The following is a 64,222-nucleotide window of genomic DNA, read 5'->3' as shown; positions in this document are numbered from 1 at the left end:
AGGAGATCCAACCAGTCAATCCTAAAGGAAATCAGTCCTGAATATTCATTGGAAGGACTGATGCTAAAGCTGAAAATCCAATACTTTGGCTACCTGATGCGAAGAACCGACTCATTGAAAAAGACCCTGATGCTGGGAAAGATCAAAGGTGGGAGGAGAAGGGGTTGACAAAGGATGAGATGGTTGGATGGCATCACCAACATGATGGACATGAGTTTGAATAGACTCTGAGAGTTGGTGATGGACAGGGAAGCCTGGCGTGCTGCAGTCCATGGGGTCCCAAAGAGTTGGACACGACTGAGCAACTGAACTGAACTGAACTTAACTGAATTCCCTCCCAAGTTAAAAAAATAACTAGTCTTTGGCAAAAGTATTCCCATGAATTTTTCTATTTGTTCTTATTCTTTTTCTCTTTTACTCTCTAACCACCTTCTTTCTGCTTTTTACCCCCAACTCAGATCTAAAAACAGGTAATATATTTACAAAGTTCAAAAGTCAAAGCTGTAAGGAGTCTCAGTCCCACTTCTGACTTCATCCCCCTTGGTTCCTCTTGCCTCCTGTGGACAACTTTTGGTTTATTTGCCCTTTCAGTAGTCCTTTTTGCAAAATTAAGAATATATGTGTGTGTGTGTGTGTGTGTGTGTGTGTACTCATTATCTCCTCTGTTCTTATACATAAGGTAGCATAGTGGTTACACTGTTGTAGACCTTAGTTTTGTAACCTACAAGTAACATTACTCCTTATCAGTACTGCCCACTGAAGAAAAGCATACAACATAAAAGTTGTGAGTTATGTTTTGAGAACCTTACTGAGAGAGGACTATAGCCGAGAAGCCAGCCACTCAGATAGCTCTAAGGAACTGTTCTGAAGAGGTGAGGGAGGGGCCAGGATATATAGGAGCTTTTGCAAAAAAAGTAGTCGAACATCAAAAGATTACTGCTAATCACAAAAAATCCAGTTATCTCCAGTTAATGATTTTAGTGATTTTCTGTGTACGGGAAGATGCACTGGTCGTTGAAATTGTTCCTTTGAGGCATCTTGACTATCTAGAGCCAGTATCCTGTTTTTCTCCATCTGAATTTCTCTGAGGGTCACCTTGGGGTGGGGGTTGGGGGCTGCAGTGCCCGATGGCTTAATGGTGGGCAACATTGTTGTTTACTGGGATGGCAATCCACATTTTTTGTCCACAGTACGTCAAGATGGATCTTTGGTTTTTGCTATGTCTGCCCATCTTTGATCTTCTTCCCCCACCTTTAATGCTTTACACAGTCACCTTGTTTAGACTTTCTAACTGCCTGAAGGGCCATATATATTTTGAAAAATACCCACAAGTAATTTTGATAGGCCCCTCTCTTTGGAATAATGGTTAAGACACAGCCATTTAAACCCCAGCTCTACCACTTACTTGCTGTGATAATGCTGGTCTTTAGGGAAAGGAAGCTCAGAGTTACTCTTCTCCTCCCCTACTTCCCTGGACAATCCTGCACATGTTCTGGTGATGATGATGCCACTCTCATCCCTAAGCTCTCTCGAGGTGGGAAGATGTCAAGAGATAAAGAGGGAGGATAACATCTGAGAGGGACTAAGTGACTTTCCCCACAAGCCCAAAGCAACTAGCTGACTACTGTTTAACTCAGCCCCAGCATCAACAGCGCACCACTTGGGTTTATGCAACACGTTTCCTCATTAAATGGGCCTCCCTGGTGGCTCAGCTGGTAAAGAATCCACCTGCAGTGCAGGAGACCTGGGTTCGATCCCTGGGTTGGGAAGATCCCCTGGAGAAGGAAAAGGCTACCCACTCCAGTATTCTGGCTTGGAGAATTCCATGGACTGTATAGTCCATGGGGCCGCAAAGAGTCAGACAGGACTGAGTGACTTTGACTTGACTTTCCTCATTAAATAAAACCTGAATATGACCATCAGACGAAAAGTTAAGTCAGAAACTGCTGTGCTCTTATCTGTTTACAACGCATACCACTGATGTTCTTAAAGCTCCTTAGGAGCCTCAGTGGGCAGAGACCCTGGTTACTATTTCAACACAAAACACGGGGGCAGGGGGCAGGGAGTAAATATTGTAGAATGTTTTTATTCCAAAGCCAATCAAGGAGAGTATGTGAAGAGAGGAATTACAGGAAAGACTAAGATCTGATAGAGTATTAATAGAATGAAGCACCGGATTATTTCATTCAATCAGAAACATTTATTAAATGTAATGATCACATTACTGGACCCTAAGGGCTTCCCTTGTGGTCAGCTGGTAAAGAATCTGCCTGCAATGCGGGAGACCTGGGTTTGATCCCTGGGTTGGGAAGATCCCCTGGAGAAGGGAAAGGCTACCCACCCCAGTATTCTGGCCTGGAGAATTCCATGGACTATATAGTCCATGGGGTTGCAAAGAGTCAGACACGACTGAGTGACTTTCACTTTCACTGGACCCTAAGCTAGTCTCTATGAATACAAAGGTTTATAAGCCTTGATTTTGGTGCTTGAGGAGCTAACAGTCTAGGGCAAAGCTTCTCCAACTTTAAGGTGTGTATGAAGTATGTTAGTCACTTAGTTGTGTTTGACTCTTTGTGACTCCCTGGATTGTAGCCCACCAGGCTCCTCTGTCCATGGAATTCTCCAGGCAAGAACACTGAAGTGGGTAGCCATTCCCTTCTCCAGGGGGTCATCCCGACCCAGGGATTGAACCTGGGTCTCCTGCATTGCTGGCAGATTCTTTGCCATCTGAGTCACAGAGAAGCCTGAATCCCCTGAGTACCTTGTTAAAAGGTATTAATAGAAGCTTGCAGATAAAAAAATGTTGCCTGCCACTTCAGTAAACAAAGAATATTGCTCATCTTCAAGCCGGCAGTCATTGCAGCTGCCCTCCCACCCCCAGCACAAAGGCGTGCCCTGGGGGAATTCAGGATGGAGGAAAACAGGACACTGATCCTAGATACTTGAGATGTTTATCTAAGGAATGATTTCAATGAACCAAGACTTTTGCATCTTTCCATACATAGAAAAGTGCTATTAATAAAATCATTAACCTGGGATATCTGCTTTTTGTGATTAGCAGTAATCTTTTGAAATTTGACTACATGTTTGTTTTTTGAACAAAAACTCCTATCTATATGTCCTGACTCCTCCATGACCTCTTTGGAGCAGTTCCTCAGAGCTGAGAGGATGTCTCCCAGGCTATAGTCCTCAGTAAGGTCTCTGAACAACACACACACACATATATATTCTTTTTAAAATATTCTTTTCCACTATGGTTTATCATAGGATACTGAATATAGTTCTCTGTGCTATACAGTAGGACCTTGTTGTTTATCCATTCCATATATAATAGGTTACATCTGCTAACCCAACCTTCCACTCCATTCCTCCCCCAACCCCCTCCTCCTTGGCAACCACAAGTCTCTTCTCTACGAGTCCGTTTCTGTTCTATAGATAGGTTCATTTGTGTCATATTTTAGATTCCACATGTAAGTGATACCATATGGTATTTGCCTTTCTGACTTACTTCACTTAGTGTGATAATCTCCAGTTGCATCCATGTTGCTGCAAATGGCAGTATTTCATTCTTTTTTATGGCTGAGTAATAGTCCATTGTACGTATGTACCACATCCTGTTTATCCATCCATCAGTGGACATTTAGGTTGTTTCCATGTCTTGGCTATTGTGAATAGTGCTGTTATGAACATAGGGGGTGCATGTATCTTTTTGAATTCAAGTCTGAATAAAACATGACTCGGAACTTTTAGGTTGTACCTTTTTTTTTCAATTGAAAGGATTATTCAACAGATCTGGAGTGGGGCCTGATATTCTAACAAGCTCTAGGTGATACTGATGCTGATGATTCACAGGCCACACTTTGAGTAGCAAGGGAGGCATGGATAAAGAAACAGAATAAAGTGTTACAGGAAATCTATACAGAGTACTGTGTGAGCACCAAAGAGCAACTATGCTTTTGTGAGTTTGAAAAGGCTTCGTATAGAAAGAGCCTGATGAGCTGAGCCCTGTTCTCTGAGTGATCGCAAGGGGAAAGTCAAGAGGTTTACATTGTAGTTCAGTGATTATGGTTTGAGTTGAACAGTCCATCAAAACTTTATGAGCCTCAATTTTCTCATCTGTAAAATGAGAGATTGAAAATGCCCAGACACTTCACAGTCCTAAATGAGATAATTATTTATTATTTTTGGCCACACCACATGGCACATGGGATCTTAGTTCCCTCACCAGGTACGGAACCCATGTCCCCTGTAGTGGAAGCACGGAGTCTTAACCACTGGACTGCCAGGGAAGTCTCAAGATAAATTTTAAAAAACACTTAATATTTGCTCAGTTTATAAGTTACAGTGAAATAGTATAAAGGGTTCTATTAATGAGCCTAACAAATTGACAAATGAAAGCACATCAATCAATAAGAAAATGGCACTTAAGTCCTAACAGCCTCTTACATGTGTTTTCTCTTATTCAGCTGTCTATTTGTAGGTGGGTATATACCTTCACAACTGAACTACTTTAAAAGAGCACCATATTCACTTAGTTCAGCACAGTAATACTTAACATCCATAAAGCACCATTTCAAGGCACTTAACAAACATCAAATACTTGTCACACCGCTTGCAAGTTACTTTTCATTAGTCTAGTTACTAGTGGACAGATTCAGCTGAAATGGAGAAGGGAGGCCCCAGAGGGAGGATCAGAGCAGAGAGGAGGATGCTGGGGGCTGTCTGCTATCTGTGTACCTGCTCCTTCAGCATTTATTCATAAGTGAGAACCTGCCCTGACCAGGAAAACACCAAAACACTAGCAAAGGAAAAAAAACCCACTGTTTCTGAACATCTTGCTGGAGTTTGCCACTAAAAGCCAAATGTCAAGGGAGAGAAATGAAGTAGTCTAAAGGTTTACTGCCTCCCCAGCTGAGTGGGACTGATTGCCCCCCTCCTCAAACACTCTACCAAAAAAGAAACCCAAAACCATTTTCACAAAAAAAGTTTTCATTACTAAAATTAAAATGAAATTTGACTTTTTAGGATTATACTTTTAAAGGATGAAATATTTTCTAGAGTGGATTTTGAAGGAGAATCATACCCTAATTACAATATCTTCTCTTCCTATGGAAAACAGAGTTAAAAATGAGAAAAAAATTTTAAACTCAGCACAGCAAGTATTATCCAATAAGCAGGAAGTAATTTTTGCTGCTGTCTCGTGCAGTTCTGTTTTTTCCCCCAAATGCTCTAAATGTACATGTAGAAGCTATATACATAGAAATAATAATAATAAATGTTATTTTAAAAACTCACCAATCTGAAGTTTCTCTGATTTATGGGCTGGGAGAAGGAGAAGCAAGATAGAAAGGCTGGTAAATTTGGTAGTAATTTAAAATAAGGTCTACTTGAATAAATCTGAAAGTATGTCACAAACAATTTGCTATTTTCTCAAATATGGAAGAAAACATGCCTAATCTTAGCAAGTATTCAATCATAACAAAATGTATCTTTTAACAAAGGGAACATGATACTGGAAATTCCTCAGATTAAAATAGGTTTTCTACTTCCTCTCCATTTCTCCAGAGAGCTTTGTACACACAACATGGCATACAGCTCATTTCTCATTAATATAAGACAGATTAGATCACTGTATTTTACTTTTATCACTTAAAAAGTTGTGTCATGATCAAATATTGATACACATATGAATAAATTTATACTATAGAAGTGCTCTTCGAAAATTAGTGTTAAATCATTTTCATTTTGACAATATTTATTACAAATCACATCTTATAAACACTAGATAAATTACATACAAAAAGCTGGACATAAATATATAGAAGTAAAAAGCAGTATTATTAATATAAGCGAAATAAGCTAATATAATATCTAAACATCTATAACTTAATAAAATTACTAAGTTTTCATTGATAATACATTTTCATGAATTCAAAAGCTATTCAGAAATAAAATGTATAATACTAATTATAATCAAGGTTTAAAGTGATAGAAACAACAACCATAGCACTTATTTTTAAAAATCTTTTCAAACATTCAGAAGCAAGAACTGTCCTAAAAGACAAATTAAATTTGGGTAAAAGCTCTTACCTAACTGAAGAGGATAAAATTTTAGGCTTTGGTTAATAGACACTAAATTTAGTGGAAATTTTTAAATTAACATCTCCCTTATATCTGAACTGTGGTGTTGGAGAAGACTCTTGAGAGTCCCTTGGACTGCAAGGAGATCCAACTAGTCCATCCTAAAGGACATCAGTCCTGGGTGTTCATTGGAAGGCCTGATGTTGAAGCTGAAACTCCAATACTTTGGCCACTTCATGCAAAGAGTTGACTCATTGAAAAAGACCCTAATTCTGGGAAGGATTGGGGGCAGGAGGAGAAGGGGATGACAGAGGATGAGATGGTTGGATGGCATCACCGACTCGATGGACACGGGTTTGGGTAAACTCCGGGAGTTGGTGATGGACAGGGAGGCCTGGCGTGTTGTGATTCATGGGGTCGCAAAGAGTCAGACACAATTGAGCGACTAAGCACACAGCACATGATGTAGATGGCAGGTTCACTGAGTTTTTGCTAAAATACCATAGATAAAGAACTCAGTCTACAGCATTGCATAACATTGTACTATATTTTTGGAAGACAAAAAGTATTATGATTTTTAAAACTGTGAATAATGAGATTAAATAATATAATTACGATCAGAAAGAATATGCTTAATTTAGCTTACCTATGAGAAAAATTAATGTCCTCTGATCACTACTTGGCAAAGCTCATTTGTAAATTATGATCAAAATTATATTAAACCCATCGCTGATTTTTATTTGCATCCTATAAAATCATTTTGATTTTAATGAGAGGTTATGTAGTATAGAATGCTCTTATAAAAAGACTGAAATGGTATGATGCTAATACAAGGTGAGGCACAGGGTAGGTGGTCAACATTACTTATTAGTTTAAAGTGTAAAGTCTTTTAATGCATTATTTCTGAACATTGGACATACAATTCAATACAGTAGTTGTAAATGAATCTGAAAATATCCACAAAGAGTTTAAACATGAAAATACATTGTTAGTAACAATTGTAAGAGGAATTTTTACAAGTAATTTCTTTTAGCCTTAGTTTTATCAAAATAGAATTAAATTCAAAAATAGACCTATTAAAGCTAATTTCCAATTAGTTACTCTGTATGGAGAAGGAAATGGTAACCCACTCCAGTATTCTTGCCTGGGAAATCCCATGGATGGAGGAACCTGGCAGGCTATAGTCTATGGGGTCACAAGAGTCGGACACGACTGAGCGACTAAGCACACAGCACATGATGTAGATGGCAGGTTCAGTCCCTGCTCACAAGATCAACCTATCAAAATTTTCTGATTACTTTCCGTTATAACAACCCTTTTAAATCAGTTTTCCCAGGGCACTGAATCAATGCACCTAAGGACTGGTCCAAGAATGTGGATTTTTAAACAAGTAGCTCCCTCCTGCCCCCTGGTAAATTATTACATTCAGGTTGATTTGAAAAATAATGCTTTAAAGCAACCAAAATAATTTTTATCAGACTTGAACATTGATAGATAGGAATTTATCTAGCTTAACAATCTGCATAGCTTATCAAGATGCTTAAGGATTTCTTACCTAAATGTTGCAAGGTTTTGTTTTAATTCTAATAGCTCATAAGAGCTGATAAAACAGTAATCACCTTTGTGAACTGCTGGTGATTGGGCTTCTATAGTTTCAGTATTTCATATACCTTTTCCTACCAGGAAGCAGAAGAGTCATCTAGCAGTTTTATTCAAAAAATAAACAATGTGGGATATATTCAAATAAGCATACTACTCACAACTGTTTAAAGTAGTCTTTAAACAGTTATACCAACATGAATTACTTGCAAAAACTGATTATCAAATACCTATTAATTAAAAAATTCAATTTACAACGTATTATGTCAACTCTGTATACAAAATCTCATTTTCCATATTATGGAACTAGAAAGCAAATATTTAACTGGATATGTATACATGCAAAAATGTACACAGGTTCATTTTAACTGATCAGCTAGTAAGGAATCCTTCTAAATTAAAAAAGAAAATGGAAGATATTCTCAAACAAGTATTATGTAGTACTGAGTAAAGTGTAAATTAGAGATTTGAAAGAACATTTAATTAGGATTAAAATAATGAACTGCTAGTCACTTCTGTTTTCTAATAACAGTATCATATGCAGAGAAAACCTACAAGCTCACTGAACTGGGTTAAATGGTTTTTAAGCTGATTAAAACTACTTAATTTAAAACGAACTCTTTCTGAACCTCACATAAATGATGCAGTACTCAACAATTTATTTTTAAAATGACTTTAACAATTTTAGCATCAGTTTTAAAAAGAAGCCATTGCTAACACACAAATTGAAAAGTGCTTAATACAAAGTCCTTGGTTCCGCATTGCACTTCATATTCCCATCTGTATATCAGCAAAATTGTAGAAGCTGTCTACATCTCCAGGTGCCGTCTCCTTGCTTTCTGATACAAATATCTATGTTAAATGTAAGAGAAAAAATAACATATTAGTAATCCCCAAATTCCAAAGCCCACATCCTCCACAAAACGGTCAAAAGCTTGCTATTTAAAAGAAATTCAAGTACATCATTTAATATTTAATCTGGATTTTCTGTAGAATTCATGCAGTATAGTTTCAATTAGCTATGATGTAAATGGAGCTCTTTTAAAAGCATTTATGATATAATCAAAGTCTTTGCTTTATAATACTTTGGTCGTATCCTACTACTCTTGGAATTTAAGTTTTTAAAATATGTAAACTGATGTTAAAGCTGAAACTCCAATACTTTGGCCACCTGATGGGAAGAGCTGACTCATCTGAAAAGACACTGATGCTGGGAAAGATTGAGGGCAGGAGGAGAAGGGGACGACAGAGGATGAGATGGTTGGATGGCATCATCCACTCGATGGACATGGGTTTGGGTGGACTCTGGGAGTTGGTGATGGACTGGGGGGCCTGGCGTGCTGCGATTCATGGGGTCGCAAAGAGTCGGACACGACTGAGTGACTGAACTGAACCGAAACCAATATTATGAAAGCTACTAAATAAAGAGATTTATGTAAAGAACTCTTAATTTCTTCTATTTTCTAGTAAGTATCTCAATAGACCAAGAAGCAAAACTTGAGATTATTTTTTTCAAAGCTGCTAAAGATATTTTACTAATTTTAAAGTAACTATTTTCCAAACATCAACAAAGCAGTACTCAATAGAACCCTTCAAAAACAGCTTTTATAAATGTCTGCCAGAAATCAGAGGAGACCTGAGTTCTATTTATCTTTATCATAACTAGCTGAATGATGCTGACAATTTAATCAACCTCTCTGGTCTCCATTTCCACATCTGTAAAATGAGAAAGTTGGATTAGATAATCTTTAATTCATTCAGATCTAAAAGCTCCAAATCATATAAACATTTTCTCTCTGTTTCCTTTTCTATTCAATCTGATTACATTTGCCGTCTCCCTTAGTACTTGTTGCAATGATCAAATGAGACAAAAGACATACTTTAAATTATGCAAATTCAAAGGCCCATAAGCTAAATCAGACTACAAAACCAAACATTTCCTCTCAGATATTTATTAAAAAAAAATTATATGTACTCATTTAATCCTCTTATATGTTTGGTTTCTAAGCTATATTAAGTTAAAATTTGAAATTCTTAGATTCATCAACCACATCTAGAAAATACCTACATATAATGATTTCTAGTATAGCTCAAGTTTTGATGAAGTATTACTGAAGCAAATAAAAGTGAACACTGGGCAATAGGCCTGTCCATCTAAAGTATACAATCTTAGAAATGTAACATTTTCAGCATATCACTCTTTTTACTTATTTGCCACACTGTGCAGCTTGTGAGGTCTTAGTTCCCTGACCAGGGATGAAACCTATGCTGCCTACACTGATTCTTAACCACTGGAGCACAGATTGTTAACCATTGGACTGCCACGGAAGTCCCAACATATCACTATTTTTTAAAAAGGAAGAACTTGAAGAGACATTTGGTGAGACATTTGACTTTAGAAACATGTATGATTGAGATTTTTAATACGTAGACACTTATTTTGTAAATTTTTAAGCTATTAAAATTTCAGTTTGGCAAGGAAAAACCAAAGCTTAGTTCCCAATTGTTTACCAAAAGTTCTAAAAAATCATGATGTGCTAAAAGTACTATTTAATTATAATGAAAAGAAAAGGAAATGAAAGGTTTGATTGAAATATAGTCAATAATATCTTGTACCTTGGTCCCCCTGAATGTCTCGTTGACAATAAGTTGACATCCTTCTACAGCGCCATCTCCGTTGAACTCCAAGGCAATAACAGGACCTATAAGCAAACCCAGGAAGTCGTCTATCATGAACACAAATCTATTCTCAAATTAATCTTTTTATTCTTCCCTGAAGAATCTACAGCCTTTTCTTTGGGGGTAAGAGAAAAGAAAGACAGTAGACAGATGGGACACGTCACTTCAGCTACTTCTTACTCTAATCATAAAACAAATGAACATAGAGTCTCATCACATGACAAGTAGCTTCAGTGCCATTACAGGTGTACTGTCACATTTTTAAGTGTTGTAAATAGTCTGGCTTTTCTGGTTTTCATTCTTCTATGAAAACCATAAAAAGTCCACCCATTTAGCAGTACAAAAAATAGCCGATAAAATGACAAATAAGATCAAAAGCTATTCAAGTCATTTTGCCAGGCAGCCAGTCTTTCTTCCAACTCTCCTACTTACAGCCAAGTTTTGGGCCACCAATAATGAAGCTAAGCCAAGTAGTAATTGAGGTCAGGTACCAAAAGCCATGATCATATGAAAGTGTTTTCTTGAATGTACCATAAAACTAAATTCTAGAATCAAAGAACAAGTTTTTATTTTTTTAATTCTCTGGATAGAACATTTGTGCCTCCTTTTCCATACTTAATTTGATTACTTTCAAACCACCTCTACTTGAAATTCTGATGTAAAGATTAGTGATTCAGTTTGGGCTTGGATTTAAATGTAGCACTGGCACTACTGGTGTCAAGTTGTTGGCAAACATGGCCATAAGTGAGCCAAACAAAACAAGCCTTCCAATTCAATTAAATTTTTTCAGTTATATTCCTAATAGATTTGCTCTTTATCTCCCAGTAATGTAGAAGTTCTGACCTCCAGGAAATTACAAATTTCTTGAAAATAGACATAAATCTATTAAACAATATGAAACAAGGGAGAATAATGAAGTAGTAAGGAATGAAATACTAAGATGAATGTAGACACATGCCTCAGAACAAGGCACAAGAAGGAGAGAAAAGGTCTTGTGATTTAATACAGATAACAAATACAGAAAAGGCAGGCTATGTCACAGTCAACTATACAATTAGATACAGTGAACAAGTTGAAGGGTGAGTTTTGGCAGCATCACAGTATGTAGATGAAGATAGGTGCTGAGTAAAGAAGATAACTGAGGAATATTTTCTCAGGAAAAAAAATGTCTGAGGCAAGAAATGAGTAAGATCAACCTGGAATATCTTGTTGAGGCCAAAAAACAATCAGGCTATCAAAGACCAATAGGGTTTTATCAAAAGGATATAGGAGCCTGTTTAAAGAGGCTACTAATACCAAAGATGAGATATAGTGAGATCAGAAGGAGTAATGATGGCAATTTATTAAAACATACTGAATACATAAAGTCATGAGCTCATAATAACATTCAAAAGAGACACAAACAAAATTCGTTGGACACCATTGTAGGTTGCTAGGGCACCAACTTTTTACTCTGAAAATTGATGTTTAATGATTTTTCCTTTATTTACTCCGCATTTCTGATATGAAGCATATTTCAAGTTAGTCAAATAGCTTAGTGTACTAGAAGTTCTGTTAATATCCATTAACAAATGCAGAGGTAGTGACACAATTAGAAAATGATCATTTTGAAACTGTTAATAAAATAACTGGATCAGGCAACAATCATCAATGGCTTTAGCATCCTACAGGGAAGACTGACAGGAAACTGCAATAAAAAGATTGTCACCACCTGAGCCTATGAATCTTAGCATCACTAGAAGTACAACAATCAAACATTATGTGCCTTCTCATTACAGAAAAGAGTACAACCTGTGAAATATTCTTGCCCTCCACCCCCCCAAAAAACCCCCTTAAACCTGAGTGTAAACAAGGCTTTGATTTAACTTCTAATCCACAAGAACTACAGAAGGACAAATTAAACAAACCCCTAGCAGGCTGCAGTCCATGGGGTCGCTCAGAGTCGGACACGACTGAGCAACTTCACTTTCACTTTTCACTTCCATGCATTGGAGAAGGAAATGGCAACCCACTCCAGTGTTCTTGCCTGGAGAATCCCAGGGACAGGGGAGCCCTGTGGGCTGCCGTCTATGGGGTCGCACAGAGTCAGACACGACTGACGCGACTTAGCAGCAGCAGCAGCATGCATACTATGGGACAATTGACCAGGTTTCTTTCACAAGACAAAGGCATGAAACAAACAGGGGATGGGGAACACCTGTTTCTGGTTAAGAGCGATATAAGATACAAAACAACCACATCCAGTGAGTGAGGAGGCCGATTTTAGATCTGGATCAAATTAATCGTAAAAATACATAAAGAATGTTTTTAGACAATTAGGGAAATTTGAATATGGACTAGTCAGTAGATATTAAGAAGTTGTTAATCATGTTGGATGTGATAATACATACCACTTAGGAGAACATTTGTGTAGTATATAAATTATATCTTTATTTAAAAAGAAAACATTCATTTTAATCTTTATTTTGTTTAAGACACATACTGAAATATTTAGGGATGAAATGACAAGACATATCAAAACTTGATTAAAATACTTCAGCAGAAAAGAATATGGATTATTTTTAAAAGTATGGCAAAAAGTTGATAAAACTGGATTATGGGTACACATGGAGTCATTGGAAGCTACTTTAGAGTAGAGATAGTACATATAGAAATTTGCAAAAAAGAGTTTAAAAAAGTACTTTAAACTGAATAAATATTGAACTAAAAGGAAAAAGTTGATAATGTAGGGTTTCCAGTTTTGCAGAGAGTAGAAAGTTTTAATTAAGGTAGAATGGAATACGCTTTTATTCAGGATCACTAAAAGATACATATATACATACATACACACATACATACATACATACATATATATATATATATATATATAGAGAGAGAGATACATATATATACACATACACATATTATATATATATATATAAATATATATTTTAAAGTCAGACATTTATTACTGAAAGCTCCTGTATTCTACAAAGACAATAAAAGCTAGAATTCCAAAACACAGTTTTGGTAGAATTACTCAAGTATGTAACTTGGTTGCTATCCTTTGAACAGAACATTAAGAACTTCTGATAAGTGACTTAATTTGACAACAAAGAAACATTAACCAAAAAAAGTGGACAAGCAAATCAATTTTGATTAACATCTGTGCATTACCCTAGATTTTAAAAAAAACTATACCACGAACAATGTAGTTTTTAAGCAGTTCTAGTCATCTGTAGTAATCTAATGATGAGGACTACAATGACTTCAAAGTGATTACTTCAACTGATTATTTCAAACTGAATTATGAGGTCAAGAAAATCACTGGTCATGTTTTTAGTGTTTTAATGTGACTGTCTCATCAAATAGCTTGCAGTAGCTTTAAATATAAATATTTGAACCGTCATGAAAAAAATGTGAGACTCTGAAGTAAACAAAAATGATTTCTGGATATCCTATCTAATGAACTCTGTGTTATTTAACAAGACCTTGGAACAAGCCATTATCACGTTTCAGTTAGATTACAGCAACAGCCTCCCAGCTGGTCTCTCCGTTTTTCTCTTAGAGTAACCAGAATGATAAAAACTACATTTTAAATGGACCATGGCATTCCTATGCTCTAAAACCTCCAGTAAAACATGTCTATATTTTGATTATTTTTAATTGTTCTAAAAATAATGGACAGGTTAGGGAGCAGTTGTCTCAGGATTACCTGAGATGCTGTCTCCCAGGCTTGAAGTCCTAAAACTTTCCACCCAAATAAAACACAACTCTTAACACTTAGGTTGTGGATATATTTTTCTAGTTGACACTTAAAAGAATGTATTGATTTACTTGGGTGCTCTGGGTCTTAGTTGCAGCATGTGAGCTCTAAGTTGTGGCACATAGATCTCGTTCCCTGCCCAGGGATCAAACCCAGGCCTCCTACATTGGGAGTGTGGAATCTTGGCCACTGGGCCACCACGGAAGTCCCTTGTTGACACTTAAGGTTCCAATTCTCACAAATATGGATCAATTTGTACCACAGAAAGACAGTGAATGTGAAAAAGAAGAACTGCAGAAAGAAACTGAGGACAATGAACATGAAAAAGAACTGCAGAAAAACTTGAGGACAGTGAATATGAAAAAGAAGAACTGCAGAAGAAACTTGGTTTTACCCTATACATGCATAGCTTAAATACTCAACAATAGAATCAAGACAGAACTCTAAGCAGAAATTTGGAGTTATTTCTTTGTAAAGCTACTCCTCACTGTTATTTCCTATAAAACCCATCTGTCTACACCCAGAGAAACTGATCTTATTCCTTTCAACTGAAGGATACCATCAGGTTTTCCTGGTATCACTTTTCTTGAAACTTAAGTCTGCAGTTGTCTCAAGGCAGAATGCCAAGATCATCAGGGGACTCAATTTATTTGTCTCTCTCTACTTAAGAGAAACACATTCTAAAAAGGATTCTGAAAATGATATTTTACATTTATTTCGATAATTTGAAAATTATTTCAGAAAAGATGTACAGAGAGCTTACTATAAATTGTTAATTTCATTTTTTATAAAGAAAGATTATAGTTAGGAGTGCACAGTAACTGTTAAAGAATTTTTTCCAAAGTTAAAAAAAGAATATTTGACTAACAGTCTTTGAGAAAAATAGTTCATATATCACACTGATTACCTCTTTTATTGAGAAGCTCTCTTGAAGTCATGTAAGAATCTGTGAAAGAGAAATAATGCATAATTCAGGGAGAAGGGAGGGAAGAGAAGGGCAGTAAAAAAGAAAGAAGAGGAACAAAATAGAGAAAACCAGTAGGAAATGCTGGCAACTGCGGAGAAGGAGGAACAGTGAGGGGGAAAAGGAGAAAAGAAGAGAAGAGGAGTAAGAAGAAAAAGAAATGGAGGAAACAATGCTACTTCATCTCTAAGATTGTGAATAAGGCTTGTCCAGAACTTTCATTATACTGGTGTTGAAGCTTTTATTATCAAAAAAGGAGAAACTAAGCCCTGCATAAACGACATGAGAAACAAATGATAAATGAAAATATTTAGAAATAATGACGGTAAATGTTTTAAACAGTAGGATGAATATAAAAAAGAAAAATAAAAATTAACTTTTTCTTCCATAAGCTTTCTTTAAAACTTAAATAAAGGGCTTCCCTGGTGGTCCAGTGGTTAAGAATCTGCCTTGCAACTGTGAAGAGGACACCGGTTTGATCCCTGGTCCAGGAAGATTCCACATGCCGCAAGGCAACTTAGCCCGCGTGCCTAGTGTATGTGCTCTGCAACAAGAGAAACCCCTGCAATGAGAAGTCCTGACACTGCAACTAGAGTAGCCCCCGCTCGCCAAAACTGGAGAAAGCCCTTGTGTAGCAACAAAGACTTAGTGCAGCCAAAAATAAATAAATATTTTTAAAAACTTAAAAAAATGAAATAAAGAGTGTAGTTATTCAACACTGAGATCACACTCTTAAGTACCTCCATTTTTTTCCACTGAAGGATATTTCACATATTCCTTTTATTTTACGTTTCTCTAATAATGAAGGATGTTGAGTTCCTCACTTACTTACTTGTACTGTGAATGCTTCATATCCATTGCTTCTTTTATTGGACTTTTGGATTCTCTTTGCTGATTAGTGGTATATATAAGTCATAGAAATAAGGCCTTTATATGTGATATTACGTACAAATGATCAAAGCATATATAGAATTTGTTCCCTTCTCTCCACCTCTTCCCACGACAATGGTCTTACTGGACAATATTTCTCTCCTGAGTGACTACAATAATTTTGCAACCTTATTTCTTGTTTCTCCTGAAAAAATATTAGATTCCCAAAAGCATTTGTATGGTTAGGGGATTAACAGCAGACAACTCTTGTAGAGGGACAACTTCTGATAAATTGAATGTGTTCTTGAATGTCTATTAAAATCCTTGAGAAAAAGAAAAAAGTAACTGACAGTTTAATAAAGTGAACAATGCATTAGGTGTTTGTAGCATATATAATAGTAAAACATATAGCAATGACACAGGGATAGGAAGGAAGATTTGAGAATATGATGTTATTATGTCTTTATAAACTACAAGCAATGTGGTATAATACTATTATAAAGTGAAAGTGAAAGTCACTCAATTGTGTCTGACTCTTTGCGACCCCATGGACTATACAGTCCATGGAATTCTCCAGGCCAGAATACTGGGGTGGGTAGCCTTTCCCTTCTCCAGGGGGTCTTCTCAACCCAGGGATCAAGCCCAGGTCTCCTGTATTGCAGGTGGATTCTTTCAGCTGAGCTACAAGGGAAGCCCAAGAATACTGGATAAATTATTTAAATATGTATACTGTAAAACCAAAGGTGACCATTAAAGAAGAGTTAGGAAAAGAAGTATAAATAAATCTGTCAATAGGAGAGGTAAAGTTAAAATTTGTTTTATTAAAAAATACGCAATTAAACAGAAAAAGAGTTAACAAAAAACAAAGAACAAACGGAACAGAGAGCAGCTAGCAAGATGGTAGATGTTGATCCAACTATAACAATCTCTTTCAATATGAATGGTGCAAAGACAGCAGTTAAAAAGACAGAGACTGTCAGATTGGATTGAAAAGCAAGAACAAACTATATGCTTTCTACAAAAAAAATTCATTTTAGATACACAGATTTTGATAAGTTAAAAGAAAATGGGTAAAAATTTATGATGAAATGCTAACAACCGAACAAAAGCTGCAGTAGTTGTATTTCAGACAAAGCAGATTTCAGAACAAGGAAGATTATCAGAGACAGAGGGACATTACATAATGAAAAGAAGATGTAATTCTAGATGTGTATGTACCTAAAAACTGAGTTTCAAAATTCATAAGGCAAAATCTGATAGGATTTGAAAAAAGAAATAGACAAATGCACAATTATAGTTGAAGACTTTGACACTCTTCTCTCTTTAATTTATAGAACAAATAAGCAGAAAATCAGCAAGGATACAGATGACCTGAATAGCACCATCAACTAAACCAATCTAGTGGACATTTACAGAACGTTTCATGAAGTGAAAGCAGATTATATATTCTTCTCACATGCACACAGACTAGGAAGAACCTTAACTTATTAAAGAAAATAGAAATCATACAATGTGCATTTTCAGACCATAAGAGCATTAATCTAGAAATCAGTAACGGAAATATATCTGGACAATCTCTCAAATGTTTGGAAAATAAACATTATACTTTTAAATAATCCATGGATCAAATGGGAAGTCTCAAGGGAAACTACTACATCAGGGGTCAGCACACTTTTTCTGTAAAGGGCCAGATGGGAAACATTTTAGGCTTAGTGTCTAAATACAATGTTTGCCACAACTAATCATCTCTGCTGTTATAGCAGCAGAGATGCAGCAGCAAAACATAATAAATGAACAAGTATGGCTGTGCTCTGATAAAACTTCATTTACAAAATATACAGTAGGCCATACTTTGCCAAACCCTGAGTTAAATGAAAATAAATCATATCAAAATTGGCAGGATGCAGCTACAGCAGCACTTAAAGGAAAATTTCTAACACAAAATACATATACAGTCAATCTTCATTATTTGCAGGTTCCTTATTTGCTAATTGCTTACTTGGTAAAATTTATTTTACCAAACAGGCAAAATATTTTACCTAATATCAATACTTGCAGTTTTTTCATGGTCATTCATGGATGCATACGAAGTGGCAAAAAATATGAGCTGCCTCACATCCATGCTCCAAGGTAAATTTGAACAAAGTGATGCTCTGCTTTCTTGTTTAAGCATTCATTCTGTAAACAAGTGGCTTTTTCACAGTCCATTTAGTACCACATTTTTATACATTTTGTTGGTAATATTGGTATTTAAAATGTCCTTCAAATGTAGTGCTCAAGTACGGTCTAATGTTCTTAAGCGTAGGAAATCTGTGATGTGCTTTACGGAGAAAATATCTGTTATTAATAGATAAGCTTCATTCAGGTCCAAGTTATAATGCTGTTGGCTGTGAGTTCAATGTTAATGAATCAAAAAATATACTAAATGAGGGCTTTAAACAGAAATACACATACAACAAGGTTATACTGATTGGTTGAAAGAAATGCTGTGACCAGAGATTTGCAGGAACCTAGCCCTGCGTTTCTCCTAGGAGTAGCAGTTCAGTACTCACTGATTCAATGTTCATAGCAACTTTATAGAACATATTTACTGTGAATAACGAGAATCACTCTATTAGAAAAGACGAAACCAGTAATGCAAACTAAAACCTTAAGAAACTAGAGAAAGAAGAGCAAAGCAAACCTAAAGCAAATAAAAAGTAAACAAGTATTAGAGCAGAAACCAATGAAACTTAAAAGAGAAATAGAGAAAATCAATAAAACAAAGAGTTTTTTCTTTGAAATTATCAATGAAAGTGGAGAGGGAGAAGCCTCAAATCACCAATAGGAGTATAAGAAGGACATCACTACTGATTCTGCATACATTAATAAGAATAAGGAAATACTATAAATTCTACATCTATAAATTTGATAACTCAGATGAAATGAAATAATTCCCCAAAAGACAAAAACTATCAAAACTCACCCAAGATGAAAAATATATCTTGAAGAGCTTTATATGTAATATATAAATAAATTACTTAAATGTATAGCTACAAATCTTCCCCTCAGGTCTTCAGGCCCAGATGGTTTTGCTGGCAAATTCAACCAGACATTTAAGGAAAAAAATGATACTAATTCTCTATAATCTCTCCAAGATAACAGAAGAGGAAGGATACTTCTCAACTCATTTTATGAGGCCAGCATTACCCTAATATCAAAGCCAGACAAAGATACTACCAGAAAAGAAAACCACAGACACGGTATGTTTCATGAACAAAGATGTAAACATTCTCAATTAGCAAATTGGATCCAGCAATATATGAAAGGGATAAAACATCATGATCAAGGGCATACATCTCAGGAATATAAGGCTGGTATGACATTCAAAATTAACAAAAGTCACTGACCAGATTAAATGAATCAATAATTAAAAAAAATAAACATGGTCATCTCAATAAGTGCAGAAAAAGAATTTAACAAAATTCAACTTCCATGTGTGATAAAAACTTAACAAACCAGGAACAGAATGAAACTCCCTCAGTCTAATAAAAGATATATATGAAAAAAAACTGTAACTAACGTCATTCTTAATGGTGAGACTGAACACTTTTATCCTGAGATCAGAAACACAGCAGAGATGTCCTCTTCTCACTAGTTTACACAACAAGACCTAGCCAACACAATAATGCCAGAAAAAGAAATAAAAGGCATGTCAAAGAGACAGAGGAATTAACCTAAAAGAGCTCCCAAAGAGTAAAATTAGAACAATTTGATAGTATTGAACTATAACCCAAAGAATGAAATAAATATCTATGAGTCCTTACTGACAGACATAAATGACTGAATAAATAAATGGGAGAGAAGGGACAAATCTTTTGTACAGAATTCCAAATAATGTATGTAGATACTCCTCTCCCTAGGAGGTGATGCTTAATTCCTCCTTCTTGAGTGTAGACTGGTCTTAGAGATTCAACTTCCAAAAAACATAGAAAGAACTTCCAAAGAGTATAGAAAGGGGAAAAAAAAGGAAATTTACAGTGTTTAAGAAACCTGGCAGATACCACCTGAACCAAGTCACTAAGGGCAACATCACCAGCATTAAGTTATATTGCTATCAAGTGCCCTATGGTGTGGTGTGATGTGACGTGATATGATGAGAAAGGTACTTCACCTCTCCTCCAAAACTCAAAACCCCAGTATAACCAGAGAAAACACCAAGACACACACAAATTGAGGGACATTCTACAAAATAACTTACCAGTACTGTTCAAATATTTCAAGGTTATGAAAAACAAGGAAAGACTAAGGAACTGTTATAGATTAGAAGAGATTAAGGAGATATGATGACTAAATGCAATGTGTGATCTTGTATTAAATTCTGGAACAGAAAAAGGACATAAATGGAGGAAAAAAAAAAACCCAGTGAAATTTGAATAAGGTTTATAGTTTGAATAAAGAGTATTTTACCAATGTAAAGTTTTGACAAATGTACCATGCTTATGTTAACATAAGAGGAAAGTAAGTAATAAAACTCTCTGTACTACCTTTGTAACGTTTCTGAAAAACTAAAATTATTCCAATATAGAGTTTATTTAAAAAAATAGAAATGTCTAGTAGATTCTCATCTCAGTCAAACTAGAACCAAAGTCTCTACAGTGGCTCACATGGTCCTGTATTATCTGATTCTTCCTTTACTACTTCTCACATCTCATCTATATTTGCTGAATAAATGAATGAATGATCCTTTAAAACAAAGGAACCCAAATCTGACTAATCATCAGAACCATATGGGGAACTCTGTAAAATGCAGATGCCAAGGGAATATCTCAGATATTTGAATCAGTCCTGAAGTGGGAGTTGGAAATTTAAATCTTTAATAGTACCCCAGGCAGTTCTGAGAATCAGTCAGATTCGAAAGATTCTCAGGATGACAAACAAAATGAATTCTCTCATTAAGCTGTCAAATAGCTTCATTAATTGAAAGGAAATAATTGTGACTACTTTAACTGATGATGAAAATTTAGAGACTATAAAATAAAAACTATTTGAAATAAAAGCAAATTTTCCAAAGAGTAAGTCCACTCCCCTCCCCTCTCAGAACAGTGGTTTGCAATTGGGGGCAATTTAGCCCCCAAGGGGACATTTGGCAATGTCTGGAAACATTTTTGGTTGCCATAATTGGGGCAGTGTGCTACTGGCATCTAGTCAGTAGAGGCCAAGGATGTTGCTAAACATCCTATAATGTACAGGACAACCCATCACAGCAAAGAATTATCTAAAATGACAAATAGTGGTGAGGTTGAGAAACTCTCCTTAGAATGACTGAGGCCACTTTTACATAAAGACCAATGCATCCAACACCTACAGGAATATCTCCACGGACAGCCTGTTCATTATTCCGTATCAATCAATGCACTACTGGGCAGCTTAAAATTTTTGCCCAACTTTTATTCTGAAAAATCCCGGATATTATAGAAAAGTTGGAAGAATGACAAACATCCATTTGCTCTTCACTTGCATGCATGTTAAGTTGCTTCAGTCATGTCCAACTCTTTGCAAACCTATGGACCATAGCCTACCAGGCTCCTCTGTCCATGGGATTCTCAAGGCAAGAATACTGGAGTGGGTTGCCATACCCTCCTCCAGGGGATCTTCCTGACCCAGGGGTAGAACTCATGTCTCTTACATCTCCTGCACTGGCAGGCAGGTTCTTTATCACTAGCACCACCTGGGAAGCCCTTGCTCTTCACCTATACCCATCAAATGCTAACATTTGGCCATATTTGCTTTGCCACACACTATACACACACACACACACACACACACACAGACATGCACAAACATACACTTTGCATTGCTGAGCCATTTGAAAATAGCAGATATCATAACACTTCAGTATGCATCTCCTATATAAATGACCACAATACTATTATCATACTTAAGGCTACAACAATAATTCCATAATATCATCTTCAAAATTCCCCAGTTGTCCCCAAAATGACTTTTACAACTTTAGAGTTCACCCCACCCTAATCCAAAATCCAATTAAGGTTCACTCCTTTCATTTAGTTGTTAGGTTTCGTTTAATCTAGAACAGTCCCCCATTGTTTTTTTCCAAGGATGTTGTCTACAGAGTCCTTGCCAGTTACCTTGTAAAATGTCTTCCATTCCTGATTTGTCTCATTGTTCCCTCATGTTGTCATTTAACATGTCTCCGGATTTCCTTTATTCCCTATAAACTAGAAGGTAAGTCTTGCCTCAATTAGATTCAGGTAAAATATTTTTGGCAAGAATACTTCATGGATGTTGTATATTATTGCCATCACATCAGGAGAAACACAATGCCAGGTTGCTCTGCCATCACTGATGCTAAGTACCCTGATGTAAAGGTACATTTCCCATTTGAATTAGAATGTGTGTATCCAACTTCACATCAACTTTTACCTCAATAGTTTTAGCATTCATTCTTAACCTTTGAATTAATTATTACATCAGGGTTTGGAAAATAGTGATTTCTGAACTTTATCATCCCTTCTACGTTTATTAGCCCACAGTAAAGAGCAGAAGAGTTTTCCTTATTCCCTCTCTCCCTGCCCACCCTTTTGTTTGATGCTTGGGTGTGTGTGTGTTATTCGCTCAGTCATGTCTGACTCTTTGCGACCCCATGGACTGGAGCCCGCCAGGCTCCTCTGTCCATGGAATTCTCCAGGCAAGAATACTGGAGTTGCCATTCCCTTCTCCAGGTGCTTAATACACATTTATTAACTGAATACATTAAATACTATTGATTTTTCAAATTAGATAAAAAGCATGGGCTGATGAATTTTATAGAGCTATTCCTCAGATTATAAAAACAAATTTTAAACAGATGATTTGTGATTACCTAGATGAGAAACTGATTATTACTGTGAGACCATTTGGGGTCCTGGAGAACTGGTCATTTCAAGCTAATGGAAGAGTGCTTCCCCGGTGGCTCAGATGGTAAAGAATCTGCCTGCAATGCAGGAGACCCAGGTTCAATCCCTTAGTTGGAAAGATCCCCTGGAGAAGGGAATGGCAACCCACGCCAGTGTTCTTGCCTGGAGAATTCCATGGACAGGGGAGCCTGGTGGGTTACAGTCCATGGGGTCACAAAGAGTCGGACACGACTGAGTGACTAACACATACATAGGAAGCTTCTGGATCGTGGGAATATCTAGCAGTCATTCATGATATTCATGTAGACCATACAGTTAGATAGATTCCAAGCGGACTGGGTATGCTGGTCCATGGTTCCAGTGCCAATTTCTTCTCTCCTCTTTTTTATTACCACTATGGATGCATGGATTTCTGTTGTTGTTAAATCAATTCCCTTCATTATTGTGGGTTTTTTTTTTTTTTTGGTGGAGGGGGCCACACCACGTGGCATGTGGGATCTTAGTTTCCCAAACAGGGATTGAACCCAAACTCCCTACCTCATTATGCTTTTGATGCTCAAATTGTCCCAAATTTGACCAGTGGAAATTCCTTGAGATTCCTTTAAACCGACTCCTGTGACCTTTTGACATGGCCTCATTAGTCTCTGACTACTTCCTATGGACATCTCTGATTTTAAAAGCTGTTTATATATTTATTTGCTGAAATTCTTAAAACACCTGCCCATTAGTTTGAGTTCTACTTTTTGCAGGAACAGAACACTTTTTCCATGTGGAATGTTATGTGACTTAAAAACACATACTATGGTTGGGTTAGAGCAATTCTATGAAACCACTTCACTAACATTACACGAGCATATAAATCATTAATTTAGGTCTACTCACGTGTCCACTTCATCCCTAATCCTCACACTTTCAGATGTCTATTACACTTATTATTTGATTCAATTTCTGAAAGCTGCTAAGGGTTTAAAGATTTGTTTCCAAGGTTCCATCAGAATGTTCCTGTATCAATAAGGCTGCATCAAAGGAGCCAGTTCATAATTTCCTATATATAATCTGGGATAGATTCATGCACTGGTTAGAGCCAGTCTATGGTACTACCAGAGGAATCACAAAAGTATATAAAATATACTGTATTAATACTTAAGGGCTGAATCATACCCAACATTAGTTATTAAGATTATCCTAACAATCCTCCAATATTTTCCTATAGCTTTTTGCAGTTTATTACAACTTATTTATACATAAGGAGCATAGGAATGCAGATTGCCCCCTTTCCAGGGTATATCCAATCATCATTATGTATTATTATATATTTTGCTCAGGCCAGTCAAGAAAAGCCTGATGAGCCTTCAACAAACAACATCCCTGCTCTGATGGATGAACTCTGTCTTCTAGAATCAGGACATCTTAAAATACATGGAGACAAACAGCCACACTTCAGGAGTACACATGAACTCTAGTTCCTCTGTTTGTAGACATATTTCCAGCATCTGAAATTTACTGGTGGCATTTGCCCACTGGGGAAAACAATTCTAGTTATGCATAGAAAATTAATCAATCATGTTAAGTACACAGAATGGTATGCCCTTTGATTTATATTTCTTAATTCTTTTCCAGTATGGTCAAAGCACACTCACTGAAGGCAGAAAGAATCCTTATCAAGTGCTTATAACTGGCAAGGAGAAGGAAATGATCACTCACTATAGTATAATAATACAACAATAATAAAATAATAATTAAACATGATGAAATACATAATAATAAAGTATGACTTTCAAGAACTAAGATGATAGAACAGGGGAAAGAAAAAACCTAATGCCTAATGTCTAGTTGTGGGGGTGGGGGGGTTGCAGATCAGTGGTAAAGCATGTGCTTCACATGTATTAAGTCCCTTCCATCTGTCTTTGGGGCTTCCCTGATGGGTTAGATGGTAAAGAATCTGTCTACAATGTGGAAGACCCAGATTCGATCCTTGGGTAGGGAAGACCCCTGGAGAAGGGAATGGCACCCATTCCAGTATTCTTGCCTGGAGAATTCCATGGACATAGGAGCCTGGCAGGCTATAGTCCATGGGGTCAAAAAGAGACATGACTGAGCAACACTTTCACCTTTCACCTCACTAATGTCTAGTTAATTATATATGGCATTTTGAATGATGTGAAATTTTGACATTTCTGAATGGTAACAGGAAAAACATAAAACAAATGACAAAGAGAAGACAATTTAAGAGAAATACTAAAGGCAAGAGTAAGTCAAAACAGCAGTTTAAGAGAATAACCACAAAAAATATACCAATCATCCAGAAGGTACCTTTGTTCAAAAGAGGAAGGAAGTCAGGTGCTTTTTCACGAAAAACCCTTTGAGCATCTTCGGCTTTCATTGACACCTCCTTTGTCTGAACTAGGAAAAAGCCTTTAGCAACCATCTGTGGGAAATAAAATTTCATTCACATTTTAAAATGACCTGAGGCTAAAACAATGTTTTCCTATTCTACAATTTTTCTATATAAAATGCAACACAGTACTCTGATTTTCATTTTAGTTAGAACTGTAATTCAGGGTATTTACTGCAACAAGTTTTCACATACACAAGATTATTCCTTCCAGATGCATGGTTCAGGTTAATAATTAGTACTGCAATGCTTACTGTTACAATTAAGAGCCAAAGAAATGTAAACTAGCCCTCAAAATTTTAAGCATTATTTAAAAATTTTTTGACTTAAACTAACAAATAGAAGCTTTAGTTTGGTGATAGTGCAAATGTCCAATGAGGAGAATGGTTAAGTAAATTATGGTACGTTCACATGATAAAATACCATAGCTCATTAAATATAACAAATAATAATGGGGGAAGCTTATAATAAAGTTACTTTTAAAAACCATGATTCAAATTTACATAGTATAGCACAACAATGATAGATTATGTTTATGGAGCACTTACTATGTGCCAGGCAGTTTATGTATTCTACACATATAACATGTTTAACCCTCTTACAAGACAGATTATTACTCTCATTTTATAGATGTGAAACTAAAGCATAGAGTAGTTAAGACATCTGCCCATGATTACACAAATATTAAGTGACAGAGCTGTGATTTGAACCCAATTAATCTGACTGTTGTTGTTGTTCAGTTGTTAAGTCATGTCTGATTCTTTGCAAGCCCATGGACTGCAGCATGCCAGGGTTCCTTGTCCTTAACTATCTCCCTGGGTTTGCTCAAATGTGATTATAAACTAAATAAATTAAAAATTACTCCTACAAAGACAATTCAAGGTACAGCATAAAAAGCTTATTTCTACTCTATTTCTATAGTTCTTTACAATGAGTACACTTTTTTTTTAAACATGCAAACACAATTTATTGTGTGATAATAATTTTCATCCATCTTGGGTAAATATTTAGGAATAGGACTGTTCAGTCATATATACAATGAGTACACATTAATTTTTAAGATAATTATGAAAAGTTTTTTAAAATGCAAAGGGTGGGTCGTTCTGGGAGAATGGCATTGAGACATGTGTATTGTCATATGTGAAACAGAGCACCATTCCATGTTCGATGCATGTGACAAGGGCTCGGGGCCGGGGCAGTGGGATGATCCAGAGGGATGGGAGGGGGAGGGAGGTGGGTGGGGGGTTCGGGAAGGGGAACACATGTAAACCCATGGCTGATTCTTGTCAATGTATGGCAAAAACTATTACAATATTGTAAAGTAATTAGCCCCCAAGTAAAATAAATAAATTTATAAAAAAAAAAAAAAAAATGCAAAGTTATGGAGAGAGTAACATGGAAACTTACATTACCATATGTAAAATAGATAAACCAACTGGAATTTGCTGTACATCTCAGGAAACTCAAACAGGGGCTCTGTATCAACTTAGTGGGGTGGAATGGGGAGGGAAATGGGAGGTAGGTTCAAAACAGAGGGGATATATGTGTACCTATGGCTGATTCTTGTTGAGGTTTGACAGAAAACAACAAAATTCTGTAAAGCAATTATCCTTCACTTAAAAACAAATAGATTTTTAAAAAATGCAAAGTGACTCAAGCAATTAAAGCCTATTGAGATTTTAATCATAAAAGTAACAAATAAGCTCAATATAGAACATTAAGAAAAAATACAGAAACAAAGAAATATTGACCAAACTGCTACTACTCAAAGATGCCACTGCTATAATAGGTACACCTTCTTTTTTGGGCCATGCCACATGGCTTGTGGGATCTTAAATTCCCCTAACCAGGGAGCAAACCCATGCCCCATGTAGTGGAAGCTCAGAGTCTTAACCACTGGACCCCTCCACCAGGGAAGTCCTGGTATACTTCCTTTTACCCTTCCAGTTTTTGTTCCCCCATTACAGAAATAATACATGTTTTATGTAAAATCCATACAACTAAAAACAAGAAAAGAAAACCCTGCTCTTAATCCACTTCCTAAGAAGAACCACAACTATTAACATTTTAGTATATATAACTTTCCAGATTTATCTACTTGAAAAATTAGATACATAATATTCTACAAATTTTCACTTACTTGTGAACATTTTCCAACTATTCTACTATAAAATCAGTTTTAATGTTTGATAGTATTTCATTCTATGGCTACATTATTCCATATCATTTTATCAAATTGGATTCAAACTCAAATCCTTTTTCAGAGCCCTCAATGCTGCCTCAGAAGAAAAAAAGAAACACCCATTAAAAAAGTAGAAGAAAATTACATAAACATCACTGCCAGATGATGACTGCAAAGTTACTTAAAATATCAGAAACAATCCTACATCTGTTTCTAATTCCCTAGACTGCTCATTACCTCTCATTTTATAGTCAGACACATAAACTGACAAAAAAAAAGATGATTAACTAAAAAAAAAAAAAAAATACCGTTACCTAAAAACAAATAATGAACTATGAAACTAGTATATCTAGTTTGATATTTCACTGCAGACATGTGAAGAAACTGTTTCATGAAAATTCTACTTTTAAAGACTTGAAAGTAGCAGTAACTACCCAACTTAAATTATGCAATACTTTACTTCCCAGATGGTGCAGTTGTAAAGAACTCGCCTGCCAATGCAGAAGTAGGAGACGTGGGTTCGATCCCTGGGTCAGGAAGATCCCCTAGAGGAATAAATGGCAACCCACTCCAGTGTTCTTGCCTGGACAATTTCATGGACAGAGGAGTCTGGTGGGCTACAGTCTATGGGGTCGCAAAGAATCGGACATGACTGAGCACGCATGCATGTGGTTACTTCCAAACAACTCAAACTACTTTTACCTTAATTTATCCTATGTATATCTGTGATGCAGTTAAGAGCCAGCAGGAAATCTGATTTTTAGATGAGAAAACTGAGGCTCCAGTGATGCCATCCAACCATCTTGGATGACAGAGGACGAGATGGTTGGACGCCATCACTGACTCAATGGACATGAATTTGAGCAAACTCTGGGAGATGGTGAAGGTCAGGGAAGCCTGGCATGCTGTAGTCCATGGGGTCCCAACGAGTTGGACATGACTGAGTGACTGAACAACGAGAATTTCTCTTGACTCCTATGGAATGTGTTTTCTGGTTTACCCAGTTTTTCTAGACTTCTTACTCTCTCAAGTTTTATACTTTCTATCTCAAAAAACTATTACAATAGCTTTAATTTATAAAAACAGTATGAAAAAAATTCTGTGCTACTCCCAGGGTTTAACAAAACCAGAGCTAGCAATCACAGTTTTAGCCTAAGCTGTTTTAAGACATTTGTGTTATGATATGGAAAGACTCAAGTTTTATTTTTTCCGTCTCAGCCCTAACTAGCTTCTACACATATTTTCCAGGGAACTCTAGCTTCATTTAAAAAAAAAAAACAACTATGTAATCTCTCTCTTAATATGTAAGTCACTGGTCTTTCAGCATGTCATGATACCCTGTTCACATGTACTTGGCATTTTCTTCTTTTTGTTCTCTTTATTCTGTGATTTCAGAATTAGTTAGGATAACTCTAGCCAAAAAGTTCCATGGTTTTTCCTTCTAGGCTGGAGGGTAGTATCTGCTTTGCCTTCACTTGCAAAGTCAGTAAGAGTTTCGTCACATTTCTACTCCACCAGGCATTTGTCAACTTTCCTTTACCTCTGAGGCAGCATAACAGTATCATGCCTAAGGGTTAAGACTATGGTCTACAAAGCCAAACTCCCTGGATTTAAATCATGGCTCTGCTACTTACCAGCGAGTGACCTCTTGCTGGTTACTTACTTTCTCTGTGACTCAATTTCTTATCTGTATAAAGAGGAACAATAGCACCTATTTCATAGGTTATTCTGAGTTAAGTGAGCTAATTCACTTAAATACTATACAATAAACACTATATAAATGTTAGCTATTATTATTATTGTCATCATTTTTATTCTTGTTATTGTTGTATTTTTATTTCAGTTATTCTTTAATCCAGAAGGCTATATAAAGAACATAAATCTTCCTGGTCAGGTTACTTTCAAGTGCACACAACCTGTCATTTCACATATCAGATACCAAGTTAAAAGGTTAAGAATGTCTGATGACTCATGAAGAATGACAGTGTTTGCTTCAATGGCTTTTTTCTTTAAACATATTATACATTCTTTATGTCCTCTTTGAACTATCAACCAAAAAGGAGTTTAACCTGAATAATTACTTCTTTTGAAAATTGTATGTAGATTTTTTCTTTTTTTAAATCACCATACAGTATAATAAAAATGTTTACCTCAGATGTTGGATTAACATGTGATTAGACAGCTCAAAGGCCAGAGCATTTTTTCAACATCTCACTAGATCCATAGCACATGTTTATCAGATTGGCATAATCAAAAGAGAAAATATCAAAGTCTTAAGATTATACTTGGCTTCAGTTGTTTGGAAAACTGGACCTCGGATATACTTTGTAGATTTCAGACATGGGCTTTCTACATTGTGGAATGTATAAGCTACAGAGAGGCAGTCACTTGTAGTTGTTTTTTTTTTTTTTTTTCTTTTCTCTAAAACCATTCTTTTTGACAGAAGTGCTACAACTTAAAAAAAAATCCATTCAAAAAGAGTTTTCCATTCACCTCTCCATTTCTGGAAGTTTGATTTTCAAATTCAAAGAGACTTTCTGAAGAAAGCTTGATTAATGGATAATCAATACATCCCACTGCTGCCTCCCCATTGGAGCACCCACCAACCAGGAACTACTGCTTCTGGAACCCCTAACCTCCAGATCCCCACTTATTTCTCAAGTGAAAGCTGCTACCCAAAGAACCCTTCTCTACTCCTGAATGCACTAAAAGCCCCTGATCATGAGCCTATGACCTCTGGTGTCCCAGCTGCCACCTCATTCTATCACACTAACTTCCTCTTCATGGCAATAGGGCAAAGGGAAGTAAGGAAAGTAATGTGGAGGTTGCTCACAGTCAAAACAAGCTCCAAAAGTTGAATTCTTAAATGTCTTTCCCACACCCTAAACAATTAAAAACTCTAGATAAATTTCCCCAGTAAGTAATTATAAAAGGTCATGCTTCACTTTGTAGTACTACTTTTGCGATAAAGAATGGAAATTCTTTGAGGGCAGATAATTTTGTCTGTGTATCTCTCCTCTCAGCATATATTACATTTCATCAGCTCTAAATTTCCATCAATTGTAAGACGCATTTCAGAGAAGCAAAACTGGAAAACAAAGTTATATCCTATAATCAGTGAAATATGGTAACAGAGTAACTTCCACATAATGAGTGGTTAACAGATGCTTCCTGAATTGAATTATGTTTTTAAAGTTTCTTTGGGAAAGTATTCGAGGCCTAGCTTCAGATAAATTCATAGTGGGCAGAGGACTATAATTTAAGGATTGCCCATATTTCTAATAGCGAATTTGAAAAGAATGGATGTTCTCCAGGAAGTGGTGTGTTCCTATATAGGTGTATGTCTGTTTCAGTTCTCTCTCTTCTCCTTACCTCATCAATTAGTTTTCTGGCATTTGCTATAGTATAATCACCAGCAAATAATACCACTAAGCATGACTCATCACTGCTCTTCTGTCTCTGACCCCGGGACACTGGAACGATACTTCTACTGGCTTCTGTGGAAACACGGACAGCTTTGAGCTCTTCAGTAGTAGGTAGAGGAACATGGTCCTGAACGACAGCATCTTCTGGAAGAAGGCTCCAGTTGCGTTCTCCTGACACAGGTGTAAAGTCATGAATGTTACTCCAGGTATTATTGAAGATACTGAGCCCTGCATCTTTGAACTGGAAAGCTAATTCAGGGTAGTACCATTGAAAACAGCTAAACTTGATATTCGTGGAAGACTCAATAATGGGCTGAGTGGCGCAGCACAAGAAGACTTCCAGCTTTCTACAGTCCCGCACACGGAACTGTTGGCAGGCTAATGCGCACTTACAATCTCTGCAATTCCGGAAAAACACGCTGCCTTTCACGGGTCCCAGAAAAATGACACAGTTAGTACAGTCATCAATGGTAACGGCAGCAGAGTGATCAAAAATATAGATGTTACAGTTCTCACAGTCTTGAATGAGAAATTGTTGTCCTGCCACTTTCCCAGGTAAGCGACCTACTGTTACATCCTTCAGTCCACTGAACATGTAGTCTTTCAGATCAACCTGTTGGAACAAAACACAGACCTTCAGTATTATTAACATTATTCAGCAAACATTGTCTATTAGGTGTCAGGAACAATTTTTTTTAATGCCAGAACAGAAACTCAAGCTAGGTTTTAATGATCACTGTCTAGTGTTCAGAGCCCAGAGGCTCCAAGGTTTGCCAGCCTGGGAGTGCACAAGTGTAAGGCCTAGGATCTTGGGCATGGGGAGGCCTGTTTGCTTTGCCAGCAGGGCTACAAGCAAGTACAGAGCTAAGGACACACAGAAAACTGGAATCAGTCACTTTTACTCTCCCAGCTGGGGTTTACACGCTCCTGACTCCTTCCTAGGAGCCTCATAAATAGAGGGAAAGAAAAAAGATCACAAATGACCACACAGACAGATTGTAGAGCCCTGACATAATCTGTCTCCAGGTTACCTGCTTCCTGGGAGACATGTCTGGTTGATGTGGGTGGGGGTGATGGCACAAACTTTTCTTATAACCAGACCTGGTAGTTTCCTACACAGGGTTCCAGTGAGCTTACATAAGCTGAGTACCCAATCCCCAAAGTAGAAACCTACCTTTGGTTCTAGTCACTGAAACCATGGGAGGAGGCCAATCAGTCCAATCTCTTGGTGGGGCAGCCAGGCACATCTACCCGTCTCTCAAACTGGTAGGTTCTGGCTAACCTAGTGGATACAGTAGGGAGACTAAGAGCCACAGGGCCTATTATGATGCCCTAAAGTGGGTAGGACTTATGAAGAAAATGGCCTTCCTAGTCCTCGAGAACTCAGCTAGGATTCCCAGAAGACCTACTTCATTTGACATTCAGTTGAAAGATTTTCAGAGCCCTAGATGGTGCCTAGAAGGGAAGGAACAATTTTTAATGATAAAATAATACATTCCAACTCTTACTGACTTTGCAACATAGCGAGAAAATGAACAGGACAATTTTTTTTTTTTAATAAATAAAAGGCATGGGAGGGAAAAGGGAGAGGAAACTGTTATAGATAAAGAAAGGTTCAAGGACATACCAACCAACCAATGTGTGGACACTGCTGGATCCTGTTTCAATATATCAACTGTAAAAGTAATTTTTGGAAACAACTGAGGAAACTCTCATACATACACACAACATATTGGATGAGATTAAGGAATATTTCAGCTTTAACCCTTTTCTTTTTCTGATGGTTCACCTAAAAAAAAACTGTTTCTTTATAACTTCTGAAATTGGAAATGCACCCAGATTGGAATATGCTTCTCTTTTCTTCTATAAACTGATGCCTGGGGTCTTACTTTCTAAACCCCAACTGACTTTGGCAATGTGCTACAGAAAATGGAAGAACGTGAAGGCATAAGAGTCACTGTATGTTAGAATTTGTATCTACAAATTTGATTCAAACATTTATTAAGCTACTCCTACAATGTAATCTTTTTCCAAATTTCACCATTTCTAGCTTTAGGTATTTTAAACTAAAATCCACAGAATCTTTTAAACAGTGTAGCTGGAATCTGTCACATTATCTTTTAAATTTTAGCTGATCTCTCAAAATAAGTCATTAAAAGACCATTTTGATTTTTCCAAATTACTTTGAAATCTACTTGCACTGTTTTACCTCTTTGTGAATATTAAATTTCAAGCAAAACTATTCATGTACCAGAAACAGGCTCCCATAGGTATAGTGCATCAAAAACTTCACTATTTACAAAGGAATAATTTAATAATCTTAATCATATGCAAACTAGCTTAAAGTGACTTATTCAGTATTACACAATAAATGTTGTACTCATCCGGTTTTACACAATGTACTAGAAGAAATATTGGTCTGTAGCATGACGTGACAAAAGAAGCACCTCTTTTCTAGTCTGAATTTGGTCACCTACAAGCAACATGAATGAAAAAGGCACTTAACTTTCTAGATCTTCAGTCACTCACCTATTCAGTCATCTGAACACCCAATAAGAGCCAGACATTGTTTTAAGCACCAACATGAATATGGCCAGTTTTTTCCATAAAAGAACTGAACACTAACTAAACAAATGACTTTAAAACAACCTGGCTGATGTTAGGGGTGTCTGGGGGAGAAAGGATATATATATATGTATGGCTGAGTCCCTTCGCTGTTCACTGGAAACTATCACAGCATCGTTAATCAGTTATACTCCCAATACAAAATAAAAGTTAAAAATAAATAAATAAATTGGACATCTGAATTGGGGGGAAAAAACAAAAAAATAACCTGGCTGGGTAATGAGAGATGCCCAGAATATTCTGGAAATACAGAGAAGCAACACCAGGGGCAGGGGAGGTAGGGGTATAAGACTTCCTGTTCAAAGAGAATGAATAAGCTGAAGTTCACCAGGTAAAAGGGATGGGAGTAAAGGATCTGCCTTCCCTTATCAGGCAAAAATGAAAGAAATGAAACAAAATAAAACTCTTCAGGTGTGTGAGGAAAATGGAAAGTGGTTTGGTGTTACCAGTGATACTGCAATGGGAGCAAATAAAGCTAGCAAGACAGGCAGGGGCCATATTATGAAACTTGGAAGTGATCTATGGGCAATAGGGTACCACAGAAGGATTTAAATAAGCAAAATTTACATTTTAGGAAGATTATTCTAGTAAGGATAAAAACAAGTGGCATGCGGATTGGGGTTCAGTTCAGTTCAGTTGCTCAGTTGTGTCCGACTCTTTGCGACCCAATGAACCACAGCATGCCAGGCCTCCCTGTCCATCACCAATTCCCGGAGTTTACCCAAACTCATGTCCATTGAGTCGGTGATGTCATCCAACCATCTCATCCTCTGTAGTCCCCTTCTCCTCCTGCCCTCAATCTTTCCCAGCATCAGGGTCTTTTCAAATGAGTCAGCTCTTCGCATCAGGTGGCCAAAGTGTTGGAGTTTCAGCTTCAACATCAGTCTTTCCAATGAACACATAGGACTGATCTCCTCTAGGATGGACTTGTTGGATCTCTTTGCAGTCCATGGGACTCTCAAAAGTCTACTCCAACACCACAGTTCAAAAGCATCAATTCTTCTGTGTTCAGCTTTCTTTACAGTCCAACTCTCACATCCATACATGACTACTGGAAAAACCATAGCCTTGACTAGATGGACCTTTGCTGGCAAAGTAATGTCTCTGCTTTTTAATATGCTGTCTAGGTTGGTCATAACTTTCCTTCCAAGGAGTAAGTGTCTTTTAATTTCATGGCTGCAATCACCATCTGCAGTCATTTTGGAGCCCAGAAAAATAAAGTCTGACACTGTTTCCACTGTTTCCCCATCTATTTCCCATGAAGTGATAGGAATGGATGCCATGATCTTTGTTTTCTGCATGTTGAGCTTTAAGCCAACTTTTTCACTCTCCTCTTTCACTTTCATCAAGAGGTTCTTTAGTTTTTCTTCACTTTTTGCCATAAGGTTGGTGTCATCTGCATATCTGAGGTTATTGATATTTCTCCCGGCAATCTTGATTCCAGCTTGTGCTTCTTCCAGCCCAGCATTTCTCATGATGTACTCTGCATGTAAGTTAAATAAGCAGGGTGACAATATACAGCCTTGATGTATTCCTTTTCCTATTTGGAACCAGTCTGTTGTTCCATGTCCAGTCTTAACTGTTGCTTCCTGACCTGCACACAGGTTTCTCAAGAGGCAGGTCAGGTGGTCTGAGATTCCCATCTCTTTCAGAATTTTCCACAGTTTATTGTGATCCACACAGTCAAAGGCTTTGGCATAGTCAATAAAGCAGAAATAGATGTTTTTCTGGAACTCTCTTGCTTTTTCAATGATCCAGCGGATGCTGACATTTTGATCTCTGGTTCTTCTGCCTTTTCTAAAACCAGCTTGAACATCTGGAAGTTTTCAGTTTACATATTGCTAAAGCCTGGCTTGGAGAATTTTGAGCATTACTTTGCTAGTGTGTGAGATGAGTGCAACTGTGCAGTAGTTTGAGAATTCTTTGGCATTGCCTCTCTTTGGGATTGGAATGAAAACTGACCTTATCCAGTTCTGTGGCCACTTCTGAGTTTTCCAAATTTGCTGACATATTGAGTGCAGCACTTTCATAGCATCATCTTTTAGGATTTGAAATAGCTCAACTGGAATTCCATTACCTCCACTAGCTTTGTTCGTGGTGATGCTTCCTAAAACCCACTTGACTTCGCATTTCAGGATGTCTGGCTCTAGGTGAGTGATCACACCATCGTGATTAACTGGGTCATGAAGATCTTTTTTGTATAGTTCTTCTGTGTATTCTTGACACCTCTTCTTAATATCTTCTGCTTCTGTTAGGCCCATACCATTTCTGTCCTTTATCGAGCCCATCTTTGCATGAAATGTTCCCTTGGTATCTCTAATTTTCTTGAAGAGATCTCTAGTCTTTCCTATTCTGTTGTTTTCCTCTATTTCTTTGCATTGATCACTGAGGAAGTCTTTCTTATCTCTCCTTGCTATTCTTTGGAACTCTGCATTCAAATGGGTATATCTTGCTTTTTCTCTTTTGCTTTTCACTTCTCTTCTTTTCACAGCTATTTGTAAGGTGTCCTCAGACAGCCATTTTGCTTTTTTGCATTTCTTTTTCTTGGGGATGGTCTTGATCCCTGTCTCCTGTACAGTGTCACGAACCTCTGTCCACAGTTCATCAGGCACTCTATCAGACCTAGTCCCTTAAATCTATTTCTCACTTCCACTGTATAATCATAAGGGATTAGAGAGGTGGTTGCAGTCATCCAGAAAGGGCTGGAACTAGATCAGTGGTTAGCAGGGAAGAGGAAGACAGGATGAATTTGAGAAATATTGAGGAAGTAGAATCAGCAGATTTAGTAATTCAGTGGCTGTAGGAGGTAAGGCAGAAGGATGAGTCAAACATGATTCCTAGCTCTCTAGGCTGGTGTTTTTCTCTTTTTGACTACAGTCCACATCAGAACATTATCCAGCATAGCCCAGTACACATATTTATGAATATTTGTATACACATATGAATGAAATGATAGTTTCACAAAATAACAATTATGCTTATTTTGTGTTAAATCCCTAATATTTTCTATTATCCCACCCATAGGTTTGAAAAAACTGCTCTCGTTTATGTGATTGGATGTTGGTAGTGTAGGTAGCGCTAGTCATAAAGGATATGCCTGCAATGCAGGAGACATAAGAGACATGGGTTTGATCCCTGGGTCGGGAAGATCCCTGGAGAAGGGAATGGCAAACCACTCCCGTATTCTTGCCTGGAGAATCCCATGGACAAAGGAACCTGGTGGGCTACAGCCTACGGAATCACACAGAGTTGGACACGACTGAAGTGACTTAGCATAGCACAGCACAGTGTCGTCACACACCAAAAAGAAAAAAAGAAAAAGAAAATACAAGAAGCAAAGCAGGTTTAAAGTGGGAAGGGGTGTTCAAACAATTCCATTTGTAGGATTTTACAGGTGATGCATATATGTAAAGGTACAGTGCTCCAGTTTAGTCTCTATCATGATACCGAACTAGCATAGTTGCTGGCTCCCAACTGCCCAAGATCAATCTTAAATGGACCAAGTAAGAAAAACACTAAGACAAGGGGAAACGATGAAAAACTCCTGTGGTGGGAGTGAAAGATAAAACGGAAATGGAAACTCAGATTTCTGCTCTTGCTTCTCCACCTCCCAAATCTTAAGAAAACAATGCTTCCTTCCCCTACACCTGCTGGGACTCAGACTTCTGGTCTAGATTTCCTTGGGAGCAAATTTAGGACAGGGTAAAAACCCTGTGCTGGTGAAGAGCTACGGAAAATGGATGGTGATTAATTTTGCTAGTGGTTTAGGATCTCTCCAAATCCTCAGAACTAGTGAATTAAAATCTAAGCAGTGTTTTCTAATGCTGCTTCTCAAATATTGATTGGTCTAGCAGACCCCCCTCCAACCAAAAACATCCCCCCAAAAATCCCACAAGAATCTAGGAGATCCAGAATACACAATGAATAAGTTTGAGTTCTGCATCCAACTAGTAGAGTATACTCATGTTTTTCTCTCAAGCACACATGGGAGATTTTTTAAAAATATCATGTTCTAGTACTAGATCATAAAGATAGATAACCTAAAATATTTACAATTAAATGTTAAAAAACCATCAGTGGGATGCACCAAAAATGTTGGTTATATAGCCAAAATAAAAACTCTCAAATTAATGCATTAAATGTCCATCTTAAGAAATTAAGACAATAAAAAGTAGAATAAACTGACTTTCTGTAGTAGAAGGAAAAGAGATAAAAATAATGAGACTACTGATTTAGAAATCAAATATACAGTAGAAAACATCAGCAAAGCCCCAAATAGGTATTGGGTTTTTGTTTTTGTTTTTGTTTTTGGTGACGGGAGGGTGGATCTAAAAATTAAGCAACTTTCTGGCAAGAATGATGAAGAAAAAATAACAAAAACACAAACAGTGGAAAGGGATGGGAATGTGGTCATGGAGCAGGATAATAGGATATTGATCTAGTCAGGAATATGCAAGAGTGGTTGAAGTTGGTTCTGCTTTAGGCCTTAAACAGGATAAAAAACACTCTCTAGTCTTCAGCTTGTCTCTTGGCACCAGTCCACCTCCCACAGTGGGAATGAGAAGATCTAGAGTGCCACCAATAGGTTTTTTTTGTTTTTTAAAAAAAGAGCCCAGGAGTTGGCCTGTCTCTACCAAGGCCTCAAACTCAACGAGCAAGGGGAAATCTTCAAGCTTCAGTATGGTTACTCTCACTGTACCAGAAACTCCTTAAAATTTTTATGTAATAGTTTGTGTGTATTTTCTTAGGGAATTGATTTGGGCTTCAAGATTCTGGACAAATTATCTTTGTGTAAGACATAGATAGCAAGTTCAAAAGTCTGCAAGCATATTTACCTCAGAATTAAGTAGGAAACAAACCACTGTTTGGATAAAGATAAAAAATAAAACAGTTAATACTTCTTAAAGGAATTCAGCTATTTTTTTTTTGGCATGGGAAATAATTTATGATATGTAATAAGCATACAGTATTTAACATACAGAAATTTCAACTATATTAATTACAATATATTATAACTAGTACTATATCACTAGTGTAGTTAAGACTTGTTGCAAATGCAGAAAGAAAATCTATTCTTAATTTCAAAAATACTGAGCTGCTGTCTTAGGCTTGGGCTGTATTATGGACTGAATGTGTCCTCTAAAAATTTATGCCTTGAAGCTCTAATCCCTCAATGTGATGGTATTTGGAGGTGGGGACTTTGGAGGTAATTAGATTTGTTTGGTGGTTTAGTCACTAAGTCATGTCCGACTCTTGCCACCCCATGGACTGTAGACCTCCAGGCTCCTCTGTCCATGGGATTTTCCAGGCAAGAATATTGGAGTGGATTGCCATTTCCTTCTTCAGGGGATCTTCCCGACCCAGGAATCGAACCCAGGTCTCCTGCATTGCAGGCAAATTCTTTACTGACTGAGCTATGAGGGAAGCCCAATTAGGTTTAGAGGAGGTGATGAGGGAGGAGCCCTCAGGATGGGATTAATGCCCTTATAAGAAGAGATGCAGGCAGGCACTGAGGAAAAGAAGGGCATGTGAGAACACAGGAAGATGGCAGCTGACTACAAGCAGGAAGTGGGCTTTCACCAGAGAGAAATACAGAACTCTTGGCACATTGCTGCTGCTGCTGCTAAGAAACTTGACCAAACTCTAGCAAGGCTTCTAGTAGCACAAGGCTATGTCCTATTAAAATGGCTGCCTGAGAAAGCTCAACCCTGCATGAACATTTACTATTTGTTCTAGCCAATATCTGATGATAGGCCCCTGACCTCCCTTTCTTAGAACATTTACTGGAAAGGGCTTACATTTGTGACTGTATTCCTTACTAGAAGTGTCTTTCTCAAGGACCTGAGAGCCACTGCTATGAAATGTAATTATTAGGAAGGATAGGGCCTCTGTTTACCAGTCTCTGTGGGAAGATAAGATCTTAACTTCTAAACTGCCAGCTAACAAACATGGCTGGCCTATTCTCATTTACAAGGACCAACTTTGTAATTTTTCACTTCTCTGACTCTACTGAGGCCCTGCTCTTCCCCCATCCCTCATTCTCTCTTAAATGGGCTTAAATCACCTCTGCACAAACTGGAATGGAACTCAGCTGTTTCCCCTGTCAGGAGTTACTGAACAAGACCTGTTTTCACTGCTTTAACTAATGTCCAGCAGTATTTATCTCTGACACCAGACACTGGATCTGCTGGCACCTTGATCTTGTACTTCCCAGCCTCCAAAACTGTGCAAAATAAATCTCTGTTGTTTAAGCCACTCAGTCTATGGTATCTTGTTATAATGGCGTGAGTAGACTAAGGCTGCCTGTCATAAGAAAATAATACAGACTGGTTAAGTTAAACAACAGAAATTTATTTTTCACAGTTCTGGAGGCTGGGAAGTACAAAATCAAGGTGCCACTGGGGTTGGTTTCTGGAGAGACCTCTCTTTTTGTCTTTTGGATGGCTGCCTTTTTGAATTATCCTCACATGGTCTTTCCTGGGTGAGTACAGGGTAAGCTTTCTGATGTCTCTTCTTATAAGAGTTCTAATCCTGTCAGATCAAGGCCCCACCCTAATGACCTCATTTAACTTTAATTATTTCCTTAGAGGCCCCATCTTCAAATAAAATCAACCATACTGGGAGTTAGGGTTTCAACATATGAATTTGGAGGTGGGGGTGGGGAACCACAAACAATCAGTCTACAACAGCTGCCAATGCTGAGGAATTAAATGTAATTTACTATTCTAAGTATTTCACCTGGACACGTCAGTTCTCACATTTCATTGAGAAATTAATCCTATAGCTAAAGAGTTCTATAGTATAAAATTATTTGGACTATCAATATGACCTACAAAAAAAGAAATTTAGGATTTATGTTGCTGTACTTACTTTCTCAACAATTCCTGAAAGCTCTTCAAAACAAAAAGTGATAAACAACTTGAAGTTTAGTACTGTAATACTTTTACAAAAGTTACTAGTTCTCAAAGTGCCCCAAATCACAAACACAAAAGTTCAAGTTTTTAAACTACTTTTTCACAAGAATTACTTATGAAGTGAGCTTAGTTTAGTTCATATTTCTAACTACAGTCTTTGAAACGTAGTGGATATACTCTCAAAATCAAAGAAACATTTCAGGAATTGGAATTCCCCAGACACAGCTACTAAACAAAGTTAAGTATTATTTTTCCTGACCTAAACCAAAAGTGAACATCTTATTTTTTACTGAGCAGTTATGGAAATTTTTCATTACTATTCATCTCCACAGTTAAATTTCCATAGCAGTCTGAGATGAAATAATGGAATTTGTTAGTTTCAATGGAAATCTGGTCTTGGTAGAAGCTCAAAATAAGACTCAGGAGTATAAGAAGCACTACATAGGTACCAGGCACCATTCTAAGTGCTTTATAATCACTCACTCTATCCTCATAAAAACCCCTATGAGGGATGTGTACTATTGAGACAGGCCTGGGACCTGGGACCCGTTGCTTCAGTGCTGCAATGCTTGCACCTGGACACACTTCTCCTCCAGCAACAAAATACAAAGAAACTACATGGGACTAAAAATAACTGCATGCAAGCTCAGTTGGGGCAAATTCTGGACCCAAAAGATACAAAGAGACCAAAAAACCCAAATGCCACTTTTGAAGAGCCCACAGCAAAAACAGGGTGTGTCAAGAGCAAAAGCAGGGTACTGCAGCATGCCGTCTGCACATGACACCACCTCATGGGTGGGCAAAACACCTAAGCCACCCCTCCAGCCTGACCCCTAGACACACTCCTACACTCATCTCATATAAGGAGCAAGCTTGCCCCCACCCCCCAGCAGGGAGCGAACAAACAAGGGGATCTGCCGTTTGTTCTTTCACCACCCTGCTGCAGCAGGGGACCCAGTAAAGCCCTGCCTGAATTTCTTGTCTGTTGTTCAGTCGCTCAGTTGTGTCTGACTCTGTGAGTCCACGGACGCAACATGCCAGGCTTCCCTGTCCTTCACTATCTCCCAGAGTTTGCTCAAAATCATGTCCATTGAATTGGTGATACTATCTAACTATCTCATCCTCTATCAGCCCCCTCTTCTGCCCTCAGTCTTTCCGAGCATCAGGGTCTTTTCCAATGAGTCGGCTCTTTGCATCAGGTGGCCAAAATATTGGAGCTTCAGATTTAGCATCAATCCTTCAAGTGAGTATTCAGTGTTGATTTCCTTTAGGATTGACTGGTTTGATCTCCTTGCTGTCCAAGGGACTCTCAAGAGTCTTCTCCAGTAGCACAATTGAAAAGCATCAATTCTTCGGGGCTCAGCCTTCTTTATGGTCCATCTCTCAGATCTGTTCTTGTCAGGCCTCTAGTCAATTGCTATTGATTGGGGTAGGCCAAGAACCCTAGCCTATAACACTATCAATATAATTATCTCTATTTTACAGATGAGAAAATTGAGGTACCCAGAGGCTAAATAACTTGGCCAAGGTCACACAGTAAGTGCTTGCTTAAACTGAGACTCAGACTTAGGCAGTATGGCTCCTAAGTACATTCTCTTGGCTGCATCTTCAATTCAACCATATTCAAATAGAAACCAATGTTTACTATGTGAATAGATCAATGCAACCGAATAGAATTCAAAAATAGACTTATGTATATATTGACAAAAGTGCAAAGCCAATTCAATAGAGAAAGGACAGTCTTTTCAACAAATAGTGCTGGAACAATTAGACATCTATATGTAAAAAAATAAAAAGTATCTCTGGGACTTCCCTGGTTCTCCAGTGGTTAGGACTCTATGCTTCCACTGCAGGAGGCATGGGTTTGATCTCTGGTTGGGACCTGAATGCTGCAAGGTGTGGAAAAAAAAATAAAAAGCATCTCCCACATCTTGTATCATATTTAATAAATAACCAAAATGGATCAGAGAACCTAAATATAAAACCAAACTATAAACTTCTAAAAGAAAACAGATGAGAAAATCTTTGTAATTTGGTTAGGCAAAGGTTTCCTAGATGTGAAACTAAACATGATTCATAAAAGAAAAAGTAAGGGACTTCCCTAGTGGTATACTGGCTGGGACTCTCAAGAGTCTTCTCCAACACCACAGTTCAAAAGCATCAATTCTTTGCCGCTCGGCCTTCTTTACCGTCCAACTCTCACATGCATACATGACTACTAGAAAATCCATAGCTGTGACTAGACAGACCACTGTCGGCAAAGTAATGTCTCTGCTTTTTACTAGGCTGTCTAGGTTGGTCATAGCTTTTCTTCCAAGGAGCATCTGTCTTTTAATTTCATGGCTGCAGTCACAATCTGCAGTGATTTTGGAGCCCAAGAAAATAAAGTCTGTCACTGTTTCCATTGTTTCCCCATCTATTTGCCATGAAGTGATGGGACTGGATGCCATGATCTTAGTTTTTTGAATGTTGACTTTCAAGCCAGCTTCTTCACTCTTTGACCTTCATCAAGAGGCTCTTTAGTTCCTCTTCACTTTCTGCCATAAGGGTGGTGTCATCCGCATATCTGAGGTTATTGATATTTCTCCCGGCGATCTTTGACTCCAGCTTGTGCTTCATCCAGCTTGGCATTTCCCATGATGTAATCGGCATACAAGTTAAATAAAAAGGGTGACAATATACACCCTTGACGTACTTCTTTCCCAATTTGGAACTAGTTCGTTTTTCCCACTCTTGTTCTAACTGCTGCTTCTTGACCTGCATACAGGTTTCTCAGGAAGCAGGTAAGGTGGTCTGGTATTCCCACCTCTTTAAGAATTTCCCACAGTCTGTAGTGATCAACACAGTCAAAGGATTTAGCACAGTCAATGAAGCAGAAGTAGATGTTTTTCTGGAATTCTCTTGCTTTTTCTATGTTATGTCAACTCTTCCAACGGATATTGGAAATTTGATCTCTGGTTCCTCTGTCATTTTTAATCCAGCTTGAACACCTGGAAGTTCTCAGTTCATGTACTGTTGAAGCCTGGTTTGGAGAATTTTGAGCATTACTTGGCTAGTGTGTGAAATGAGTGCAATTGTGTGGTAGTTTGAACAATCTTTGGCACTGCTTTTCCTTGGAACAGGAATGAAAACTGACCTTTGCCAGTCCTGTGGCCACTGCTGAGTTTTCCAAATTTGCTGGCATAATAAGTGCAGGACTTTCACAGCATCATCTTTTAGGATTTGAATAGCTCAGCTGGAATTCCATCATCTCCACTAGCTTTGTTCGTAGTGATGCTTCCTAAGGTCCATTTGACTTCACACTCCAGGATGTCGGCTCTAGGTTGGTGATAACACCATCATGGTTATCCAGGTCATGAAGATTTTTTTGGTATAGTTCTTCTGTGTATTCTTGCCACCTCTTCTTAATATCCTCTGCTTCTGTTAGGTCCATATCATTTCTGTCCTTTATTGTGCCCATCGTTGCATGAAATGTTCCCTTGGTTTCTCTAATTTTCTTGAAGAGATCTCTAGTCTTTCCCATTCTCTTGTTTTCCTCTATTTCTTTGCATTGATCACGGAGGAAGGCTTTCCCATCTCTCCTTGCTATTCTTTGGAACTCTACAGATGGATATATCTTCCCTTCCGTTTCTCATTTGCCTTTTGCTTCTCTTCTTTTCTCAGCTATTGGTAAGACCTCCTCAGACAACCATTTTGCCTTTTTCCATTTATTTTTCTTGGGGATGGTTTTGATCAATACCTCTTGTAAAATGTTACAAATCTCTGCCCATAGTTCTTCAGGCATTCTGTCTATCTGATCTAGTTCCTTGAATTTATTTGTCAGTTTCACTGTATAATTGAAAGGGATTTGATTTAGGTCATACCTGAATGGCCTAGTGGTGTTCCCCACTTTCTTCTATTTAAGTCTGAATTTTGCAATAAGGAGTTCATGATCTGAGTCACAGTCAGCTCCCAGTCTTGTTTTTGATGACTGTATAGAGCTTCTCCATCTTCGGCTACAAAGGAAATAATCGATCTGATTTCAGTATTGACCATCTAGTGATGTCCATGTGTTGAGTCACCTCTTGTGTTGGGAAAGGGTGTTTGCTATGACCAGTGCGTTCTCTTGGCAAAACTGTTAGCCTTTGCCCTGCTTCATTTTGTATTTCAGGGCCAAACTTGCCTGTTACTCCAAGTATCTCTTGACTTCCTGCTTTTGTATTCCAGTCCCCTATGATGAAAAAGACATCTTATTTTGGTGTTAGTTCTAGAAAGTCTTGTAGGTCTTCACAGAACCGTTCAACTTCAGCTTCTTCAGCATTAGTGGTTGGGGCATAGACTTGGATTACTGTGATATTAAATGATTTGCCTTGGAGATGAATAAAGATCATTCTGTCATTTTTGAGATTGCATCCAAATACTGCATTTTCGGTTCCAGAAAAACAACTACTTCTGCTTCACTGACTATGCTAAAGCCTTCGACTGTGTGGATCACAACAAACTGTGGGAAATTCTTCATGAGATGGGAATACCAGACCACCTTACCTGCCTCCTGAGAAATCTGTATGCAGGTCAAGAAGCAACAGTTAGAACCAGACATGGAACAACAGACTGGTTCCAAATTGGGAAAGGAGTACATCAAGTCTGTATATTGTCACCCTGCTTATTTAACTTGTATGCAGAATACATCTACAGAAATGCCAGGCTGGATGAAGCACAAGTTGGAATCAAGATTGCAGGGAGAGATATCAATAACCTCTCAGATATGTAGACAACACCAACCTTATGGCAGAAGAGGAACTAAAGAGTTTCTTGGTGAAAGTGACAGAGGAGAGTGAAAAAGCTGACTTAAAACTCAACATTCAAAAAATGAAGATCATGGCAGCCAGTGTCATCACTTCATGGCAAATAGATGGGGAAACAATGGAAACAGTGACAGACTTTATTTTCTTGGGTCCAAAATCACTGCATATGTTGACTGAAGCCATGAAATTAAAAGGCACTTGCTCCTTGGAAGAAAAGGTATGACCAACCTAGACAGGATAGTAAAAAGCAGAGAGATTACTTTGCTAACAAAGGTCCATCTAGTCAAAGCTATGGTTTTTCCAGTAGTCATATATGGATGTGAGTTGCACCATAAAGAAAGCTGAGCACCAAAGAATTGATGCTTTTGAACTGTGGTGTTGGAGAAGACTCTTGAGATTCCCGTGGACTGAAAGGAGATCAAACCAGTCAATCCTAAAGGAAATCAGTCCTGAATATTCCTTGGAAGGACTGATGCTGAAGCTAAAGCTCCAATACTTTGGCCACCTGATGTGAAGAACTGACTCATTGGGAAAGACCCTGATGCTGGAAATATTGAAAGCAGGAGGAGAAGGGGACGACTGAGGATGAGATGGTTGGATGGCATCACTGACTCGATGGACATGAGTTTGAGTAAGCTCCAGGAGTTGGTGATGGACAGGGAAGCCTGGCGTGTGGCAGACTATGGGGTCACAAAGAGTTGGACACGACTGAGCAACTGAACTGAACTGCGTTTTGGACTCTTTTGTTGACTATGAAGACTAGTCCATTTCTTCTATGGGATTCTTGCCCAGAGTAGTTCATATAATGGTCATCTGAATTAAATTTGCCCATTCTGGTCCATTTTAGTTCACTGCTTGCTAAAATGTCAATGTATACTCTTGCCATCTCCTATTTGACCACTTCCAATTTATCTTGATTCATGGATCTAACATTCCAGGTTCCTATAGAATATTGTTCTTTACAGCACTGGAGTTTACTTTCACCACCTGACACATCCACAACTAGGCATTGCTTCTATTTTGGCTCAGGCTCTTCACTCCTGGAGTTATTTCTCCACTCTTTTCCAATAGCATATTGGGCACCTATCAACCCGGAGAGTTCATCTTTCAGTGTCATATCTCTGCATTTTCATACTGTTTATGGGGTTCTCAAGGCAAGAATGCTGAAGTGGTTTGCCATTCCCTTCTCCAGTGGGCCACATTTCGTCAGAACTCTCCACCACGACCCTTCCATCTTGGGTGGCCCTGCATGGCATGGCTCATAGTTTCATTGAGTTAGGGAAATGCAAATTAAGCCCCAATGAAATACCACTACACTCTTATTAGAATGGCTATTTTTAAATGGACCTTATCAAGTACTGGTGAGGATGCAGAGAAACTAGATTTCTCATACATTACTCACAGGAATGTAAAATAATAGAGCCACTTTGGAAAAGGTTTTAGCAGTTTCTTAGAAAGTTTAATATACAATTTCCATATGATCAGAAATCTCATTCCTAGGTATTCACTCAATTGAAATGAAAGCTTACTTCTGTTCAAACACCTGTATGCAAATATTTCTGATAACTTTATTTATCATTACCAGAATTTGTAACCAACTCAAATGTCCTTCAAGTGGTGACTGGATATGTGGTACATTCATAAAATGGACTACGACTCAGCGATAAAAAGGAGCTGATACATGCAATAACATGGATGAATCTCAAATGTATCATGCTAAGTGAAAGAAGCCAGATTCAAAATGTTATCTACTACATGATTCCACTTATAGTTCAGTTCAGTCGCTCAGTCGTGTCCCAGTCTTTGCGACCCCATGAATCGCAGCACGCCAGGCCTCCCTGTCCATCACCAACTCTCAGAGTTTACCCAAACCCATGTCCATCGTGTCAGTGATGCCATCTAATCATCTCATCCTCTGTCGTCCCCTTCTCCTCCTGCCCCCAATCCTTCCCAGCATCAGGGTCTTTTCCAATGAGTCAACTCTTCACATGAGGTGGCCGAAGTATTGGAGTTTCAGCTTCAACATCCTGCAATAACCTTCCAATGAACACCCAGGACTGATCTCCCTTAGGATGGACTGGTTGGATCTTCTTGCTGTCCAAGGGACTCTCAAGAGTCTTCTCTAACACCACAGTTCAAAACCATCAATTCTTCAGCACTCAGCTTTCTTCACCGTCCAACTCTCACATCCATACATGACCACTGGAAAAACCATAGCCTTGACTAGACGGACCTTTGTTGGCAAAGTAATGTCTCTGCTTTTAAATATGCTATCTAGGTTGGTCATAACCTTCCTTCCAAGGAGTAAGCGTCTTTTAATTTCATGGCTGCAATCACCATCTGCAGTGATGCACAAATCTCACCCTATAAGAAGCTTACATAAACCACCGGACCAACCTTACGAGGGCAGAAACCAAAAGGAAGAAAGAATTCAGACTTGAAGCCTGGGGAAAGGAGATCACAAACACAATAAGTTAAAAAAAATAATAATGAAAAGGCAGAGAAATACTACACAAATGAAGGAACAAACTAGAAACACAGAAGTCCAAATAAATGAAGAGGAAATAGGTAAACTACCTGAAAAAGAATTCAGAATAATGATAGTAAAGATGATCAAAAACCTTCAAAACAAAATGGAGAAAATGCAAGAATCAACTAACAAAGACCTAAAAGAATTAAAGATTAAAAATGCAGAGACAACACAATTACTGAAATTAAAAATACTCTAGAAGGAATCAATAGCAGAATATCTGAAGCAGAAGAATGAATCAGTGAGCAGGAAGATAAAATGGTGGAAATAACTTCTGAGGAGCAGAATAAAGTAAAAAGAATGAAAAGAACTGAGGATAGTCTCAGAGACCTCTGGGACAATTTCAAATGCACCAACCTTTGAATTATACGGGTCCCAGAAGAAGAAGAGAAAAAGAAAGGGTATCAGAAGATTTTTGAAGAGATTAGAGTTGTAAATTTTCCCAATCAAGTCCAAGAGGCACAAAGAGTCCCATACAGGATAAACCCAAGGAGAAACACGCCAACACACACACTAATCAAAGTAACAAAGACTAAACACAAAGAAAGAATATTAAAAGCAGCAAGGGAGAAGCAACAAGTAACATACAAGGGAAACTCCATAAGCTTATCAGCTGATCTTTCAGCAGAAACTCTGCAGGCCAGAAGGGAATGGCAGGATATATTTAAAGTACTGAAAGGGAAAAATCTACAACCAAGATTACTGTACCCGGAAAGGATCTCATTCAAAATTGATGGAGAAATAAAAAGCTTTTCAGACAAGCAAAAGTTAAGAGAATCCAGTACCACCAAACCAGCTTTGCAACAAATCTCACAGGGACTTATATAGTCAAGAAATACAACAGAAGTAAAAAGATCTATAAAATCAACCCCAAACAATTTAGAAAATGGCAACAGGAACATATATATCAATTACTTTATCAATTAATTACTTTAAATGCAAATGGATTGAATGCTCCAACCAAGAGACACAGACTGGCTGAATGGATACAAAAATAAGACATATATATATATGCTGTCTACAAGAAACCCACTTCAGACCTCAAGACACATATAGACTGAAAGTGAGAGGATGGAAAAATATATTCCATGCAAATGGGAAGCAAAGGAAAGCTGGAGTAGCAATCCTCATATCAGACAAAATAGACCTTAAAATAAAGATTACAAAAGATAAGGTAGGACACTACCTAATGATCAAGGGATCAATCCAAGAGGAAGACATAACAATTGTAAATATCTATGCACCCAACATAGGAGCTCCTCAATACATAAGACAAATACTAACAGACATAAAAGGAGAAATTGACAGTAGCACAATAAGAGTAGGAGGCTTTAACACCCCACTCACACCAATGGACAGATCATCAAAACAGAAAATTAATAAGGAAACACAAGTCTTAAATGATACATGAGATGAGATGGATCTCACTGATATCTTCAGGACATTCCATCCAAATGCAGAATAATACACCTTCTTCTCAAGGTGGAACATCCACCTTGGAACATCCTCCAGGATAGACCACATCTTGGGCCACAAATCAAACCTCAGTAAATTTAAGAAAATTGAAATCGTAATCAAGCATCTTCTCTGACCACAATACTATGAGACTAGATATCAATTATAAGAAAAAAACCGTAAGAAACACAAGCACATGGAGATTAAACAACACATTTCTAAACAATGAACAGGTTACTGAAGAATCAAAAGGGAAATAAAAAAATTTCTAGAAACAAATAACAATGAAGACACGACAACTCAAAACCTATGGGATGCAGCAAATGCAGTCCTAATAGGGAAGTTTAGAGCAATACAATCCTACCTCAAGAAACAAGAAAAACACCGAGTAGACTACCTAACTTTACACCTAAAGCAACTGGAAAAAGATGAAGAAAAACCCCCAAAATTAGTAGAAGGAAAGAAATCATAAAGATCTGAGCAGAAATAAATGAAAAAGAAATGAAAGAAACAATAGTAAAGATTAATAAAACTAAAAGCTGGTTCTTTGAGAAGATAAACAAAATTGACAAACCCTTAGCCAGACTCATCAAGAAAAAAAGAGAAGAATCAAATCAACAAAATTAGAAATGAAAAAGGAGATCTTACAACAGACAATGCAGAAGTGCAAAGGATTACAAGAGATTATTAAGAACAACTATATGGCAATAAAATAGATAACCTGGAAGAAATGGACAGACTCTTAGAAAAGTTCAATCTTCCAGGACTGAACCAGGAAGAAATACAAATTATGAACAACCCAATTACAAGCACTGAAATTGAAGCTGTGATCAAAAATCTCCCAAAAAACAAAAGCCCAGGACCAGATGGCTTCACGGGAGAATTCTATCAAACATTTAGAGAAGACCTAATGCTTATCCTTTTAAAATGCTTTCAAAAAATTGCAGAGGAAGAAACACTTCCAAACTCATTCTACAAGGCCATCATTACCCTGATACCAAAACCAGACAAAGACAACACAAAAAAGAAAACCACAGGCCAATATTACTGATGAACATAGATGCAAAAATCCTCAACAAAATTTTACCAAACAGAATTCAGCAACACATCAAAAAACACATACACCATAATCAAGTTGGGTTTATTCCAGGAATGAAAGGATTCTTCAATATATGCAAATCAATCAATGTGATATACCATATTAACAAATTGAAAGATAAAAACCATATGATCATCTCAATAGATGCAGAAAAAGCCTTTGACAAAATTCAGCACCCATTTATGATTAAAACTCTTCAAGAAATGGGCACAGAAGGAACCTACCTCAACATAGTAAAGGCCATATATGACAGCAAACATTATTCTCAATGGTGAGAAACTGAAAGCATTCCCCCTATGATCAGGAACAAGACAAGGGTGTCCACTTTCACCACTATTATTCAACATAGTTCTGGAAGTCCTAGCTACAGCAATCAGAGAAGAAAAAGAAATAAAAGGGATCCAGATCAGAAAAGAAGTAAAGCTTTCACTGTTTGCAGATGACATAATACTGTACATAGAAAACCCTAAAGATAGTATCAAAATATTACTAGGGCTAATCTGTGAATTTAGCAAAGTTGCAGGATACAAAATCAATACACAGAAATCACTTGCATTTCTATATACTAACAATGAAAAATCAGAAAGAGAAATTAAGGAATCAATCCCATTCTCCATTGCAACAAAAAAGAATTAAAAATCTAGGAATAAACTTACCTAAGGAGACAAAAGAGCTGTACACAGAAAATTATAACACTAATGAAAGAAATCAAAGATGACACAAACAGATGGAGAGATATTCCATGTTCCTGGATAGCAAGAATCAATATTATGAAAATGACTATACTACCAAACACAATCTATAGATTCAATGTGATCCCTATGAAATTACCAACGGCATTTTTCACAGAACTAGAACAAAAAATTTCACAATTCATATGGAAACACAAAAAACACCGAATAGCCAAAGCAGTCTTGAGAAAGAAGAATGGAGCTGGAGCAATCAACCTTCCTGACTTCAGGTATGGTACTGGCACACACAAAAAAGAAATATAGACCAATGGAACAAGATAGAAAACCCATGTACCTGTGGAAAACTTATTTTTGACAAAGGAGGCAAGAATATACAATGGGGCAAAAACAACTTCTTCAATAAAGGGTGCTGGGAAATCTGGACAGCTACATGTAAAAGAATGAAATTAGAACACTTCTAACACCATACACAAAGATAAACTCAAAATAGATTAAAGACTTAAATGTAAGACCAGAAACTATAAAACTCTCAGAGTAAAACATAGGCAGAACAGTCAATGACATAAATCAAAGCAAGATACTCTGTGACCCACCTCCAAGAGTAATGGAAATAAAAACAAAAGTAAACAAGTGGGACCTGATTAAACTTAAAAGCTTTTGCACAGCAAAGGAAACTATAAGCAAGGTGAAAAGAAAACCCTCAGAATGGGAGAAAATAATAGCAAATGAAACAACTGACAAAGGATTAATTTCTAAGATATACAAGCAGCTCATACAACTCAATACCAGAAAAACAAACAACCCAATCAAAAAGTGGGGAAAAGACCTAAACAGACATTTCTCCAATGAAGACATACGGATGACTAACAAACACATGAAAAGATGCTCAACATTGCTCATTATTAGAGAAATGCAAATCAAAACTACGAGATATCGCCTCACACTGTTCAGAATGGCCCTTATCAAAATGTCGACAAACAATAAATTCTGGAGAGGGTGTGGAGAAAAGGGAACGCTCTTGCACTGTTGGTGGGAATGTAAATTGATACAGCCATTATGGAAGACGGTATGGAGATTCCTTAAAACATTAGGAATAAAACCACCATATGACCTAGTGATCCCATTCCTAGGCATATACCCTGAGGAAAGCAAAATTGAAAAAGACACATGTATCCCATTGTTCATTGCAGCACTATTTACAACAGCTAGAACATGGAAGGAATCTAGATGCCCATCGACAGATGAATGGATAAAGAAGTTTTGGCACATATACACAATGGAATATTACTCAGCCACAAAAATAAACACATTTGAGTCAGTTCTGATGAGGTGGATGAACCTAGAACCTATTATACAGAGTGAAGTGAGTCAGAAAGTGAAAGGTAAATATCATATTCTAACACATATATACGGAATCTAGAAAAATGGTACTGAAGAATTTACTTGCAGGGGAGCAATGGAGAAACAGACATAGAGAATAGACTTATGGACATGGGGAGAGGGGAGGAGAGGGTGAGATGTATGGAAAGAGTGGAAACTACATTACCATATGTAAAATAGATAGCCAATGGGAATTTGCTCTATGGCTCAGGAAACTCAAACAGGGGCTCTATCAATCTAGAGGGGTGGGATGGGGCAGGAGATGGGAGGGAGGCTCTAAAGAGTCAGTTGTTTCATTTGTATACCTATGGCTGATTCATGTTGAGGTTTGACAAAAAACAAAATTCTCTAAAGCAATTATCCTTCAATAAAAAAATAAATAAATAAATAAATAAAACTGATCAGAAGCTAGAGGCAGAGTTGACTACAAAAGGGCATGAGGAAATTTGGGGAAATGATGGCACTGGTCTAGTTATTTGGCTTATTTCCACTTTTTGGCCATTACAAATAATGCTGTTATGAATATTTGTGTACAAGCTTCTATGTGGAAGTATGTTTTAATTTCTCTTGGATATATACTTAGGAGTGGAATGTAATGGCCAAAAAGTGTAAACAAGCCAAATGTCTAACAAAATGGATAGTAAAATAAATAAAATTTATTTATAAATAAGATGAAATAAAATATCTACTCTATGTTAAGGTTATTCAGCAATAAAAAGGAATAAATTATTGATATATGCTATAATATGGATGAATCTCAAAAACATGCTAAGTGAAAGTATACAAAAGAACACATACTGCATGATTTCACTGATAAATGTCCCAAATAGACAAAATCTTTAGAGATTCCAGGGGCTGGAGGGAGTAGGGAGTAACTACTTATGGATCTGGGTTTCTTTTTTGAAGGATGAAAATGTTAAAAAATTACATCACAGTGATGGAAACAGAACTCGGTGAACTTGTTGTATGCCTATTAATTATATCTCAATAAAACTATTTTTAAATGAATAAAGAAAGAACTAGTTATTTCCGTTAAGTAACAACTTTATGTAAAGGATTTAAAACAAGTCGACAAGTTTGACATTTCTCCCATCAAGAGAACCCCTCCCTTTGGATGTAGGTGACATCTGTGATTGCCTCAATAAACAATACGGCAGAGACTTCCCGAGTGGTCCAGTGGTTAGGACTCTGGGCAGGGGGCACAGGTTACATCCCTGGTCTGGTTGGGAAACTAAGATCCCAAATTCCACATGCTTCGAGTTATGGCCAAAAAAAATGGCAGAAGTAATGCTACATTACTTAAGAGAGCAGTTAGAAAAAGCCATGCAGCTTCTGCCAGTCTCAGGACACTTGCCCTTGGAACCCAGCCATCATGCTGTGGGGGAAGCCTGGGCTACATGACGAGGCCCCTGGCCCTTAGCCCCAGCTGAGCTTCCAGCCAAAAGCCAGCATCAACTTGCCAGCCAGCTCTGTGATTAAGTCATATTGAAAGCAGATCCTCCATCCCCCAGTCAAGTTGCCACAATTGATGACACACAGAGCAGAGAGCCAACCCGGCTAAGCCCCACACATATTGCAGAGTTGTGAGCAAAATAAGTACTTGCCATTATTCTGTGACATTAAGTTTTGGGGTAGTTTGGTAGGCAACCATGGATAACAGAATACCTTAGGTACTTAAAAGGTTAAAAACACCATCTACTCAAAAACAGCCCCCTACTCAATGCAGATACTTCTTTCTAGTAGATCACCATCCAACCTTTATGTCAATGTTCTGACCAACATGAAGATTGGTTCTTCACAAAGCCACCCCTTCTGGTGATGATCAACTCTTGAGTTATGATCTGTCTTGTATTAAGATTGGTTCTGCCTGTCCAGGTTCTGTCCTCAGAGGTAGCCAGTACTGTCTAACCTCTCTTCCTCAAGACAGGTCTTTACCTTACTAAATAGTAGAGAAATCTTCACCAGGTTTCATTTTGTAGCTGAGGAAACTGAGCGGATACATGTATTGTCCATGCTCAAAATCACAACTTTCATACCTATGCCACCATTTCTATCATCTAGGGAGAGAATGGTATAACTAGAAAATGAAAGTTATTTTTCTGTACTACTCATCCTTCCTTTGTACTTAAATATTTCCTGTTTTAATTAAAAAATGCCAGTTAGCTCAAGGGCAGGGAAAATAATTCTTGTCATCGTGAGTCTTCCTTGGCGTTTGAGGACATATATATTGAATAATTTGCCTAGCTATGGGAAGCAGCATACAGATAATAAGGACACAAGCATTTTTTTCCAAGTGATTTAAACACAGATCTTACAATCCAAAAATACTTTTCATCTTGTCAATATAGTAACTGTACAATAAGTTTTTTTCTTTTTCAAAGTCAGCAACAGAAAATGAGCTTCTTACACTGTTGATTACAGTAAATCAGTTGTCATGACAACACTTAAGTCCCCAAACATTCTTTCTAATTGAGACAATTTCTTCTAGCTTCAGTCCCCTAAGACTGACTCAATTACACAACTCAAAATCCAAACCCCTGAGGGTGCCTCTCAATAAGGATACTGATTGCACAACCTAAGGAAAAGTCTAAACACCACTTTTCCAAGTTGCAAGGAAACTTTTCAGGCAATGCACTTTGTTTTTACAGCTAAGTCTTACAAGTTGAATAGTAATTGTCTCATGTAACTTTAAAATTGTTTATATTTCATGATCACATTACAGAGATCTAAACTTTTAATACAAACTGTGCTGTTAATATACCTTCAGTATAGCTCACTCATGTTCTCTGGGCTGTATTTGCATCCTGTTTCTTTTAAGGTACAATTAAAATCTTCTAGGAGCAAGCAAGACCATGCTAAACTCAATAAAAGTATCACTGGATTAATATAGAACATATGCACACTACCTATATCGAGCTCATGAGTTAAGGAGCAGAAAAAAAACTTTTAAATCATATAAAACTTAGAAGGACACCATAAATTAGAGGTGCTCGAGAATGAATTCTTAGTAATTCCAAAAGAACAAAAAATTCCAAGAAGAAAAGGCAATGCTGGGAAATGTGGTATCTCCGTTGTCTCAAAATGTAAGTTGGTAATTCTCTAACAGTATAGAAGATTTTGAAAAGGGCTTGCTTTCAGACAGAAAGTACAGTACTTTCCACTCCTACGTTATAAAATGCTGCTATCCCAATGGAAATTTGCTATATGACTCAGGGAACTTAAACCCGGTCTCTGTAAAGACCTAGAGGGGTAGGAAAGGGTGGGAGGTGGGAGGGAGGTTCAAGAGCGAGGGGACATATGTACACCTATGGCTAGTTCATGTTGATTATGGCAGAAAGCAAACCGATGTTGTAAAGCAATCATCAATCAATTAAAAATAAATAAATACAATTTAAAAAATTCTGCTATCAAGTGTGGATAAAATAGAATAAGTGACTATGCAACCCTGTGAAGCAGGGGCAGAAAGATGGGGCTGAGAAATCTGTAAAAAGGCGTCAATTTTTAAAATCTGAGACTTGGAGAACCAAGTTTATGTGAATAAATTCTGTGGGGTACTGGAAATCATGTAGGATGGTCCATGAAAACAAATTATTAATAAGACATTTACTATAAAGCATTCATTGATAAAGATACATTTTATTAATAAGCAAGGAGTTGTATTAACTGTTCATAACACTCATTTAAAACTTTTTATCATTGTTTGGAAGAGAAAAAAGTAATGGATCTATGAAAGTATTTTTCTAAACATAAATGGAGAACTATGTAGAAAGGGGAAGCATTATGAAATTTATGACCAAGTGTGCTCTGTGTAAGACTGTAAAACTGTTCAAAGGTAGTGGACGTGTTCAAAGGTTTTTCGTTTCTGGCTATAAAGTAAGAATAAGGGCATTTTCATTCATTCAACAGTAAAATACTGCCTAGCTTATGTTGGTTATTTTCACCTTACAGTCTTAACACACATTCCAAAGACTGATTTGATTTTCATTATTCCTTTTGGGTAATTGGAAGAGGAGGGAAAACAGGGCTGTATATGTCAAATGGTCCACTTCGTCACTGAGAAAATTCTGCAGTGGAATATATCAGGAGGCACCAGAAATTTATTGACTAGGGCAGACAAAAGAGAAAACAGCCACAGAAAGAACAGAAGCCGCAAAAGAGATGAGATCAGTCCCAAGTGTAACTCGAGGACTGGACAAAACCCTGCTCGGCGCTGTAAGTGAAATGGGCAGAAGTGATTTGGGGCATTCCAGGTTCTCCTTTCTTCTCTGGAGTCCATTCTCGGACCGGAGGGCAGGATGCAGAGAGGAGGGAAAGCCCGCAGTGTCCAACTGCCTGGACAATGAGCTCTAGGGCCCCATCCAGAGCTGCACCGCCCTCCTTGAAGCCTTCTCTAGCGTTCAATTTCACGGCTCCCCCAAAAGTCATTCACTTCGACTTCAACAACTCGCGGGAAAGAGCACGCGCACAAGAGCAGCAGCTGCTGGGCCCGCCACCTTAGCGCTGCCTGGCCGCAGGGGACCCTAGCCGAGCTGCTCAGCAGAACTGAGACCAGCCGCTAAGGGACTCTACCTTCTCGCGCTGGTCCCAGCTGTACTGCTTCGGCTGCACTTCCTCGTCCTCCGGCTGCGACTCCTTCTCAGCCTTCCGCCTCTTGGAGAAGAAGCAGCCCATGGTCTTGGCCCGCGGGGTCTCACTGGCCGCTACTCCTCGCCGGCCCGCTGGCTCAGGTACCTCCTGGAGTTGTGATGTGAACCCCGGGAGCCCAGGCCCCGCAACGGTCCGAACACGGCCCCTCGGAACCGCCCAGTAGCCCGCAGCCCAGGTTCGCCCGCCAGGCCCAACACCTCTTTTCTTTTTCCTCTCAGTTGTCCTGACGACCCACCGCAGCCAATAACCGCTCAGCACTCGGGGAACCAATCAAAATCCCGCGAGCAGCCCTGCGCGGCCTATGAAGAGAGGTCGACGCACGCACACAACCCAATCTTCTCTCGGCTCCTGCGCCAGCTTCCAGGGGCTGGTCCGGCCGGCTTTAGCGCCCTCACAGCCGACCCAGCCCCCAACCTGCCCCGGCGCTCTTAGAACTCAACTGGACTGTCTGGCTGCCGGTAGTACATCTGCGACAGACAGGTCTTTTTGCCCTAGGTTCTCAGTTTCCAAGTTCTAGACGCGGAAGGGTACCCTAGTTGAACATTAGACTTCAGGTTTGTGATGCTATTGGTGAGGTAACAGGAATTCTTGCTGGTGCAGGAAGGGTCCTGAAATTCACCGGCCTCAATCCTGGACCCCACGTCGTCTGGCTAGTGTCACCCCCTCAGGAAGTTCCCCCAACGACCTTTCTGACCCTCCTTGCCCTCTCTAATGTGCTTTCTTAGATCTTCCACGAATGACCCTAAAATTGAACAAGAACTTAGAAAAATAAGTGTTTTTGTACTGTCTCCTTATTGGAACTGTGAATTTCTCGAGACCAAAAGCCCTGTGTTTTTTAAAATCCCCCAAGCCTTGCTCAACTCCACACTAATTTCTCAATAAGACGTTTGTCAAATGAATGCTTGCACACTAGTGAAGGAAACATTTACAACCTTTCCCTATTCTTTCCCAAAGTGGCTAAAGTGGAGGGGTCGGGGGAGAGTAATGGTAAAAGGGCTCTCCTCATGGAGTTTATAGCCTCATGGAGGACATAAGCATTGCCATATAAACTATCAGATATGTTCTCAGTAAATGCTCTAGGGTTTGTCTGAAGATATTTTTAAAAATATATATTAAATATTAACATATGCTATGCTTGGGTTGACTTTTACTACAATACACGTGTATTGCTTGTGTAATAGAAAAGGTAAGTTGTTGGTTTAATTCTCTGAGCACAACATTTTGGCATTTGGTAGGACATCAAATGCAGATTAGTGTAGGCTTAAATTTGGTTAACTTTCTACTTTCCCACACTTATTCACATCTAATGTATATCCTCAATGAGCCTCTGACTTAACTTGAGCATTAAGAATGTTCCCTTTTTCACTTCCTGCCATTTATTGCACAATCAGGAAGAAAAGTACATGTGCTCAAGTATTGGAAATTACTGTTAATTTAAGTTCCAGATCTTAGGCAATAGAGTCTTTACCCAGTACACACTTCTTCTTCTTCAGAGTGAGATGAAAAGTCTATGTGACAATGTTTTGAGTTAGACCCTGGACCCCAGTTGGGGGATTTTAAAAAAGACAGGGCTTTTGGTCTCGAGAAATTCACAGTTCCAATAAGGAGACAGTACAAAAACACTTATTTTTCTAAGTTCTTTTTCAATTTTAGGGTCATTCGTGGAAGATCTAAGAAAGCACATTAGAGGGCAAGGAGGGTCAGAAAGGTCGTTGGGGGAACTTCCTGAGGGGGTGACACTAGCCAGACGACATGGGGTCCAGTTTTGAGTTAGATGTTTTATATTCATAAAAGGTTAAAATTGTGACTACCATGTAGTACAGTGAAGGAAACAGAGGTCCACAGAGGTGAAGAGACTAATCTGTTGTCACAGTGAGAGTGGTTAGACAGGGTCTAGAAAGATCCAGAGCCTGTGCTGTTCAAGGCTCCCTCCTCCTAAATTTGTTCTCTGATTCATCTGAAAGAAGTAAAGACATATCTGCTTAGGCCTTCTGATGCCTTGGGAACTCTGTCCCACAGTGATGCTGTTCCTCTTAATGAACCAAAGAAAACTAATTTTAGAGAAACAATCTCTAAAGCTCATAGTTTTGAAGTATTCATTAATGAGAAACTTAAACCTAAAACAAAATCTATATCCATTAGTGATGTTTTCAGGGACCATTAAAAAAAAGTGAAGATAAAATCCCCTTCTTGTTAAATCCCATCCCACCATCACCCCTGACCAAAAATGAAATAGTTTAATAATTATTACTGTTTAATAATTAAATTATTTAAACTAGGGCATATTCAAAGCCAATGAACAGAGCTAGTCCTAGAGTTCACTCATGCTCTTTCTTTTTCTTTCTTTTCTCACCCCTTCCTGCCCCTGCCAATGAATTCTCACTACTGCTTTTTTTTTCCCTGCAAACCAGCACTTTTTACTTACTCATTGACATACACATGGCTGAGAATAGTCATCCCGCCCTGATTCCTCATTCCTTTCTGTCCAAGTGCATGCTAGAGTCTCTTTATATGTTAGCTCAGATTCTCAAGGAAGATAACCAGATAAAGTGTTGGCCAGTCATTTTAATAGATTGGACTTTCCCAGTGGCTCAGTGGTAAAGAATCCGCCTGCAATGCAGGAGCCACAGGAGGCTCGAGTTGGATCCCTGGGTTGGGAAGATCCCCTGGAGGAGGGCATGGCAACTTACTCCAGTATTCTTGCCTGGAGAATCCCATGGACAGAGGAGCCTGGCAGGCTACAGTCCATAGCGTCACAGAGTCAGACTGAAGCCATTTAGCATGCTCACACCCATGCACAATAATGGAATGGTTACTCATCGGTCAAGTGCACACCCCTGGTCTAATTGCTTCAGCCATAAGATGAGTTCTATTTTGCAAACACAAGCGGGGAGCAGGTCCTAAAAGGGCACATGTGCTGGCAGTCCTGACACTGTAGAGTCCAGAAAGAAATTGGTCATTCCTTCTGCCTCTAATCCTCCTGCTACTTATACTCTTGTGATATCTTTTCTATAGAAACTTATCCTTCATGTTCAGTGAAATAGATGGATGTTCATCTGTATTAATAAGTTGAGTTGTGAGTTTGCACCTGGACACAAGCTGCAGATATGATCTGGGTCCCCTGAGTGTCTTGACTACAGAAATGATAGAGTTATTTACCTTTCAGAAGACAGCACTGAAGACGTACATCTTCACAGCATGTATAAACCAGTTACTCCAGCAACAGTGGCTGGAAAAGTCCCTTTTCTCAGGTTGACCTGACCCATGCTTGCTCACTCTGTACTCACCTAAGGAAACACTTTACAAGTGAAGGAGAAAGGAGGAGAGGAATGTTTCTATGATTCATTGCTGTGTAACAAACTTAATGGCTTAAAACAACAATTATTTATTTTCCTCTTGAATCTGTAATTTAAGCAGGGCCCAGGGAGGACAGCTCAATTCCAGTTTCATGCGGCATCCAGAGCTTCAGCCTAGATAACTCAAATGGCTGAATCATCCTACATGAAATCTCAGAGCCTCTCTGTGTGTGATCTCTCCAACAAGGTAGCTTTAAGGTATTCAGATTTCAATATATGATGCTGAAGGCTCCAAGGATAAGTTTTCCATGAGACCAAGGCAGAAGCTGCAAGGCCTCCTAAAATGTAACTTCAGAAATGACACATCACTTTCACTGGATTCTATTGGTCACATTGTTCTTAGCATTTTGCAAACAATGGAAATTGACCAGAGGCCAGACAAGAAATTGAGACAAGGCTTTACTGGGCTCCCTGCTGCCTCAGGCAGGAGAGAGAACAAACAATAGATTCCCTTGCTTGCTCACTCTCTGAGTGGGGGCAAGCTTGTTCCTTATATGGGGTGAGTGTAGGAGTGTGTCCAGGAGTCAGGCTGGAGGGGTGGCTTAGGTGTTTTGCCCACCCATTAGGTGGCATTGTGTGCAGGGGGGCATGCGCAGTACCTTGCTTTTGTGCTCTACACCCTGTTTGTGCTCTTGACACCCTGTTTTTGCACTAGTTTCTTCAAAAGTGGCAGTTGGAATTTTTGGTCTCTTTTTATCTTTTGGGTCCAGTATTTGCCCCAACTGTGCCAACACACAGTTATTTTTAGTTCTGTATAGTTTCTTTGTATTTTGTTGCTAGAGGAGAGGTGTTTCCAGGTGCAAGCATTGCAGCACTGCTGCAGATGGTCCCAGGCCTGTCTCATTCCCCTTGAGAATCTCCACACTCATTCTTAAGGTGTAATCGGTGGTAAAAAATCCAAGTGTCAAACAGGGGACATGGGTTTGATCCCTGAGTCAGGAAGATCCCCTGGAGAAGGAAATGGAAACCTACTCCAGTATTCTTGCCTAGAGAATCCCATGGACAGAGGAGCTTGGCAGGCTTCTGTTCATGGAGTTGCAAAGAGCCAGACACGACTGAGTGACAAAACAAACAAAGGGCTGAAGGTCTCTTCTTTTGAAACTTCTTCATGCTGGACAGGGGCCACAGACCCTAGCCTACCCTAGAGGTATGGAAGCCCCTCACTGACTGTTCTGAGGAACTGTAGGAACCTGGCCCACTTTCTGCTGGAATGGACTGAATTCCTTGAGCCATCATTATGAGACTCATTTCAAACTGTTGGAGCCTAAAAGATGCAAACTAACCAAGAGGTTAAACAAACAAGGGCTAAAAGAAGAGAACAACAGTAGCCATGAAAGGGCCTAGTAAGGAAAGGAACCAGGGTTAACTTTGGGTTTCCTTAACTGTTGACCAGACAAGGGAGGCAATATTGCCTCTGCCAAAATCATGAAGCCACTGTGCCTTGTTCTGCCAGAAGGCAATCAAGGGTCAGAGAATAGTCGAAAATCACATCAGCCAAGGAAACAATAGAGGTCCCAAGTCACATTAAGGTTTCAAATAGGAGCCAACATACTACATCATTTTGCTAATCTGTTGATGGTGTCCGTCTTTTGAATAGGTACATCAGATCTTCCATTGGCTTACGGGTGTATTGTTCTGCTTTGACCTGTGGGATTTCTGAAGGTAAACGCTTTAGTCTGGATAAATGTACCCAACTGGATATCCCTTGCAGTTTGACAACAGTGAAAGTGGTTAAAATTATATTATAGAAGCCCTTGCATTTTGGCAATAGTTGGTATTGGGAGGGACCCCTCTTTCCAGATTTTAAGAAGAACTTGGTCCCTGGGGTTTATTTGTGAAGGAATTTCTCCTTCCTCTGTATTTTTAGTGGGAGCGGGCAGTGCCTTGGGGGCACAGTACTGGATTGCCTTCTGACCTTGTCCCAGATTAATAATATATCTCAGGGCCTGGCTCATGTCTTCATCCAGTAGAAAGTCAGTAGTAAGAAAAGGCCTCCATTGGTCATTTCAAATGGCCTAAGCCTCAGACCACTCTTGAGGGCTACATGGACCCTGAGGAATACAGTAGGAAACAAGTTAGTCCAGGGTTCATGAGCTGCTTTGGCAGAGCTTCACTATGGTTTTCTTTAAAGTATGGTTCATTTTCTTTACCTTCTCTGAAGACTGGGTGTACCAAGAGGTGTGTACTTGTTCCTAGGGCCATTGTGAGCCCCTGTGTGATCTTGGCTATAAAAGAAGGCCTGTTATTGCTCTGGAGGGATTTTGGAAGTCCAAACAGAGGAATTATTTCTTTTAAAGGGGACTTACAGATGTCCTTAACCTCTTCAGATTGGGTGTGGAAGTATCAACAAACGCCAGAAGATGTTTATATCCTGACAGTGGGGACATTTGGATGAAATCTAACTGCCAGTGTTCCTCCAGGTAAGTATCTTGGTGTTGGATTGACCTGAATAATGAAGGGGGGGGGGATTGGATGGGTCTGTGAGTTATTGTGGGCACATAATCACAGGCATGTATTACTTATTTTACTGTTCTTTTAAGCCCCTTCCGGAGAAGGCAATGGGACCCCACTCCAGTACTCTTGCCTGGAAAACCCCATGGACGGAGGAGCCTGGTAGGCTACAGTCCATGGGGTCGCTAAGAGTCGGACACGACTGAGTAACTTCACTTTCACTTTTCCCTTTCATGCACTGGAGAAGGAAATGGCAACCCACTCCAGTATTCTTGCCTGGAGAATCCCAGGGACAGCGGAGCCTGGTGGGCTGCCATCTATGGGGTCGCACCGAGTTGGACACGACTGAAGTGACTTAGCAGTAGCAGGAAGCCCCTTCACCGAAAAGACCTTCCGCATCAAGTCCCATAGTACATCCCTCCCAGCGAGGGTGGCATCATGTAAGCTCTAAGTGAGTTTACATGGTTGGGCCTCAGGGATTAGAATCTTATCCTCCTTTTTAGTATCAGCCTGTGATTCCCTTCTCATAGCCCCATTTCTCAGCATGTTCTTGTTCCTGTGTGGAATACTGGTGAAGGCTAGGGAGTTCAGGGGGACCAATCGCCAGAGCCATAACTTGTTCAGAGTCCTGTGATCAAGCTGCCTGTTTTGCAATTTGATCAGCTTTGCTATTCCCCTGACTCACAAAGGATCCACCCCTCTGATGGGCCCTATTTACTGCTCCCTAAGTCAGAAGCTGCACTGCTTCAAAAAGAGCCAGAATCAAATCTTTGTTTTATGGGGGAATTTTTAGCAGTTAACATTCTCCTTTCTTTCCAAATGGCAGCATGAGCATGTAGCCCATGGGACCCATATTTAGAGCTAGTAAAAATCTTCAATTTCTTATCCTTCCCTAATTGCAATGCTCTCATTAATGCAATTAGTTCAGCCTTCTGGGCGAGTGTTTGAGGTGGCAAGGTCTTGGCTTCTATAACTTCATCTAGACTGACTATGGCATACTCTGCCTTTGGGGGTTCCCATTTCTACAAAACTGCTCCCATCAGTAAAGCATTTGACCTCAGGGCTCATCTAGAAGATCAGACCTCCTGGAATAAGTTTATTCTGTGGCCTCTATACACTGGTGCACTAAGTCTCCACTCTCAACAGCTGAAAGCAGAGCTGTTGGATTTGTTGTTTGGCTCACCCTTAAGGTAATCTCAGGGGTGTCCATTAGGAGGGCCTGATATCTTGTTAACCTTCCTCCTGTCAACCAGTGATGTCCTTTGACTTCCAGCACAGATTGTACCTGATGAGGGGTTAACACACCTAAGTGTTGTCCCAGGGTGATCTTGGAAGCATCATAACCAACAGGGCTGTGACTGCTACTGCCCACAGGCAGCTTGGCCATCCCAGGGTCACTGATTCCAGTTGTTTTGAAAAATAAGCCAGTGATCTCTGATCCAGTCTCAAA

The 64,222-nt window shown here is 38.5% G+C and overlaps 1 protein-coding gene across 2 annotated transcripts; it reads right to left on the bottom strand.

Moving 5' to 3' along the window:
* Positions 1 to 6,952: 6,952 nt before the first annotated feature.
* Positions 6,953 to 57,190, bottom strand: RP2 (RP2 activator of ARL3 GTPase). 2 transcript variants are annotated; one of them, XM_081567099.1, is made up of 7 exons: positions 56,888 to 57,190; positions 32,249 to 32,294; positions 32,014 to 32,121; positions 30,787 to 31,452; positions 25,151 to 25,265; positions 10,297 to 10,382; positions 6,953 to 8,532 (listed from the first exon to the last, which is right to left on the bottom strand). In XM_081567099.1, the coding sequence occupies exons 4-7, from the start codon at positions 31,432 to 31,434 to the stop codon at positions 8,449 to 8,451; spliced, it is 933 nt and encodes a 310-aa protein (XP_081423225.1). In that variant the 5' UTR covers positions 31,435 to 31,452; positions 32,014 to 32,121; positions 32,249 to 32,294; positions 56,888 to 57,190; the 3' UTR covers positions 6,953 to 8,448. The 2 variants fall into 2 exon arrangements, with proteins under 2 accessions (XP_081423225.1, XP_081423224.1); XM_081567098.1 differs by lacking the exons at positions 32,014 to 32,121; positions 32,249 to 32,294.
* Positions 57,191 to 64,222: the final 7,032 nt, after the last annotated feature.

The sequence above is a fragment of the Giraffa tippelskirchi genome, chromosome X (assembly GCF_054371585.1).
Source record: "Giraffa tippelskirchi isolate mGirTip1 chromosome X, T2T-mGirTip1v1.2.pri, whole genome shotgun sequence".
Classification (NCBI taxonomy): Eukaryota; Metazoa; Chordata; class Mammalia; order Artiodactyla; family Giraffidae; genus Giraffa; species Giraffa tippelskirchi.
This window is presented reverse-complemented; position numbering and strand designations above follow the sequence as displayed.

Excerpts from the sequence above, each read along its gene's own strand:
- RP2 (XM_081567098.1), bottom strand. The coding sequence starts at position 56,989 with ATGGGCTGCTTCTTCTCCAAGAGGCGGAAGGCTGAGAAGGAGTCGCAG. Across the intron at positions 25,266-30,786 it reads CCAGAAAACTAATTGATGAG|ATGGTTGCTAAAGGCTTTTT; the intron begins GTAAGGAGAAGA and ends TATTTCCCACAG. Across the intron at positions 8,533-10,296 it reads AGACATTCAGGGGGACCAAG|ATATTTGTATCAGAAAGCAA; the intron begins GTACAAGATATT and ends CATTTAACATAG.